The sequence below is a fragment of the Petromyzon marinus genome, chromosome 53, assembly GCF_048934315.1.
Source record: "Petromyzon marinus isolate PM22_M1 ecotype Great Lakes invasive population chromosome 53, UKy_Petmar_22M1.pri1.0, whole genome shotgun sequence".
In the NCBI taxonomy this organism is placed as follows: domain Eukaryota; kingdom Metazoa; phylum Chordata; class Hyperoartia; order Petromyzontiformes; family Petromyzontidae; genus Petromyzon; species Petromyzon marinus.
The window spans coordinates 5421753-5493143 of record NC_133719.1 but is presented as its reverse complement, the minus strand read 5'-3'; the positions used below and the strand labels follow the sequence as shown (position 1 = coordinate 5493143).

The 71391-nt window shown below is 47.2% G+C and overlaps 1 protein-coding gene and 1 long non-coding RNA gene across 5 annotated transcripts; one reads left to right on the top strand and one right to left on the bottom strand.

Annotated features, from left to right (window-relative positions):
• Nucleotides 1-25503: 25503 nt before the first annotated feature.
• Nucleotides 25504-35998, bottom strand: LOC142905351 (uncharacterized). Of its 3 annotated transcripts, XR_012929549.1 has the most exons (6): nt 33104-33363; nt 30682-30762; nt 28819-28874; nt 28367-28483; nt 26597-26747; nt 25504-26472 (listed from the first exon to the last, which is right to left on the bottom strand). It is a non-coding gene; the product is annotated as an uncharacterized LOC142905351 (long non-coding RNA). The 3 variants fall into 3 exon arrangements; XR_012929550.1 differs by lacking the exon at nt 33104-33363 and adding an exon at nt 35904-35998 and having other exon boundaries at nt 26597-28483; XR_012929548.1 differs by having other exon boundaries at nt 26597-28483.
• On the top strand, nt 34147-49019 carry LOC142905396 (uncharacterized). Of its 2 annotated transcripts, none has more exons than XM_076051950.1 (11): nt 34147-34323; nt 39082-39255; nt 41410-41551; nt 41990-42093; nt 42657-42810; nt 43648-43778; nt 44538-44742; nt 45662-45807; nt 46365-46569; nt 47488-47627; nt 48392-49019. In XM_076051950.1, the coding sequence occupies exons 1-11, from the start codon at nt 34314-34316 to the stop codon at nt 48841-48843; spliced, it is 1863 nt and encodes a 620-aa protein (XP_075908065.1). In that variant the 5' UTR covers nt 34147-34313; the 3' UTR covers nt 48844-49019. The 2 variants fall into 2 exon arrangements, with proteins under 2 accessions (XP_075908065.1, XP_075908064.1); XM_076051949.1 differs by lacking the exon at nt 34147-34323 and adding an exon at nt 36614-36879.
• Nucleotides 49020-71391: the final 22372 nt, after the last annotated feature.

Here is a 71391-nt window from a genome sequence, read left to right as displayed (position 1 = left end):
GCTATCATCAGAGATTTGTTCATGAAGCCATCCAGATACAGTGAGGGAAAAAAGTATTTGATCCCCTGCTGATTTTGTACGTTTGCCCACTGACAAAGAAATGATCAGTCTATAATTTTAATGCTAAGTTTATTTGAACAGTGAGAGACAGAATAACAACAACAAAATCCAGAAAAACGCATGTCAAAAATATTATAAATTGATTTGCATTTTAATGAGGGAAATAAGTATTTGACCCCCTCTCAATCAAAAAGATTTCTGGCTCCCAGGTGTCTTTTATACAGGTAACAAGCTGAGATTAGGAGCACTCCCTTTAAGAGTGTGCTCCTAATCTCAGCTCGTTACCTGTATAAAAGACACCTGTCCACAGAAGCAATCAATCAGATTCCAAACTCTCCACCATGGCCAAGACCAAAGAGCTATCCAAGGATGTCAGGGACAAGATTGTAGACATACACAAGGCTGCAATGGGCTACAAGAACATTGCCAAGCAGCTTGGTGAGAAGGTGACAACAGTTGGTACGATTATTCGCAAATGGAAGAAACACAAAAGAACTGTCAATCTCCCTCGCCTGGGGCTCCATGCAAGATCTCACCTCGTGGAGTTGCAATGGTCATGAGAACGGTGAGGAATCAGCCCAGAACTACACGGGAGGATCTTGTCAATGATCTCAAGGCAGCTGGGACCATAGTCACCAAGAAAACAATTGGTAACACACTATGTCGTGAAGGACTGAAATCCTGCAGCGCCCGCAAGGTCCCCCTGCTCAAGAAAGCACATATACATGCCTGTCTGAAGTTTGCAAATGAACATCTGAATGATTCAGAGGACAACTCGGTGAAAGTGTTGTGGTCAGATGAGACCAAAATGGAGCTCTTTGGCATCAACTCAACTCGCCGTGTTTGGAGGAGAAGGAATGCTGCCTATGACCCCAAGAACACCATCACCACCGTCAAACATGGAGGTGGAAACATCATGCTTTGGGGGTGTTTTTCTGCTAAGGGGACAGGGCAACTTCACCGCATCAACGGGACGATGGACGGGGCCATGTACCGTCAAATCTTGGGTGAGAACCTCCTTCCCTCAGCCAGGTCATTGAAAATGGGTCGTGGATGGGTATTCCAGCATGACAATGACCCAAAACACATGGCCAAGGCAAGCAAGGAGTGGCTCAAGAAGAAGCACATTAAGGTCCTGGAGTGGCCAAGCCAGTCTCCAGACCTTAATCCCATAGAAAATCTGTGGAGGGAGCTGAAGGTTCGAGTTGCCAAACGTCAGCCTCGAAACCTTAATGGCTTGGAGAAGATCTGCAAAAATGAGTGGGACAAAATCCCTCCTGAGATGTGTGCAAACCTGGTGGCCAACTACAAGAAACGTCTGACCTCTGTGATTGCCAACAAGGGTTTTGCCACCAAGTACTAAGTCATGTTTTGCAGAGGGGTCAAATACTTATTTCGCTCATTAAAATGCAAATCAATTTATAACATTTTTGACATGCGTTTTTTATTTTTTGTTGTTGCTATTCTGTCTTTCACTGTTCAAATAAACCTACCATTAAAATTATAGACTGATCATTTCTTTGTCAGTGGGCAACGTACAAAATCAGCAGGGGATCAAATACGTTTTTCCCTCACCATATATAAACACAGACAGAACTTCAACCGGTAAGATGGTTATGAACTGAGCAATCATTGGAAGGACATTATTAACCAGGTAAAGTCTTAACTGACTGTGATGTTTCCATCCTACCTGCCGATGTCAGCTGTTATTTCAGACTCTCTGAGTACATCACCAGGTTAAATGTCTTCACATTAACGGGCTAAGTGTTTCACTAACACAGCTACCATTGCCCCTCTCCCTCGATGTGGCGGGAGCTCTCGTTTTTTAACAGACTATAACTGGCTGTTATGTATCCGTGTATGTGTCTCTCTCTATGTTTGTGTCTCTCTGTTTGTCTCTCTGTGTGTATCTCTCTCTTTATTGCGTCTCTGTGTATCTCTCTTTGTGTCTCTCTGTCTCTCCCTCTGCGTCTCTGTGTGTCTCTCTGTGTGGGGGTTGTCTCTGTGTGTCTCTCTCTGTGGTTGTCTGTCTCTCTGTGTGTCTCTCTTTTTGTGTCTCTCTGTTTGTGTCTCTCTGTGTCTCTCTCTCTCTGTATGTGTCTCTATGTGTGTCTCTCTCTCTGTGTCTCTGTGTGTGTATCTCTCTCTCTGTGTGTCTCTGTGTGAGTATCTCTCTGTGGGGGTTGTCTCTCTGTGTGTGTGTCTCTCTGTGTGTGTCTCTGTGTGTGTCTCCGTATGTTTCTCTCTCTGTGTGGGTCTCTCTCTCTAAGTGGGTCACTCTCTCTGTCCCTCTCTATGTGTTTGTGTCTCTTTATGTGTGTCTCCCTCTCTGTGTATCTTTGTGTGTGTCTCTCTCTATGTGGATGTCTCTCTCTGTTTGTGGGTTGTCCCTCTGTGTGTATCTCTCTGTGTGTGTCTCTCTCCATGTGTATCTCTCTCGTTGATATGCTGGTCTCTCCTCGTAGTTGCTCCTGCCCGGCTCTGACATTGACATGCTAATCTTCTCATTGGCACAACCCCCGGTTGCTAGAGCCGTCTCACATTGACATGCTAATCACCTACATTTACATACAAATTCCATCTCTAGCTCCGGCCACGCACCCTTGGGTGAAGCCCACCTAGAGCCTATATAACCTCTTGTTGCAGCAGCTCTTTCTCATGCGTCAGCAGTTCTGCGGGGGCTGCTGCCCCCCGCCTCCTCCGTATCATTCATACTGCTACCCGACTGCTCTGTCGGGTTCGGGCTAACGCCTCGTGACTCCTCGTCCCCCTGTGCTCCCGCCTTTGTGGATGCTTGCGTAGGCATGCCTCAACCGGTAGGGCCGACGGCTTTACGTTTATGCACACTCTACGTACCCAGGCGCTACGCGGGTTCACTGGCGGCGTGCTGCGGTGAGCGTGCTCGCGAAGCACGACTCCGTCCCGCACGTGAACAACCGGGTACGCCGACGCGTGACTCCGCTCTGATTTAAAGGGGCCTTTAAACAGCCGCGCATATACGCGCACACCCGGCGCTTATCTCTCTACCTCGCTATAGACAGCAGCCGCGCATGCACGTGACCGCAAAACAGTCGCACAGGTACGCGAGCGTTAAGCACCACCAAAAACAGTCGCGTAGGCGCGCGCACGCTGAACACTCCGCCTCGTAGTAAACAACCGCGCATGCACGCGAACACCAAGCACGCTCCCCCCTCCTCTTCACACTCACAAAGACCATACGACACAGTTTATCCCCCTACTAGTCATTTTATTTACCGCGAGTAACCCGTTTAACTCGCGTGATTGTGAGTCAGCAGGCCCCCCTAGCCTATCCTTCGGGAAACCTAGGCTCAATTCACCCTGCCTATAGCTCCACTTTCTACCCTCGAATAAATAACCCAAACTTACCTCTCTCTCTCTTACTCACGCTTACTTCCACTCTGCTGCGCTGGAAGCTGTAGAAGGGCGATCCGTAGAGGATTGAGCCTGGCTGCGCTGAAGCTCGTCACACAGACGACTCGAACGGCTGACTCCAATGCTCCGTGGACCGCGATGATTTTTGAAGAACTCTGGTCCCGCTACCCTAAGCCTCCGCGCATTTATCCACCCTAAAGGCATTCCGTTGCTCTCGCGCTTGCCCACCCGTGCTCTTTAATATTCGGATCCATGACCTTACCTAGAACAAAAGGCATTCAGATGCTTCCGCACCCATGCCTGCCCTGTCCATTCAGAGGCCGAGTTATTCTCGTCTCTTTCACATTCGGATCCGAAATCTTACCTGTAACAAAAGCGTTCCGCTGTTCCCACACCCCGTGCTGCCTTGTCCATTCAGATTTCGGAATGCTCCTGTCCCGTTGTTATTGGGGTCCTAATTCTACCTATAACAAAGGCGTATCGCTGTTCCCACGCCCCGTGCCGTGTGTGTGATTTCATCCGCAGTGGCTTTACTGACCCTGCCGTAACCATGTCATTATAATATTGGGTCACGGTGCCGCGGTGCGGGCCAGCATCGGTGGCAGGTCGCCCAATTTCCTGGCCGCAGAAAACCATGAAGCTTGATCCCATTAGGGGCTTCTGGATAAAAACCCGTCGGCCAGGTGACCTTCCCTCCCGGCTCTACGTGGGGTGTGTGTGCGTTCGTGCGGGGGGGGGGGGGGGCGGCGAGGGTGCGCCGCGTCGGCGTTGTCACCCCCCGGTGGTGGTGTCACTGCGGTGGGTACGGCCCCCGACGGAGCTGCTCCGCTGCGGCGGCACCACAGTTCTCCTGCTGTTTTTGTCTCACCTGATGACGGTTGCTTGTGTTGCTATCGAAACGTCGTGATCTATTAATTTTCTATCTACGTGACTTTACCGAAAGAACCAAAGCTTAAGTCTGCATCTGCAGCAATCGTGCAGATCGACGTTGTAGCGAGTGGCCATTGTGAGTCGCCCCTCGTTCTCACCCCCACCCTTTCGTTCAGCCCCTCCCCCCAGTTCGGCACTGTATAATGCCGGGGGGGGGGGGTGACCTCGTGAGAGGATGGGGAGATTGACAGGAGGGGAAAGGAGCCCCCCTGTTGAGTGACAGGAGGGAGCCAGGAGGGAGATAGAAGCCGGCGTGGAGCAGCGTGGTGTGGCTGTGGAACACAAGGAGGCGGGTGCCTCTAACCATGCACCCTCATTGGGTGCTGCTGGTGCATCGAGAAGCTTGACGCCGGACTGCCGAGAGATTGATAGAGAAGGAAAAAAACGCGAAAGGAGGGGTGAGGAGGGATGGCGCTCCATCTTCTACAAGGGGGGTGGGCATCTTCTACAGGGGGAGATAGGGGGTGAGTGGGGTGGGGGAGGCGGTGGGGTGGGTGGGATGGATGGATGGGTGTGGGGGTGTGGGTGGGCACCTATAGTGGGCACTTATGAAGAGTTGTATATTGGCGTGGTGAGCGCCTCAACCAGCCACATTTGTATTCTAAATACTGATGTTTACACAATGCACCAGGTGCTTATTTAAGGTGGAATCGACATAGGAAAGGCCCAAGATACCGTTCAGATATCATTCATTACAGATGAGGTCACTGGATTCATAGTGCAGTGCGGAAATCCCTGCACCACTGTTCCAAACACGTGGCAATTGCCATTCACCACGGCACTTGTGTGAGGCTATATGTATTTCAAGGTCACGTGATGTGTCAAAAAGCCACACATCACTCGCTATTCGCCACTATGTGGAGTGACATAACCACGGCGCCTGTGCCAGACCAGGTGCACTTTGAGGCCATGTAAAGTGTCGAAGGTTCGCTGACAGGTCACCTGACACAACCAGGTGCCATGGTTTGACTGAGATGACTGGCAGATGCACCAGCTGGTCCCCCCTGCTGTGCCAACTTGCTGTATTTTAGCCGCTCGGCATTCCGCTCGTCATTGTGAGCGTCGCTCCTTTTGACACCGCTGGTACAAGTCTTTGGCGAATCCACTCAGCTCCACACCCTCCTGTAACACATCAGCCCATCTATTTTCCAGCCAGTATTATGCCCGTTTAGCCCCCTCTACCTGACCAAACGGAAGATGCTTAGGCATACAGTGGCTGGACATGCCGGCTACGTGACCCAGCTAACGCAGCCTTGCTTGCCACAGGAGCTCACTGATGGGAATGTTTCCAGATCTTTCGTGGATTTATGAGATCCTCACACAATACAGCTTGGTTAAACGCAGGATGGATCATAGCCAGGCCAGTCTGAATTTTCTACCTGGCATAGATGTTCCATTAGAGGGATCCATGTTTCACAAGCAGCATAGGTAAGGGAGGGCATGACTAGAAGAGAAGACGTGAAGCTTTGTGTAGAGCGATAGACCAGGACACTTCCACACAGCAGTATGCAGACAATGAGAAGAGAATGCCGCCTAACTGATTCGGAGTGAGACCTCACCTGTCAAACCAGAGCTAGTCATAAGCATACTGCCCAGGTCTGGAAAACTCTCCACTCTCTCCACAACTACTCCATCACCAGTGGGGAGTTGATGGAGTGGATTGTTAGATGGAACAAAATACCCAGGCAGATGCTTAGTTTTGGTGAGACTGATGGTAAGACGCCACCTCTTAGTGGCGCACTCCAGGTACAGCAGCAGTGCCTCCAACTCCTCCTCTGAGTGAGCAGCAATTACCCACGACAGCCTGGAACTTAAGAGCTTCCCATACCTCACCGCCACACTCCCCCACCGCCTTCATTCTTTTGTTCAAAGGAAGTGCCACTCCTTGTTGTTTGGCAGTTTACTGCCCCGAGTGGAGAAGTGTTCACTCCTCATGACTGGAGCCAGAACCGATCCACTGGACCTCCTGTATTCCATAGAGGTCCAGGTGGTACCCGTCCATATCCTGACAGAGGAGTTGCAGCCTCTCCTCCACAACGAGAGTTTGGACATTTCATGCGGCCAATCGCAGCAATAACCTATTCCTGCAGGAACCCCAAAATGGGGGGTTCATTCCGTCTCTGCTAAATGGAGTTTGGCCAGTAGGCGTCATAAACACTTGTCCTCTGGGGCCTCCAGCATGAGCTTATTTCTGCGTTTCCACCATGGTGCTTGGTAGAACAAGTGCCAGGTGGAAGGGTTAGCAGCCCCTCGCACACACATGTCCATACAAAGACGTACATACAAGTCCATTCACAAACATGAGCTAATTAGCAGATGAACGTTGTGTCCGTTTCACCCTACAGTAGATGTGTAGTGGGTCCAACTGAGTCGCAGACATTAACTTGGGAGAAACACTGTTTATTCAACACAACAGCAGCGACATAAGAGAACCTACGCTCAGGTCTTGAATGCCCATCTAGCCTTGTTACGGCAGAACTAGACACGGTTTGCTATCCCGGTTCGGACCACAAGCTGGGTTCCGGACCGCGTGGCTAGAGGCTTCTTCTCACCGACGTGGATGTGCATCTTCGAACACCAACATTTAAAGAACCCCGAGCACCTCATGGAGCTCCTGTTATATCCTCCTGGGCTGGGGCTGGCTCCGCCCTTAGCCCCGCCCACCTTCCAGGCTTCTTGGGCCCCTTCTCGAATGTTCCTGAGAGCTCTCCGGGACCACGTGACCGCTCCTTGGCCCCTGTCCACCGGTGCCCCCCCTCCCCTCCAGTATCGTCCGGTCACGTGACAACAGGTCAGTCAGCGTTTCATGCCCCAGAGTAAGCCTGGCTGGCTGGCTGACGCTCGCTCTAGCTCCCTCCCTGGGAGCCGGCACCCCACACTGCTCGCGGTGCCTTCATGCTAACCAGCGCTCACACAACCACCGCTAGTGTTGGTACTGCAGCCCGCAATCCGGGCTGCCCGCAAATGACAACATTACCGGCCGTGACTTCGCAAGTCCCGGCACCACACAGTGACAAGTACAGTCACTACAGATGTGCTGTTCAAGGTGGGGAAAGCCAAATTGCTGGGCTACAGACTCTTCCAAATTTCGTCCATGCTGAACTCGATAAAGACTGGTACTGTTATACCCGTCAATATGTACAGGAACCTCATCCCAATGCTGGGGGAATGGTACGTATGATCCATGCCAACAGTGTCCGTTATATTTGTATTTTCTTGAAATAACAAGGATACAGATATACCAAGAAAAAGGAAACCCACTCCCAAATTTTAACAAATGAGCATTGCGGGAAGACATACTCGCCTTTTAACTGTATCACCACGCTATGCAGACATGTTATGCACCCAGCAGCCCCAGTATTGAATTGCACATTAACTGCAGTAGCATGGGATTTCACCATACACAATTGGCTTGTGATTTCAGATGATGTCAGTGGTGTTTTTGCCTTACCCTTAGAATGTTTCTCTTCATATTTTTGCAAATAAACACTAACTCGTGCATTTCGTTCCCATGCTCACCTGTTTAGTATATTTGAATTTGAAATAATCGTAGCACTACCCAGTGGAGGTTTTTTTTAATATTTGGCATAGATATAAAATTCTTATCTCTTGATTGTCCATCCAAGATAATCCTCCCTTGCACCATGAGCACCAAAACTGAAAGGTGGGCATTTCCTGAAAAGCGGGCATAGCCAAGTACCAAAGGTGTGGTTGGGATTAAAGGTAGGGTTGGGATTAAAGGTAGGGTATTGGGAGGTCTTATACCGCCTGTCTATTTTTATATTCTTTGGTTCTTTCAGTGAAGTCACGTAGAAAAAACCCGATATTGTGTTATAGTCTAACTGGGGAAAGCAGTGGTTAGCGCGCCTTGCACTATGAAGCTTGCGTCAGAGCTCAATTGCGAGCCAGGGTTAGCATCATTGGTGAGTGATATCTGACTTGGTTCCTGCACGCTCTCCCCTGTTCACCAGCACTGACTGGTGAGGTGGAGTGTGGTCAAAACAACCACCAAGACCCATGTGTCACGTGGAGGCATTAATCTGGCAGTGGATTCGCCAAGGGGCAGTGCATTATTTAAAACAGCAATGCGATGCGCGTCGTACCTTCAATCCCAGAAATCCGCAGAGGAAATAGTAGTACCAATGTGGCTGGCTTTTGCCTATCACAACTTTATTCACAGCAACATTGTAATCGCTGCAAGAAAGAAGGCGCATCAACGTTAATTGCACCCAACACTTCGGTATCTGCTTCAGCTTTTTGCACATGTCCACACTGGTGGACTGCTATGATGTATTTATATATACACATTCGGAGGGGGGGTTCCTTTGACTCCTATAATCACCTTTAACAAAGTAAATGGCTTTTGCCTTGGTAATTCTTACTTGAAAGTTAAAGTAATGATTCTATTCGACTGAAATTTACTGAAGCAAAAAATATCACTTTCATAGTTTTCACATTTCTTAATCTGCAGCGCCATCTAGTGGTTACAAAAAGACAATAAAAACTTTTTTTAACACAAGGTGGCACTGCATGATTTATTTCGGGGGTTAGCACGTGACCACGTGTACAAACTTCGGTGGGGAACGTATCCAGTTTACGACTTAACATTCATAGGCCACTGCCACTTGGGGCCTACAATTTCGAAATTATATCTATCCACCATAGCAAGCATCTTAGCTGCATTGATCTAGAACTAGAGGGCCATGTGTTTGACTCGGATAATTTTTGCACATTCACTCAAACTTGACTTAAAGCTTTCGGGGACTGCAGGAATTCATATTCTTGGGTATTTCGGTAAGGCCACGTAGATAGGTTCAAAGAAAAAAACCAAAAATAACAAAACAACTACGACGTTTTGATCGCAACACAAGCAATCGCCATCAGGAGTAAAAAATAGCGGGAAAGCTGACCCAAGAAGAAAGAAAGACCCAAGAATATGTTCAGTCACTTCAAGAGCGTCTGCAATTAACTGAGACGGTGTGTTCATGTGTTGCTCGCCACAGGTATTTGAAAGTCCGATTTGGCCCACAGTAAAGAAAGGGTTCCCCACCGCGAGTCTAAAGCAATGTCATGCAGCTTACGGATAGACAGAGTTTTTGTTGGCCAGGTTGACAATTCCAGAGGTATTTTCAGCCACCGCTGTCACGATGTCTTGCTCAATGGCCATGGGCAGCACGGCATAGCCACAGTAATCTATCTGCTCCCCTTTGGGACAACAAAACACACCTGCATGTCAACATTCCTGCCCGTCCACGTGAGTGAGGCATGTGTGCAATTATTGCCATTAGCTACAGCTTCCCTTCCCACTGCTGGTGGGATGACATCACTGCGTTGAGGTGGCAAACCCAGATTGGCACGGGGAACATTATGAGAGATTGTGGCGGAGTGAAGGTGCTGCACTGAGTGACGACCTCCGAACCCAGAGGTGACACCGACGCTTGGATGGACTGCTGCACCCACAGCACTTTCATTGCGTTCAGCTGACTTAGATTATTAAGTTGCCCCCATAACGACCTGGCGTCATGTGATATTTTGTTTATGCGTCGTAAACAGGTTTAACGGACTGAGCTCATAAGCATATGGGCCTCACGTGAAAATGTATCAGATTTTAACAAATGTGATGCATACATCTCAGTTGCAGGCAGACTTCCCAAACACATAATCTGGTTATCAGTTGGCAAGTGCAAAGGAGAACGGCGGTAGTGGCTCTGTGCTATGAACCTAGTCACCCGAGTCCAATTCCTGGCCACGGTTAACATCAGTGGTGAATGACATCTGAGCCGGTCTAAATCAATCCCCTCCCCACCTCCCATTCAGCAATCTGTACTGACCAGCGTGGCACTGTATGGTCTAATAAGCCTCCATGATCAACATAGGGTGGGGAGGGTGTCAATCAAGCAGTGGATAGAGAAAAGGACTGTAAACTGCTTGTTAATAATCAGAATATCTATTTATACTGGAGGAATCCGATGAGCTATGAAGCTCATTTTCACAGATGTCCAGTAGTTTTCACAGATATCAGTAATGACTAATTGCATTACAAATCTCCATATATATAAAAGGCACAGTTGTGAATGTGTGTCTGTTCAAAATGTTTAGCGCACTTCCCGACATGCAACAAACTTGAAATTTGCCATGTGGGTACTTTACAGACGGTACACCATGCAAACATTATAAAAATAAACTTTTTTTTGGGGGGGGGGGGGCTCAATAATGCATTTATATTTTTTGCACAGCAAGTGAGCTGTGCAGTCAAATCTGTCATGTGACCCGCGCATGTGAAAGCGTAACGCATTGTAGTGTAGTGGTTAGCGCACCGTGCTACGAACCCGGCGACCAAAGTTCGATTACCGCTCACGGCCACCACTGGTGACGATTATTTTTACCGGTCCTCCCCTAGGTCGACTCAGCATCAAACGAGTAACTGCTCTGTTGTGTGAACATCGCCACTGGGGAGACTAAGGCGGCGGATGTGGATCTTCGAACACCAACACTTAAAGAACCCCGAGCTCCTCACGGAGCTCCTGTTATATCCTTCTGGGCTGGGGCCCCAGAGTAAGCCTGGCTGGCTGACGCTCCCTCTAGCTCCCTCGCTGGGAGCCGGCACACCACACTGCTCACGGTGCCTTCATGCTAACCAGCGCTCACACAACCACCGCTAGTGTTGGTACTGCAGCCCGCAATCCGGGCTGCCCGCAAATGACAACATTACCGGCCGTGACTTCGCAAGTCCCGACACCACACAGTGACAAGTACAGTCACTACAGATGTGCTGTTCAAGGTGGGGAAGGCCAAATTGCTGGGCTACAAACTCTTCCAAATTTCGTCCATGCTGAACTCGATAAAGACTGGTACTGTTATACCCGTCGCTATGTACAGGAACCTCATCCCAATGCTGGGGGAATGGTACGTATGATCCATGCCAACAGACAGAACCCTGTGTCCGTTATATTTGTATTTTCTTGAAATAACAAGGATACAGATATACCAAGTATAAGGAAACCCACTCCCAAATTTTAACAAATGAGCATTGTGGGAAGACATAGTCGCCTTTTAACTGTATCACCACGCTATGCAGACATGTTATGCACCCAGCAGCCGCAGTATTGAATTGCACATTAACTGCAGTAGCATGGGATTTCACCATACACAATTGGCTTGTGATTTCAGATGATGTCAGTGGTGTTTTTGCCTTACCCTTAGAATGTTTCTCTTCATATTTTTGCAAATAAACACTAACTCGTGCATTTCGTTCCCATGCTCACCTGTTTAGTATATTTGAATTTGAAATAATCGTAGCACTACCCAGTGGAGGTTTTTTTAATATTTGGCATAGATATAAAATTCTTATCTCTTGATTGTCCATCCAAGATAATCCTCCCTTGCACCATGAGCACCAAAACTGAAAGGTGGGCATTTCCTGAAAAGCGGGCATAGCCAAGTACCAAAGGTGTGGTTGGGATTAAAGGTAGGGTTGGGATTAAAGGTAGGGTATTGGGAGGTCTTATACCGCCTGTCTATTTTTATATTCTTTGGTTCTTTCAGTGAAGTCACGTAGAAAAACCCGATATTGTGTTATAGTCTAACTGGGGAAAGCTGTGGTTAGCGCGCCTTGCACTATGAAACTTACGTCAGAGCTCAATTGCGAGCCAGGGTTAGCATCATTGGTGAGTGATATCTGACTTGGTTCCTGCATGCTCTCCCCTGTTCACCAGCACTGACTGGTGAGGTGGAGTGTGGTCAAAACAACCACCAAGACCCATGTGTCACGTGGAGGCATTAATCTGGCAGTGGATTCGCCAAGGGGCAGTGCATTATTTAAACCAGCAATGCGATGCGCGTCGTACCTTCAATCCCAGAAATCCGCAGAGGAAATAGTAGTACCAATGTGGCTGGCTTATGTCTATCACAACTTTATCCACAGCAACATTGTAATCGCTGCAAGAAAGAAGGCACATCAACGTTAATTGCACCCAACACTTCGGTATCTGCTTCAGCTTTTTGCACATGTCCACTCTGGTGGACTGCTATGATGTATTTATATATACACATTCGGAGGGGGGGTTCCTTTGACTCCTATAATCACCTTTAACACAGTAAATGGCTTTTTGCCTTGGTAATTCTTACTTGAAAGTTAAAGTAATGATTCTATTCGACTGAAATTTACTGAAGCAAAAAATATCACTTTCATAGTTTTCACATTTCTTAATCTGCACCGCCATCTAGTGGTTACAAAAAGACAATAAAAACTTTTTTAACACAAGGTGGCACTGCATGATTTATTTCGGGGGTTAGCACGTGACCACGTGTACAAACTTCGGTGGGGAACGTATCCAGTTTACGACTTAACATTCATAGGCCACTGCCACTTGGGGCCTACAATTTCGAAATTATATCTATCCACCATAGCAAGCATCTTAGCTGCATTGATCTAGAACTAGAGGGCCATGTGTTTGACTCGGATAATTTTTGCACATTCACTCAAACTTGACTTAAAGCTTTCGGGGACTGCAGGAATTCATATTCTTGGGTATTTCGGTAAGGCCACGTAGATAGGTTCAAAGAAAAAAACCAAAAATAACAAAACAACTACGACGTTTTGATCGCAACACAAGCAATCGCCATCAGGAGTAAAAAATAGCGGGAAAGCTGACCCAAGAAGAAAGAAAGACCCAAGAATATGTTCAGTCACTTCAAGAGCGTCTGCAATTAACTGAGACGGTGTGTTCATGTGTTGCTCGCCACAGGTATTTCAAAGTCCGATTTGGCCCACAGTAAAGAAAGGGTTCCCCACCGCGAGTCTAAAGCAATGTCATGCAGCTTACGGATATACAGAGTTTTTGTTGGCCAGGTTGACAATTCCAGAGGTATTTTCAGTCACCGCTGTCACGATGTCTTGCTCAATGGCCATGGGCAGCACGGCATAGCCACAGTAATCTATCTGCTCCCCTTTGGGACAACAAAACACACCTGCATGTCAACATTTCTGCCCGTCCACGTGAGTGAGGCATGTGTGCAATTATTGCCATTAGCTTCAGCTTCCCTTCCCACTGCTGGGGGGATGACATCACTGCGTTGAGGTGGCAAACCCAGCTGGGCACAGGGAACATTATAAGAGATTGTGGCGGAGTGAAGGTGCTGCACTGAGTGACGACCTCCGAACCCAGAGGTGACACCGACGCTTGGATGGACTGCTGCACCCACAGCACTTTCATTGCGTTCAGCTGACTTAGATTATTAAGTTGCCCCCATAACGACCTGGCGTCATGTGATATTTTGTTTATGCGTCGTAAACAGGTTTAACGGACTGAGCTCATAAGCATATGGGCCTCACGTGAAAATGTATCAGATTTTAACAAATGTGATGCATACATCTCAGTTGCAGGCAGGCAGACTTCCCAAACACATAATCTGGTTATCAAGTTGGCAAGTGCAAAGGAGAACGGCGGTAGTGGCTCTGTGCTATGAACCTAGTCACCCGAGTCCAATTCCTGGCCACGGTTAACATCAGTGGTGAATGACATCTGAGCCGGTCTAAATCAATCCCCTCCCCACCTCCCATTCAGCAATCTGTACTGACCAGCGTGGCACTGTATGGTCTAATAAGCCACCATGATCAACATAGGGTGGGGAGGGTGTCAATCAAGAAGTGGATGGACAAAATGACTGTAATCTGCGTGTTAATAATCAGAATATCTATTTATACTGGAGGAATCCGATGAGCTATGAAGCTCATTTTCACAGATGTCCAGTAGTTTTCACAGATATCAGTAATGACTAATTGCATTACAAATCTCCATATATATAAAAGGTACAGTTGTGAATGTGTCTGTTCAAAATGTTTAGCGCACTTCCCGACATGCAACAAACTTGAAATTTGCCATGTGGGTACTTTACAGACTGTGCACCATGCAAAAATTATAAAAATACACTTTTTTGGGGGGGGGATGTGCATCTTCGAACACCAACACTTAAAGAACCCCGAGCTCCTCACGGAGCTCCTGTTATATCCTCCTGGGCTGGGGCCCCAGAGTAAGCCTGGCTGGCTGACGCTCGCTCTAGCTCCCTCGCTGGCAGCCGGCACCCCACACTGCTCACGGTGCCTTAATGCTAACCAGCGCTCACACAACCACCGCTAGTGTTGGTACTGCAGCCCGCAATCCGGGCTGCCCGCAAATGACAACATTACCGGCCGTGACTTCGCAAGTCCCGACACCACACAGTGACAAGTACAGTCACTACAGATGTGCTGTTCAAGGTGGGGAAGGCCAAATTGCTGGACTACAAACTCTTCCAAATTTCGTCCATGCTGAACTCGATGAAGACTGGTACTGTTATACCCGTCACTATGTACAGGAACCTCATCCCAATGCTGGGGGAATGGTACGTATGATCCATGCCAACAGACATAACCCTGTGTCCGTTATATTTGTATTTTCTTGAAATAACAAGGATACAGATATACCAAGAAAAAGGAAACCCACTCCCAAATTTTAACAAATGAGCATTGTGGGAAGACATAGTCGCCTTTTAAGTGTATCACCACGCTATGCAGACATGTTATGCACCCAGCAGCCCCAGTATTGAATTGCACATTAACTGCAGTAGCATGGGATTTCACCATCCACAATTGGCTTGTGATTTCAGATGATGTCAGTGGTGTTTTTGCCTTACCCTTAGAATGTTTCTCTTCATCTTTTTGCAAATAAACACTAACTCGTGCATTTCCTTCCCATGCTCACCTGTTTAGTATATTTGAATTTGAAATAATCGTAGCACTGCCCAGTGGAGGTTTTTTAATATTTGGTATAGATATAAAATCCTTGTCTCTTGATTGTCCATCCAAGATAATCCTCCCTTGCACCATGAGCACCAAAACTGAAAGGTGGGCATTTCCTGAAAAGCGGACATAGCCAAGTACCAAAGGTGCGGTTGGGATTAAAGGTAGGGTTGGGATTAAAGGTAGCGTATTGGGAGGTCTCATACCGCCTGTCTATTTTTATATTCTTTGGTTCTTTCAGTGAAATCACGTAGAAAAACAATAAGAAAAATAAAGTGAAAAAATGATAAAAAATAATAATAATAAAACAAAAATAACACTAATTTAGACTGTAGCCTGGTTCTTAATTGGAGTGAGTGTACTGGAAATCTATAATGTAGACTAGTCTGGTTATTAAGTTTGGTGAGTGTACTGGTAGTCTATAATGTAGACTATAGCCTGGTTCTTAACCTCGGTGAGCGTACTTGGCAGTTTATAATGTAGACTGTAGCCTGGTTCTAAACCTGATTGAGCATCCTGACAGTCTATAATGTAGATTTATTATTGGTTCAGTAATAAAAATAATATAAAAACAAAAACCACAACGTTTCGATCACAACACAAGCGGTCGTAATCAGGAAAAGGGGGGTTAGCCTCTAAAGGCAAACTGTCTATAAAGGTTTAGAAATGGGCATAGCCCAAGTGTGTCGGCAGCATGGGCGGGGGCACTTAATGTTAATGTAGAAGACGACAAGCAACTACACCAATCAAAGGGCCGCCAGGCAATCATTGCACCTCACTCCACACACTCATACTGCTGACTGTGGAGGTTTACAAGAAAACACAAATCAAGTCACGACCCAAAGTGGTTGACGACATCTTTCCAATGATTGCTGAGTTTATAACCATCCTCTCGGTTGAAATTGTGTATGTATGTATGTGTAGTAGCATGGTTGGGCACTGTGTACATTTCCCATTCATCCTTACCTGTAGTAGCAGGCATGTGTCAATAGGGGGTGGTATACTGAATGGGTAAGATGAGTCGGCCCATTGGGCAAATAGGGTTCCCAGACCCAATGAGAGGGGCTGGGGGGGGGGGGTATTCCAGAGCCCCCTAGAGAGTTCCAGAAAGAAGGCGTGGCTAGGGGCGGAGAGACCCTGAAACGGGTATAAAATCCGGACCTCTGGACAGGTCCGGCAGTCATCGTCAAGCTGAAGACTGAAGACCTGCTTAGGCGAGGACCCTGGGAACCCCCGAACCCGACGTCCTTCTAAGGGCCGGGACCGAGTGGGCCAGTGGTTGGGACCCGAGGACCTTGGCTGGGTCGGGTCAGCTAGCCTCCTCTAGGACCCCTTAGCCGGAGGGCTGAGAGTACATAGCCCCAGTTTATAGGGCACGCTAGCTCAGAGGCTATACCTCCCCAGGTATCAGGTGGTGGGGCCACTACCCCTTTGTGTTAGGGATCGTTACTGTTATTGGAATAAACGTGTTCCCTCTACAAGCCGTCTCAAGTCTCCTTGAACCCACTACATATGGATGGCTTCATGAACAAATCTTTGTCGATAGCCAGTAGGTAGTACCATCATCTTAGAGAAATCAATTTCGTCTGAGCCAGCTGCATTAAAAAAATGATCAGCCACGGCAGAAGTATTGGTCCTACCGTGTTTCAAATCTGCCTTATGCTCACGAACACGGTCCGAGACATGTCGTTTAGCTTCCCCAATGTAACTGCTGCCACAGATACAGCTTAGTTTGTAGACGCCAGGATATTGCATGTTAGGAATCTTGTCCTTGACAGATGGGATCAGATCACAAATGTAATGTACTGTGTTAAATCGGACCTGGATCTTGTGTTTGTTCATGATTTGGGAAATCTTTTTGGTTACCCCTATGTATGGCAAGGTGGTGGTTTTGATTGGATCCTCAGATGGCTCCTTCCTCACGGTTCGGGTGATGGCTTTGCGGATTGTGTAGTCATAATATCCATTCGCCCTGAGAGCTTGGTGTACGTGTTTGAGTTCACTGGTTAGGTGTTCATGGTCGGAGATACATTGAGGTCTATGGTGTAGCGTTTTGATGAAGGAATTTTTCTTGGTTGGATGGTGGTGGAAATCAGTTTTAGGTAGGCGTCAGTATAGGTTACTTTGCTGTAGACAGAATGGCTCATTGAGCCATCTGGTCTCTTTTTGATTAGGACATCCAAGAAAGGTAGCATGCCATCCTTTTCTACCTCCATGGTGAATTTGATGGATGGGTGTATGGAATTTATGTGGTTGAGAAATTGGTTCAGAGCTTCCGCCGGCCTCGCGGTGCACCATGGGACGGATGTCATGTCCTGCCCGGGGGGTGGCCATCAGCAGCCAACCCGTCATCATTGGAACGACTGCCGCCCAAGGGTGACATCTTGGCCGCCGCCGGTGATGCCGCAACCACACCAACGGGGCCCAGAGCGCTGCTGGGAGGTCGGCTGCAGCCCGTGCAGCAACGCCTGCCACCACTCCAAGTCTTTTCAGCTGCTGCGACTGGTCGGCCTTTCAGCGCCGGTTCACCTCCCACCTGGAGATGACCGGCTGGTCGGAGGCAGATGCGCTCCGCGCCCTCATGGCCACGCTGGACGATGACCCCCTCGCCACGTTCATCACAATCCCGCCAGCAGACTGGTCTACGTTGCAAGGCACCCTCCGGCACATGCAGGCGATTTACGGACTGCCATCCGACTCCCGCTACCATTTCGACATCCGGAGGAGAGCAGACTCAGAGTCGGCGCTGGCGTTCCGCAGCGCGCTGCTGGCTCTGGCAAGGGCCGCTTACCCTCACATGGACCAAGAGGCCATCGACTTGCTGGTGCTGCAGAAGCTCCTGAGCTTGGCTTAGGAGCTTTGCATTGTTATGCCGTCGGCCGACGATATTGGCCCGGCCGACGCCTGCAGCTCCGAGGAGGGGCAACTTCCCGACCACGCCTTCGCTTCATCATCGGCAAGTGCCTGGAGGTCCAATGACCGCCGACCTCGGAGGGACCCACACCAGCAGGAATGGACGACTCCACGCTTTGCCGGGTCGTCTTTCACCTGCTACAAATGCGACCTGTGGGGCCACGTATCATCCGGCTGCCAAGCTCCCCGTCGCGGCAACCTGGGACCACGGACACAAGAATAGCGATCGCCCTCAGGCTCAGGCAAGTCGCGGCACCTCACGCACCACACACGCACACCATCACTTTCTTCGGGACGGGCATGCGTCAGGCGGTGAGGAGCTGAGTAATTGGGGTAACGATCGGGTGCTTGGACCGGGTCAGTGGTCTCAGTTGGCCCACAGGGTGGTTGTCGCGGCTGCAGGTTTCTCCACTGTAATTGGCTTCATAGAGGGGGTTGAGGTCCGGATGATGGTCAACACCGGCGCATCGGCAACCATCATCTCGGACCTCATTTTTTACATTCTACCCAGAAACTGTCGTTCATTGCGGCCAGTTGATGTACCGTGTTTCGCCACTAACGGGAATTCGTTGGGCATAATTGGGGGGCACCGATTGTCCTCGTTTTTAAAAACATGATGGCAGCCTCCGATTTTGCGTGGATTTTCGGCAGCTAAATAAAATCTCCATGGCCAATGCATATCCGCTCCCCAGGATGGACGAGTCGCTCGATGCCCTGGCAGGTGCGCGTTATTTTTTAATGCTGGACGTTTTGTCAGGATTCTGGCAATTGCCTCTTGACAAAGCGTCCAAGTCTAAGACGGCCTTCCGCACACCGCAGGGCCTCTTCGAATTTAACCGGCTGCCTATGGGTCTTCACTCGGCCCCAGCGACTTTCCAGTGCTTGATGGAGCTGGTCCTCGCTGAGCTCCAGTGGGATGCTTGCCTGATCTATCTAGACAATATTATCGTCTTTAGCCAGACTTTTGACGAGCACCTCGATCGAGTGTTATATATGTAGGTTATGAAAATTTGATGAAAATAATAAAAATTAAATGAAATTTTTGACAATGCGTAATTATCCTAAATTATGTTAATTGATGTAATTATGCGTATAAATTATGCTAATTCGAGAGATAATCGTATTAATGTATGCGAGTGGTGGTGATTATGCTAATGCCAGCCGTTATGATAATCAAGCCCCGCCTCGTTGACGAGGGTCAGTTTTCAATCGGGATGAGACAATTAATCATATGAAGTTATGCTAGTGTGATGCATGTATGCCAGAGTAAGCTCCACTTCGTTGTTTAACTTCGTATTATCGATCGGTAATACAATTATTCTCGCTTTAACAATTACTGAGTGTATTAGTGTGTTATGTAAGGTCTCCAAGTTCATATCTCAATGCAGAACAGTTCTTATGCAGAATTCCGGAAAGAAACACACAATCACTTCTGCATTAATCAATTTTATTTTCTAACTAAACCTTAACTCTAGAAGATGCAACTCTCGACTTGGGATTATCAATACAGTACCATCGCAGTAACCATCACGATTGCGTTGTTTCCCTTTGGCAACGGCACATATTATTAATTTCACCGCATAACGCGAGCTCAGTTGGTGAGAGAGAGTCGTTAAAAACATGCATACGCTATTCTAAACAAAACCTGAATACTCTATTATGAATGATTATACTGGAATTTGCACACACAGTACCGGGTTCATTCATAGATCCATAAGCAACCCTCCAGGCAATTCTTATCACGTTGTTTCACTTTGTAGCAGAGCAATTAATTATTACTACACGAGCATGTGGAAAATATGTCCTTAATATTATGTGACGGTATTCATAGGAAAAGGCAGTCAAAGACAGCTATTATTCCCAAAGGCACAAATATATCGATAGATCCATCGGCAAGATTATATGATTACAGATATGGCTTGGAGTGAGGGTGGGCGATGGGGTGCGCGTCCTCCCCTGAGATCCTTATCTTGGGCCAAATTTTAATTAATTGTGGACCAAATCGCCTGATAAGGAAACCTGGTTGGACACGCTATTCCACCCCCCCCCCCCCCCCCCCCCCCCGTGAGCGTAGCTCCGTGGTGAAGGTGTCAAGGATTAATTCGTATTGATGGATCTATTGGAAATGTATGCGATTAGAAGTACAACCCAAACAAAAGATTTGAGGGAAAAATTATGAATATACTTATAACGACGGATTGTTATCACTTGATCTGTCGCGATGTTTTCAAGGCCACTGATGGTTCACGTCTTAAGGATTAGGCTTTTTGTTCCTGACTCGTGTATGTGTGAGGGATATGGATTGTGATGAGTAGTCAGTGTTTGGAGTTGATTCTTTGCGTCAAGCAGACGCCTGGTTTGCTGTGTGGCGGGGGGCAGTGTGCGTCATACGTTTTAGTTGATTCTTCTCTCACAGTAGTCGGTTCGGGTTCGGCTGACGTAGGTTGACGAGTTAACACGTTGTTGTACGGTGAGGGAAAAAAGTATTTGATCCCCTGCTGATTTTGTACGTTTGCCCACTGACAAAGAAATGATCAATCTATAATTTTAATGGTAGGTTTATTTGAACAGTGAGAGACAGAATAACAACAGCAAAATCCAGAAAAACGCATGTCAAAATGTTGGAAATTGATTTGCATTTTAATGAGGGAAATAAGTATTTGACCCCTCTGCAAAACATGACTTAGAACTTGGTGGCAAAACCCTTGTTGGCAATCACAGAGGTCAGACGTTTCTTGTAGTTGGCCACCAGGTTTGCACACATCTCAGGAGGGATTTTGTCTTCTCTTTGCAGATCTTCTCCAAGTCATTAAGGTTTCGAGGATGACATTTGGCAACTCGAACCTTCAGCTCCCTCCACAGATTTTCTATGGGATTAAGGTCTGGAGACTGGCTAGGCCACTCCAGGACCTTAATGTGCTTCTTCTTGAGCCACTCCTTTGTTGCCTTGGCCGTGTGTTTTGGGTCATTGTCATGCTGGAATACCCATCCACGACCCATTTTCAATGCCCTGGCTGAGGCAAGGGGGTTCTCACGCAAGATTTGACGGTACATGGCCCCGTCCATCGTCCCTTTGATGCGGTGAAGTTGTCCTGTCCCCTTAGTAGAAAAACACCCCAAAGCATAATGTTTCCACCTCCATGTTTGACGGTGGTGATGGTGTTCTTGGGGTCATAAGCAGCATTCCTCCTCCTCCAAACACGGCGAGTTGAGTTGATGCCAAAGAGCTCCATTTTGGTCTCATCTGATCACAACACTTTCACCCAGTTGTCCTCTGAATCATTCAGATGTTCATTGGCAAACTTCAGACGGGCATGTATATTTGCTTTCTTGAGCAGGGGGACCTTGCGGGCACTGCAGGATTTCAGTCCTTCATGGCGTAGTGTGTTACCAATTGTTTTCTTGGTGACTATGGTCCCAGCTGCCTTGAGATCATTGACAAGATCCTCCCGTGTCGTTCTGGGCTGATTCCTCACCGTTCTCATGATCATTGCAACTCCACGAGGTGAGATCTTGCATGGAGCTCCAGGCCGAGGGAGATTGACAGTTCTTTTGTGTTTCTTCCATTTGCGAATAATCGCACCAACTGTTGCCACCTTCTCACCAAGCTGCTTGGCAATGGTCTTGTAGCCCATTCCAGCCTTGTGTAGGTCTACAATCTTGTCCCTGACATCCTTGGAGAGCTCTTTGGTCTTGGCCATGGTGGAGAGTTTGGAATCTGATTGATTGCTTCTGTGGACAGGTGTCTTTTATACAGGTAACAAGCTGAGATTAGGAGCACTCCCTTTAAGAATGTGCTCCTAATCTCAGCTCGTTACCTGTTTAAAAGACTCCTGGGAGCCAGAAATCTCTCTGATTGAGAGGGGGTCAAATACTTATTTCCCTCATTAAAATGCAAATCAATTTATACAATTTTTGACATGCGTTTTTCTGGATTTTGTTGTTGTTATTCTGTCTCTCACTGTTCAAATAAACCTACCATTAAAATTATAGACTGATCATTTGTTTGTCAGTGGGCAAACGTACAAAATCAGCAGGGGATCAAATACTTTTTTCCCTCTGTAGTTGCGATGGTCGTCGGTAGATGGCGATCACAGCTCGCTCGTAGTGGCGGTTGTGCGCCGTCGGCATGGTGGCTGGCTCACGATTGTGTCGTTGACGTGATGATTACTGGTTGCGCTATCTGGCGCTGGCGATACATGTTCGTTGCGATGCTCCTTTTGATGGTGCTGACTCGCACCGCGTAGCCTGTCGCTAAACAGCGAGTCTCGCCATTATGGTGAGCTGTAGAGACTACTTCTGCGTCGGTGGTGGTTGATCTTCTGATGGTTGATCTTCTTCTGCAGGGATGAGTTGAGCTGGTCGGCTGGTTGCTGAGCTTGTCCGCTGGCTGATGGCTCCTCCTTACAAGGGCGGAGCTCCGTGATTTAGCTGTGTGTCGTGGTCTGGAGTGTGTGTGTCCGTATGTGTCAGTGTGTGTGTCATTTATGGCATGGTTCTGTTGCCCTCCTCTTTCCATAAACCATAAAAAAACAGATGTTACAAGTCGTCTCGAAGGCGTCTCTCTGTCTGCCTGTGCGAGAGGGAGGGCCAGTTCCCCCCCTGTATGACCTTTTCCTACACACAAAGGTTGGGTTAAGGTTTTTAAAGTTAACATTTTATTCCATCATAGTTTGGTATCGTACCACTTGCAGTTATGATTCTGTATGTGGCTCAAGGTCTGTTGTGTTAGTTTTCCATCGTGGTTTTTTTATTTTATTTCAAGGGAAAGTGCTCTCTTGAGCGTATGCATATTCTTATCACGTTCTGCGGGAAGACAAAGACGGCCGGGAGGCTCTCTCTCCATTGCCGTCGGTTTACCATTGCTAAAATATCATTTGTTTTATGTTCAACAAGATTGTGATTCACCCCGTTATCCTGGCCCTTCCTCAGTTTTTATTAATTTTCGTCATACGTGTGTATGCTTTATCATTTTATTTCCGATATCCTGGGCTAAGAGGTAAGTTTCTTGATCCTGGGAATTCGTATTCCTTGGTGTTTGCAAGGTTATACAAACGGAATATAGTTAAACACGTAGGCTTTCGCGACCAATATTATTCATAATAAAGGTTTTTGGGTTAGATCGCATTATTTATAAATGTGTCGTAACCCTCCACCACCCGACACAGCCAATCAGCAAAAAAGTGTCACGTTGACAAAAGACAAATAGTTCACTACTTTAGCCCACCGGTGTGTTGAAGAGTGAATCCACAACATTTACAATTTGAGTACGACGTTTCGCTGGTAATTACATCCAGCATCATTGGGCAATTCGCCAGAATGGTAAAGCCCTCGCTTGCTCCCAGTCTTAAATAGAGCAGCAGGGTGACGTCATCATTTAACTCATTTCAGGTGCAGTGATTTGAGGCGGAGGGGGGGTATTATAATTATATAATTATGTCTGGTTAATGCAGACATGAATCCTTGTAAAAAGATTTCAGTATTGTTGCCAGGAAAAAGGGCAAAAACTCTATTATTATATTTTGGTACTGGCAAAGGTCTAAAAATGTAGATGCTCACCCCGAGCCCTCATTACTTTGATAGTGCATTGTCTTTGAGCTGTACGCCTTTTGGCGTCATCTGGTCGAGCACCATAATGGTCGAGGCTCAAAAGAAAGTCGTCCCTTGGTGTGGACCAATCCGTTTCAAGGACAATGCATATATTATCATAGTATGTTTTTGTTTGCATTTTGACTGCAGGTATTGTGGTTAATGCAGACATGAATCCGTGTAAAAAGGTTTCAGTTTTGTTGCCAGAAAAAAGGGGAAAAACCCTATTCTTATCACCTGGTATCGTCAATAAAAGACATCTCACTGTCCCCAGGTGATGTGCTTGTTAGTTTCGATGTAGTTTCTTTGTTCACCAGAGTTCCTGTGTCCGATACCATTGCAATAATTGAAGATTTGGTCCAACAAGTATTGAATGCTGATGTACCGGCCCTGGTGAGACACTGCCTCACCAATACATACTTCACCTGAAATGAAACATTCTACAAACTGAAGGCACCTCAATGGGTTCTCCCTTATCTCCGGTTGTAGGCAATATTTTCATTTTAAGAAATGAGACGGACGCCATCCAGGCATCCACTCTATACCCGTCCTTGTGGATGAGGTACGTGGATGACACATTTGTCATCTGGCCACATGGCTGACCAGCTCTGAACCAATTCCTCAACCACATCAATTCCATACACCCATCCATCAAATTCACCATGGAGGTAGAAAAGGATGGCATGCTACCTTTCTTGGATGTCCTATTCAAAAACAGAACAGATGGCTCAATGAGTCATTGTCTACAGGAAAATAACCCATCCTGACGCCTACCTAAAACTTGATTCTCAGCACCATCCATTCCAAAAGAATTCCCTCATCAAAACGCTACACCAATAATTGCCTGGTGGGCCTTTGATTGGTGTAGTTGCTTGTCTTTTCCTACATTAACATTAGCTGCCCCACCCATGCTGCTGGCACACTTGGGCTACGCCCATCTCTAAACCCTTATATAAACCTTCTTTGGTTATTTTGGTAAAGTCACGTAGAATGAGAATAAAATAATAAATTGATAAAATAAAATAACAATTTATTATTTTATTCTCATTCTACGTGACTTTACCGAAAGAACCAAAGAAGATGAATCATTGCAGTCACGAAAGCTTTAAACCCTTATATAAAGTTTGCCTTTAGAGGCTAACCCGTTTTACCGATGACCTTTTGTGTTGCGATCGAAACGTCATAGTTTATTTATTTATATTACTGAAAGAACCAATAACAAGTCTACATTATAGACTGCCAGTACGCTCACTCAGGTTAAGAACCAGGCTACAGTCTACATTATAGACTACCAGTACACTCACCCAGCTTAACCATTGCTACAGTCTACATTATAGACTACCAGTACACTCACTCCAATTAAGAACCAAGCTACAGTCTACATTAGTGTTTTCATTCACTTCATTATTTTATTTATCTAAGTGCCTGTTTTCTCCATTCTATTGCAAAGTGCAGCCTTTAAAAAATTATGTCACTTTTGTTTCTTGTGTTCATAGCACCACCATTGCCACTGCTGCTGATGCTCCGGATGCTGGCCCGTGCGACCAGGGCAACAACGTGCCCGTGGGTCCAGGGAGTCCCAAGACCCGCTGGCGAAGGGTAAGTAACAGACGGCATTGCCAACTCGGGGGAGGAGGGGGTAGCCAACAAGTATTCATTAAACGTTGGAAGCAATTATATGACGGAAACAGTCGCACAGTCGTTTGTCTGCTACACTGTGAATTATCAGCCGCAGCTAACATGAGTGGTGAGTGATATTTAGAATAGATTCCAGGTCGCCTCGTGAATCAATCCGTAGTGTCGAGCACAGTCACAAATGGTAAAACACTTCCCATGACTTCCGGGTATGACGGTTTTTTATTCATCAATGGATTGACAAAGGGCTGTATATTCCTTATTATTTATAATCTTACAACAGACTTAAACACAAGATCATGAGATAGTCAGAGTGTGGAAAGGAGGAAGATGCATAGTTTGTCGTGTAATATGAGTGTGTGTGGTAGAGCTCAGGTTCAAGTTTCATTTTTTAGGTATAGCCCTGTGAGCCATGCGGCTCTTGAGTCGGGTGCAACCGCAACAAACAAAATATGAAGAGAACATCTAAAAGCGACGACACGCAACAGAGACATCCTTGATAAACCAGCAAATCTTCCAGAAAAAAAAACCCACTGCATTACAACGCTGTGTGCAAAAATCCCAGTGTGATGCAAGTCAAACAATAACAACCATAAGACAATTTAGATTAAAGTTATCAGGCCAACTCCGCACTTCCGCAAGAAACATGGCTTAACCATGTTTTCAAAAACACCAAAATAAAGCTATAAAAACAATCTAACAACAGTAATCAAAGGAACTGCGATTCAAATTTAACAATAAACGATATACATAACATGTACGTAACGGTCAACCTAGTGAATTGAGTCCTTGACATTAGCAGAGGTATCAAGATATAAAATTTATTAGAACTATGGCCGTGGTAATAACTATCCATTATTGATGAGGAAGCCAATGAACAACAGGATGGCTGGAATGAATCAATGATCGTCGCAGCAATCAATTAAATTGCTTCGTGGTGGGTCCATTGAGCTGGGTTTGGGGCAGGAATTAGGTGACCATAACAAAGAAAATTCTAACGTTTACCAAAAGGTATTTTGAACATCGATGCAATCATCGCTTTGCTTATGTTTCCAATACTGACCACTGTCCGTTTAATCTCTCTCCGCTGTATCCCAGTGTCCCCTAGGAAGCTGTACATGCGGACCATTGGATCGTCGAACTCACAGGAACGCGGTACTTCACAGGAAAACCTGTGTAGACGACAATAAAAAGGAGCAGTTAAAGACTTGCAGGTGCAGCAGCCACATCAGCAAAAAACAATTCAACTTAAATTCATGCGCATTGGCTACGAACGGACTCTGGAAATTGACATACCAGAGTCCAGGGCGGGGTCGACTCAGGGCACCTGCTTGGGACAGGAGGTGGAAAAGGAGGCGGTCACGGTGTAGTCCCGGAAGAAGAAAGTCCTCTCGGAGTGAGTAAAAGCAAGCGCAGTGAACAATCTGCAGATGAGTTGCCACTGTAGCTGCACAAACGCACAATCAGCAGACACGCGGCTAGCGGAGCGGGATGCTAGCACGGCACAATCAAGGGGCAGGTCGACGCCGCTGTCCAAACGGACGAGCTGGCCGTTGGTCCACCGTGGGATGCCGTGAGCTGGGACAACTCGGACAGCCGTTCCAGCAGCAGTGACAGGGACATGAATGGTGCTGAGAGTGAGCTGGGATTGACGTATCCCTTTTGACACCAAGGCTGTGCTCACCTAAGACAGAGGCGATTTGAGACGTCATCCCAGAATCAGACCAACCCTCCCATTGAGTTTTCATCCATAGCCCGTCGAGCGAGCGATAATGGTCTGGTTTTCTCAGAGAAGAGAGAAATTGGTGAAGATCTGACATGATCGGCACAATAACGGCTTAAACCCTTGATCAAAAGGGGGTGGTTGGTGAGCCATGACGTTGCCAGAAACCCTGGAGTCAGGCCGAAGTGCAAGTTAAGTAACGAGTGATGAACACAACACAGGGATAAACAATCGTGAAAGGGCTGTATGGTTGTGGCATGGTTGTTGTGGATAGTGGAGGTTATTGAGTGGTTGTGGCTAGCTATGGTTCTTTGCTGTAACAATTGCGATAGCCTTTCTCACATTGTAAACACAAATTATGGTGAACATAATTTATTCCACTATAATCAACTGTGATAAATAGTTGATTACGACTAGCCACATTGCCCCTTATTCTGCATTCTATTGCAGAGTTCAGCCTTTTGACATTTTGCCGCTTTTTTTTTCTTGTGTTCACAGCAAGAAAGATGCCACCATGACTGCCGTGAGCACAGCCACCACCACAAATGTCACCGCCGCTGCTCCAGATAATGACCTCGCCACCAGAGCAAGCACGTGCCCACAGCCCAGGGAGTTCCACGACTCGCTGATGAAAAGTAGCAGACGGCATTGCCAACACGGGGGAGGAGGTGGCAGCCAGAATTCAATGATGAAACGTTTTAAACACTTATATGACGGAACCAGTCACACAATTGTTTCTTTGCTGCACTGTGAATTTTCAGCCACGGCTAACATGAGTGGCGAGTGATATTTAGAACAGATCCCAGGTAGCCTTGTGCACCCACCCGTAGTGACAAGAACAGTGACGAATGGTAAAACACTTCCCATGACTTTCGTGGCAAGGCGGAGGCATTTTCCACTTAGTAATAGATTGACAAAGGGCTGTATATTTGTTATTATCTCAACACTTAAACACAAGATCATAAGATAGAGTATGGAAAGGAGGAACATAAATAGTTTGTCCTCTAATATAATGCGTGTGCATGGTAGAGCTCAGGAAACGGTCAACCTAGTAAATTGAGTCCTTGACATTAGTAGAGGTATCAAGATATTAAATTTATAAGAACTATGGCCGTGGTAATACTATACATTAGTGATGGGGAAGCCAATGAATGACAGGATGGCTGGTCGGAATCAATGAGCATCGCAGCATCAATCAAACAAAGTGCTTCGTGGTGGAACGCATTGAGCAGGGTTGGGGGCAGGAATTCGGTGACCTTACCAATGAAAATTCCAACGTTTACCAAAATAAATTTTGAACATCGATGCAATCATCGCCCTGTCCTCGTGTTTTTAATACTGACCACTGTCCGTTTCATCCCTCTCTGCTGTCTCCCACAGTGTCCCCTCGGAAGCTGCACACGCCGACCTCCAGGTGGACTCCCCAAAGCCACCGACTGTACAAGAGCAGCCGTGCAGTCCTGGAGCAACAGGAGAAGATCAAAGAATATGCACCAGAGCATTGTCATCATCAGCAGCAGCATATTCAGCGCAGCATTTTGAGACAGCAGTCGGCACAGGAGCCGGCACAGGAGCCAGTCGCAGCGAAGATCCATAAGAAGAAAGGCCTCTGGAAGCGACCTAGGACATTCTTCCGCTGATAAATATAATTTTTCCAGAGACCTGTTCGCATCGGAAATGTAAATGTGATTGGTAAGTATTTTTCGTAATGTATCAAGAGTTAAGATTTTAATGTACATTTTTATTGAGGTACTGCGTGCTGCGAATGACAATAAATATTCTGATTCTGACTTACCGCGAGTCCTGATGCTGGCTTTATTGTTGGAAGGGGTGCAATCAGTCAACACAATTCTACACACGGGGCAGGCATGCACACAGACACACAAAGACATAGACGAGGCACGCGCGTACAAATACCCGCCATTCGCCACTGAGTGAGGTGATGTCACCACGCCACCTATGGTAGGCCAGGTGCATTGAGTCCACGTGGAGTATCGAAGGCTCACTGACAGTGGGTCAAGGGATAGACCCAGGTGCAATGGGTTGACTGAGATGACTGACAGATGCACCTCCTGTGCCCCCTGCTGTGCCATCTTGCTGTGTTTTAGCCGCCTGGCTCTCCGTTCGTCGTAAGCGTCGCTCCTTTTCCCTCTGTTGTTGTTGGAAGGCGACGGCCTCCAACTGCCCAGTGGCATCCTTCACGAGTCTCCATAGAGGCCGATCTTGACACTACTCGTACCAGTCTTTGGCAAGTCAACCCAGCTCCATAACCTCCTGTACCGCATCATTCCATCTCTTCTCTAATCCGTACCACGCCTGTTTAGCCCCCTTTATCCGGTGAATAGATGCCTGGTTAAGCCCATTTTGGATCGTAGGCAAGCAGGCCTGAATGTTTCTAAATCGGCGCAGATGTTCCATTAGAGGGGTCCATGTTTCACAAGCATAGAGAAGGGAGGGCATGACTATGGCTGAAAAGACCCGAAGCTTTGGGTGGAGCAACAGATCAGGGTTGTGATAAAATCCACGACCTCCTTGCATAGCATACGAGGTAGTTGACATGTCGTCACCACAGCTGTCACTGCTTAAACCATTTTACAGTTTTGTTTTTCACGCTGTGAGACATGTTTCATGATTCATGTTATCTTCGCAATCATAATTGCAGCCTGTACGAGTACCTTCCTCCGTAAAACCTAATAAAAGTGGGTGTCACCACGCTACACATGTACCAGGCCTACGCCTTGTTTATTTTACTTAAAATGTAACGTATTCGCGTCAAACTTGTAAAATGTACTAATTCCGTTATGAACGCTTTGTCGCAGAATTTAATCAGGCCAACATTTCTGGTCAACGGTGCCACAAAGTGTTCCATTGGTCCGTTTATTACATCGCGTTTCTGAAAACGTATTTATTGACAGAATTGTCAGAACAGATCATCAGGAAAACATTGTTCAGAAACATTTAATTTACATGCGTTCACAGCGTAGGATTGTGATGAGGGTTCAGCAACTAAAAAGTGTATGGCTCCAAACAGCTCAAGGGGTCCTGGATGCATATGGAAAAAAAATAACAGCAGAGCTGTGCCAAATATCTCAATTCACATCCTGATAACAATTAAAAAGCTCACCATTACAATGGCACTGTGCAAAACAAGTCACAACGTATTTAATCATTTGTTTTGTGAAACTTTGTACTATTCTGTAAACTGAGTTAATAATTTACATTTATAAAGCGCCCTTAAACAATCGTTCTCAGGGCGCTATGCATGGGAAGCTGGAACATAGTTTAATGTCAACCAAGGAAAAGTGAGAAAGACATTTTAAACAGATGCGTTTTTAGTCCAAATTTGAAATGTTTTGTCTTGGAAGTCCTGATCTCGAAGGAGCAACGAGTTCCAGAGTTTAGGTGCCGCAATTGCCAAGGCACCGTCACCACCCAAGTGTGACGCCTAGACCATGGGACAATGAGCAATGCACAGTCTAAGAATTTTAATGATCTTGATTAAATGTCTGAAGGAGGTCCTGAATGTGGGGAAGAGAAAGTAAATTTCAACTGCTCCAGCGCATAACGCTTGTAGTCACGTGATGCACCCAAAATAAAATGTATCTGCAGGGCCCCCAATGGGCCCACACCGCCGCTTCCCGTTCCACATTCTCAGTACCGTAGTGTGCTCCGGTGTTGGTAGCTTGTAGAGAGCATCGCAAACATGTAGACACACCGGCGTCAGCGAGCAGCACGCTTCCTGGGACCAACACAGATGCAACACCATGTAGGATATGTCAACGACCTCGCCTGGTATACGGGAGGGGGAGGTGGGGAGGGTGGTGATGGGGGGGGTGTTGGGAGGGTGGTGGTGGGGAGGGTGGTGGTGGGGGGTGGGTGGTGTAGTTTTACATACAAACAAACGTTTTCGAGTGTTGAGTCGTTTGAGAGGGAAACGTACGGGCACAGGAGTATTTTTATATATGTCTTTGTTGCGTTATGCAGGAGGGCACACATGAGCCATGCATCCGGATCATAGTCCTTAAATAAGTATATTAATGTTTTCAGACACTTCAGGATGAAGTTAGTTTTACATGAGTGGTATTTAGTAACTTTGAAAAATTGGTGAACAGGTTATGGTGTTTTCCAAAATAAACAGGTGCGTCTTGGTTAAGTGATTTCTGATGAGATTTATTGTAAAGGTACAGTACGGGTTCATGTGTGTTGTGATCAGATTTTAGTTTTTCAGTTTTTGGGCAGGGAGAGATAGCTCAGGATAAACGTTATTTACAGGTTGTTTTTAGAGTCCTTGCGGCAGAGAGAATGCCCAGGAATATGTAATGTTAGCATTTCTCTCTGGGGTTGGCCTCATTTACAAACTATTCACGGCTGCACATGTGTACAGTATTAAGCTGCATGAGCGATTTAGCGCGGTTTTTTAACTCATTGTAATTCTTCTTGATTTGAAGTTTTCGTGACTGCAAGGGTCCATACTCTTTGGTTCTTTCGATAAAGTCACGTAGGTAAAATTTTTATACGTTAAATAAGATAAAACAAAAATGAAAACTAAATTAAATCACGACGTTTCGGAGGCAATGCAAGCTTCCTTCATCAGGTGACTTTACTGAAAGAACCAAAGAGTATAGATCATTGTAATTCTGTCTGTCCACAGTTATGAGAATTGGGGTAGTGTTAGTAGAGTAGTAATGGGAAACGAAAGAGGGTATAAAGAATATATAATAGATGACAGAAATATGATGAACGATGGACGAATAGAGAGAGATAGGAGGAAGAGAAAGGGAGATGAGGAGGGGATTAAGAGTTAGAAGAGATGATAATGAGGAACAGATTAACTAAACTAGTATTTTTTTTATTTTACCAGCTAAGGCCGACTGAGCTATTAGCTATTTTTTCCAGAAGCCTCCTGGTCACAAATGATACCTCAACGAGGTGGCTTATGTGGAAATGTATAGAAGTCAAATACTCTAAACGCCTGTTTCTAAATGTGGAGGGGAAAACTGGAGAAGAATCCATCCGACCACGGGGAAAGAGACACCGCAAACTCCAAATATACAGCAGCAGGAGTCAGGGTCGGGATCGAACCCATGACCTCCTGTACACCAGGCGAGGTAGTCAACATCTCATAGCCACCGTGGTGATGAGAGACGCAGATTCCAAATATACAGCAGCAGGCGTCAGGGTCGGGATCGAACCAATGACCTCCTGTACACCGGGCGAGGTAGTCAACATCTCATAGTCACCGTGGTAATGAGAGACGCAGATTTCAAATCTAAAGCAGCAGGCGTCAGGGTCAGGAGTTGTTAACACTTCGCCACCGTGGTGGGTGGACGGGGACGGCGAGGTGGGCTGCTGGGTGGTGGGAATTTAAGCATTGAAGAAAGTTGTCCAACGTTTCAGCTGCCGCGCCGGGCTACAGAATCGGCCTCTGGATTGTCAGCCCGCGGTGCGCTGCCAACCATTACACGGCGGGAGATTAAAATTCACGCACAAGCAGTTGTACACACACCTGTAATCTGTGGTCCTCCGTCAACTTAAAATAAGTTTCCCCTCGCCTATTCAGTGCATTTATCACGGGGAAAAAAATATCCCTGCGCAAACGATCGCTCTGCTTTGCAGAGTTTAGTAAGGTTATATTTTTTCGTGTGTATGTGATGTGTTCTCCTCGCATTGCACACGTGTTATCATGTTGATGCACGACCTTGCCATTCGGAACTTGACCGTGTATTGCTTTGTGCATGTTTATTTTGTTGTAACCAGGTTTCTGTAACGAGGTCCCCAATAAAAATGGAACATATATTGGCTCAATGAGTTTTACCCGTTGGCAAAATTAAACCAAATCTTGCCTGAATACGGACATGCAAACATCCATAATTTTTTTGGGTTCTATCGCGTAAATATGAATGTCGTTAAAGCCGCCTCACCCTACACAGATAATTAGTGAGGTTTGTCACGGAAACAGCAACACCGGTGCGTTTGGTGAGTAAACCCACGACATTTCCACGATAAAAAGACGCACAGGAGCATCAGCGATATCGGCAAAACACAATCACGTTCGAGTGTGTGTGTGTGCATCTGCTTACCTGTCAACCCATACGGTTCGCGCGTATTCTTGTACAGGGAAATTGAGTTAAAAAAATGTTGTGTTTCTTCCTTGTGATGAGACCTTTGTGGGATGAACGCTGAGATTTAAAAGGGCACGGGGTGACCAATAAGGTCTGAATTGCTCTGTAATAAGGTAGGGCACTGATAAGGGATTAACAAATATGCATCTGTAAAGATCGTTCAGATCGACGTCGTAGCGAGCGGCCATTGCGAGTCCCCGCCCCCTTCGTTCCGCCCCTCCCCCCCCGGGTCGGCACTGTCCATTGCGGGGGGGGGGGGGGTGACCTCGTGGGAGGATGGGGAGATTGACAGGAGGGGGGGAGGGAGCCCCCCTATTGAGTGGTGGGGGGCCGTCATCTACAGTGGGGGGCCGTCATCTACAGTGGGGGGGGGGGGGGGCATCGGGGGATGTCGGCTTCACGCGAGTCTGCTGAGGTGTGTGGTGAGTGATGGTCGTGAGTGTAGTTTTACTTCGGAGCCCCTCAAACAAACGTTTTGAAGTGTTGAGTAGTTCGAGAGAGGGAAACGTACGGGCACAGGAGGACTATTTTTTATATTTATTTATCTTTGTTGCGTTATGAGCAGGGCACACACAAGCCATGCATCCGGGAAATAGTCCTTAAATACGTATATGAATGTTTTTAGAGACTTCAGGATGAAGTTAGTTTTACATTAGTGGTATTTAGTGTTTTAGATAATTTGGTGAACAAATGTAAGCCATCTGGCTACCATGAGAGATTCGTTCATGAGGCTATCCACATATACAAGCACAGAGACAATTTCAACTGAGAAGATGGATTCTGGCTTAGCAATCATTGCTAGGATTTGATCAACCATTTCAGGTCTTAATTGATTGTTTACGCTTACGGTGGCTTTCGGACAGCACACATTAATTTTTCGTCTCCCCCCTCCTCTTTTCAGAACATAGATGGACTCGTCCTTCTAAACAAATTGTCAAATCGCTGCCCGTGGTGCAAACGTTTTTTAATAAATAAATAAAACCACCGTTTATAAATAACTAATTTATGCAAACCGCCACTTCTTTCAAATTTTTCTTGCCGTTGGTTTTCACACCTGATAATGCCCGTTTGTATTATGGTCGAAACGTCGTGAGAATTTTTATTGTTTTATATATTATATTATTTTATTGTTTCCCTTCAACGTGACTTTACAGAAAGAGCTAAGAATATGAATATAGGTGAGTCTTGGTTAAGTCATTTCTGATGAGATTTATTGTAAAGGTACAGTACGGGTTCATGTGTGTTGTGATCAGATTTTAGTTTATCAGATTTTGAGCAGGGAGAGATAGCTCAGGATAAACGCTATTTACAGGTTGTTTTTAGAGTCCTTGAGGCAGAGAGAATGCCCAGGAATATGTAATGTTAGCATTTCTCTGTGGGGTTGGCCTCATTTACAAACTATTCACGGCTGCACGTGTACAGTATTCAACTGCGTGAGCGATTTGGCGCGGTTTTTTAAACTCATTGTAATTCTAGATTTGAAGTTTTCGTGACTGCAAGGATCCATACTCTTTGGTTCTTTCGGCAAAGTCACGTAGGTAAAAATTAAATACATTAAATAAAATAAAACAAAAATGAAAACTAAATTAAATCACGACGTTTCGGAGGCAACGCAAGCTTCCTTCATCAGGTGACTTTACCGAAAGAACCAAAGAGTATGGATCATTGTAATTCTGTCTGTGGACAGTTATGAGGATTGGGGTAGTGTTAGTAGAGTAGTAATGGGAAACGAAAGAGGGTATAAAGAATATATAATAGATGACAGAAATATGATGAACGAGGGACGAATAGAGAGAGATAGGAGGAAGAGAAAGGGAGATGAGGAGGGGATTAAGAGTTAGAAGAGATGATAATGAGGAACAGATTAACTAAACTAGTATTTATTTTATTTTACCAGCTAGGGCCGACTGAGCTCTATCGTTCCGTCCCTCCCCCCGGTTCGGCACTGTCCATTGCGGGGGGGGGGGGGTGACCTCGTGGGAGGATGGGGAGATTGACAGGAGGGGGAGGGAGCTCCCCTATTGAGTGGTGGGGGGCCGTCATCTACAGTGGGGGGGGGGGCAATTTACGGTGGGGGGCCGTAATCTACAGTGGGGGGAGGGGTGACGACGTGGGAGGATGGGGAGATTGACAGGAGGGGGCCCCCCTAATATACAGCAGCAGGCGTCAGGGTCGGGATCGAACCCACGACCTCCTGCACACCAGGCGAGGTAGTTAACATCACCTAGCCACCGTGATGATGATGATGAGAGAAGGGGTGATATGGGAGGCTATATAGAGGACTAAGATAGACGGCCAGTAAGATTGGGAGAGTAGCGAGGAGTCGTGACTAGGGGCAGGAGACGACGGGGAAGGCAGAGAGTACACAGTGGACGATGTAAATTGTGATCCACTCGTGAAATGTCCCGTTTAGCCGAAGTCAGTGGCCTCTTTTCAGTCCAGACACTCCCCTTTATGTAAAGTATCAGAAACTATCTAAAGCGAACGAAAGCGTGTATTTGCAAAACAACAAAAAACTATTTTAAAGACATCTATACATCACACCATTATTCTGCACACCGAACAGCCGCTTGGGACGTTAATCTTGCAGCACTAAACAATTCAACGGATATCGTCTTCCTAAGTTTGACTCATTTAGAACATCTATGAAGAGAGCGAAATGTTTTAAATTGTGACTGACAGGCAAAGCTCTTACAACCGTGCTCATTTTAACAACCGTGACATTTACACATACAGTATATTGCAAGTTAGATCGTACCGTTTTGTTGCCAACTGCTTTGCATTGTGGACCCGCGTTCAGCGATTGTGAAGACAAGGCTTAAGAGGTTTTTTTGGGTTAGATCGCGTAAATATTAAACCCGCAACCACCGACACAGCAAATTAGTAAGGGTTGCAACGTAAACAGAATGTGGCCAATTCGTTACTGGTACAGCACACCGGTGTGTTGGAGAGCAAATACAGAACATTTACAATCCGAGTACGACGTTTCGCCAGTCATTACAACTAGCTTCGTCAGGCGACAGCCAGATCTGTGGAGAAATTCTATTTTGTTCTTTAAATAGACGGATAGATGTGATGATATCTTGTGATGTGCAAAGGAGGGGGAGATGAAAACATGAATTATAATGGCTATCCGTTGCCGGTTGGGTTATTCATATGGTAATCAGCGTACATTATGCATGCACATAGTTGCGACTTTAACGCCACATTCATATTTACAAGGTCTAACCCAAAAAACCTATATTACAGATATTGGCTGCGAAAGCCTACGTGTTAAACCAAAGCTTAATGGAGCATATTCTTGGTTCTTTCGGTAAAGTCACGTAGACGGAAAACAATGAAATAATACAAATATATTTTTGTTTTATTGTGAAATAAAAAAAAAATGTATTGTTTCCCTTCTACGTGACTTTACCGAAAGAACCAAGAATATTAATTCCTGCAGTCGCGAAAGCTTGAAATCAAAACTTAATAGAGCAGTGAGCGGCCAGGATGTAGGGGGCGGGGCCAGCGTGGAGTGGGCGTGGCCTGCGGATGTGAGACGTCATAAATTTAGCACCCGCCCCCCACACGTGATCAAGCTCAACGGTGACGGCAAGCAATCATCACGCGCGCGCTGCTCGTCCACGTTATTGCTGGCTGACAAAACGGAAGCCTGTTGCTTGTCGAGGGCGGATCAAGAGTTTTAAACATGAAGCAAGGATTAATAATGAGGCTTCTCCGGGCCTACCTAAGTACTCTCTAACTTTCTATCCTCATCTTCATGTGTTTCTCTAAGTACAGTACATGCATTTCGACGTCTGTGTCTCTCTATCTCAGTGTATTTGTGTGCATGTGTTTGTCTCTGAGTGTCTCCATGTCTGTATTTATCTGTGTATCCGTGTCTTTGTGTGTGTATGCATGTCTCTGGGTGTGTTATGCTTATTTTTGTGTCTTTATGTATGTGGATGATTTGTGTCTCCATGTTTGTGTGTCGATGTTTATTCGCGGATAATGTTTTTTTTCACATGACTCCTCTTTTCCTCAAAATTCACGGATAATAAGGTTCCATTCCACAAAAATGTATAGAATAATCCGCAGATAATCCTAGATAATGGGCGTGGCCTGCTGGTATGTGACGTCACATAATTAAGCCCCGCCCCTCACACGTGATCTCACTTCACGGTGACGACACGCAATATCGTAATCACGCACGCTGCTAGTCCACGTTATTCCTGGTTGACAAAACGGGAGCCTGTTGCGTGTCGAGGGGTTTATTAAGGGGTTTCTCAGGGCCTACACAGATACCGGCGCGCGTGTGTTTGTGTGTGCACAAGTGTCTGGCCATGAAAACCACTGATAATGTTGCGTTACCTACAACATAACAGAGTGTCTGCACACACTCAATGTTGCTCAACCATATATCTCTCGTGTGTCTCAGTGCTTCCGTCTATATGTGTCTCTCTACATCTCTGTCTTTGTACTTTACCTTCCTCTCCTTATTTCTACGTGTGTTTCCAAGTCTAGTACCTGCATGTTGCTCAACCATATATCTCTTAGGTGTCTCAGTGCTTCTGTCTATATGTCTCTCGCCATCTCTGTCTTTGTACTTTACCTTTCTCTACTTATCTCTATGTGTGTCTCTTAAGTCCAGTACCTGCATCTCGGTGTCTGTTTGTGTCTCTCGATCTCTGTATTGGTGTGCTTGTGTGTGTCTCTGAATGTCTCCATGTTTCTGTGTGTCTCTATATTTCTCCGTGTATCCATGTCGTTGTGTGTTTATTATGCATGTTTCAGTGGGTATGTTCTGTCTGTTTTTGTGTCTTTACGTATTTCCGCGTGTGTCCATGTTTGTGTATCTGGATAATATGATGTATGTTTCACGTGACTCTTATCCGCAAAATTTACGGATAATAGGGTTACATAATACGATGTACTCTTGGATTCCTTCCATTCCTTGGCTGCTACACCACTAATATTTTCGACCTTCCGTAATTTCTTATGGTGACAGGTCCTGCCAAAGCCCACCAAATTGTTGTAATTAGTTGCATATGGGTGCCCGACCCTATGCATATCAGTAATCACATTCTGGAAAATACCAATTAATTTCAATTACCCATGAACCTGACGTTTTTAGACTATGAAAAGGCATTCTACTCAGAAATATCAATATGCATATTCGGAGGGAAATCAGACAAGCTGACACTTTTCCCAGAATTATTCACAGTGAAATTAGGAAAATATAATTTAATTGGAGAAACATACACATACAGTAGAACCCCACTTAACGACCACCCCGGTTGACAACTAACAACGGACCTCCATAGAGCCCATTGTGTATTGTATAGTGTAGTGTATAGTAGCGGAGTGTATAGTAGTGTAGGGCCTCCATAGAGCCCAATGTGTTCGCTTACCGACCATTCCTATGTCAACGATGGGCGTACGACGAGCACGCGACTGCTCATTTCGGCCAATCGGCAAGCTTCAAAGTGATCTGACCAGGCCTCGGCCAATCAGTGATGTCTATTCATGAGCATTGGGAATTGTTTACATTTGGTGTTGGCTGCCTTTGAAGTGGAAACATATCTTTTGAATTCTTGGTGTACTTTATTTTCCTATACTCGCTTCACGACCAAATCACTTAACAACCGGTTTCATAGAACCAATTACCGTCGTTAAGAGGGCTTCTATTGTTTTTATTAATGGAGAAAATATAAACCATCTCGTCATAAGAATGTGTAATAGCCTCCTTTGGCTCAGGGCTGTAAACGGGAGATGATCACTGCCCCAATTCTCATTTTAGCAGGAACTCAGTTTGGCCCAACATTTCTCATTCTCAGAGATGTTATTTTGAAAAATAACCACCTAAAAACTATGTCGCAAAAAAAACTGCTGTATTTATGCTACTCACCACTTTTTTATAACTAACCCTATCCTTCCCTTCTTTATGGCTGCAGGATTCCCGCTTAGCAGGGAACTGGAACCAAAGAATGTGCACATTGTTAAGACATATGTAATTATGGAGCAATATATCGGCTGGGGGCTGCATTTCGTACAGCGCGGAGAATATATACAACTGGTTTCACTTACTCCTGGAAGTTATGCTCAACGAAACGGAATACTGCAGCCAGGTAAGACACTGCACACATGCACGGGCCAAGCAAGTACTGCGATATGAGGTGTAGGGATGCCCATTATGTTTTTGATGTTTTTTTAAAACAACAGTACATCAGACGTGGCCAAGTGGTTCAGAGGTCAGAACACTGAACTGAGAGCCTTTGAGATCCTGAATTCAGATCTGGGTTTCAGCTGCCTGTGACTAAAACAGGTTTGGTCTCAGCTCGGTCAACAATGATGACATGTTTGGTAACATCACGTGAAATTTGGTGTTAAAATTATTCTGATGAAATTCGAGCACAGAGACTGATGAGGCAAGTTCTAATAGTGGGCACCTATGAAGAGTTGTACATTGGCGTGGTGAGCACCTCACCCAGCCACATTTGTATTCCCAATGCTGATGTTTACACAATGCACCAGGTGCTCATTTAAGATGGAATTGATCTCGGAAAGGCCCAGGACACCATTTAGATATCATTCATTACAGTTGATGTCACTGGATTTATGGTGCAGTGCGTAAATCCCTGCACCACTGCTCCAAACACGTGGCAATTTCCATTCACCACGACACTTGTGTGAGGCTATATATATTTCAAGGTCGTTGTTGTGTCCACACAACATCACCCGGTATTCACCACTAAGTGTCAGTGACATCACCACGGCGCCTGTGCCAGGCCAGATGCACTTTGAGGCCATGTAAAGTGTCGAAGGTTCGCTGACTGGAGGTCACCTGACACAACCAGGTGCCATGGTTTGACTGAGATACCTGGCAGATGCACCAGCTGACCTCCCTCCTGTGCCAACTTACCGCATTTTAGCTGCCTGGCACTCTGCTAGTCATTGTGAGCGTCGCTCCTCTGCCCTCCGTTGTTGTTGGAGGGCGACTGCCTCCAACTGCCTGGGTAGCGTCCTTCATGAGCTTCCTCCAAAGAGGACGATCTTGACACCGCTGGTACCAGTCTTTGGCGAATCCACTCAGCTCCACATCAGCCCATCTATTTTCCAGCCCGTGTTGTGCCCGTTTAGCCCCCTCTATCTGGCCAAACAGAAGATGCTTAGGCATACAGTGGCTGGACATGTCAGCTACATGACCCAGCTAACGCAGCCTTACCTTCCAGAGGAGCTCACTGATAGAATTTGTAAGCTCCTCACGCAATACAGCTTGGTTAAACGCAGGATGGATCATAGGCAGGCCAGCCTGAATTTTCTACCTGGCATAGATGTTCCATTAGAGGGATCCACGTTTCACAAGCATAGATAAGGGAGGGCATGACTAGCCGTCAAGCTTTGTGTAGAGCGATAGACCAGGACACTTCCACACAACAGTATGCAGGCAATTAAAAGATAATGCCGCCTAACTGATTCGGAGTGAGACCTCACCTGTCAAACCAGAGCTAGTCATAAGCATACTTCCCAGGTATGGAAAACTCTCCACTCTCTCCACAACTACTCCATCACCAGTGGGAAGTTGATGGGCTGAATTGTTTGATGGCACAAAATACCCAGGCAGATGCTTAGTTTCGGTGAGGCTGATGGTAAGACGTCACCTCTTAGTGGCACACTCCAGGTATAGCAGCAGTGTCTCCAACTCCTCTGAGTGAACAGCAATTACCCACGACAGCCTGGAACTTAAGAGCTTCCCATACCTCACCGCCACACTCCCCCACCGCCTTCATTATTTTGTTCAAAGAAAGTGCCACTCCTTGTGGTTTGGCAGTTTACTGCCCCGAGTGGAAAACAGTTCACTCATGATAACTGGAGCCAGAACCGATATACTGGACCTCGTGTATTCCACAGAGGTCCAGGTGGTACCCGTCCATATCCTGCCAAAGGAGTTGCAGCCTCACCTCTGCAATGATAATTTGAACATTCCACGTGGCCAATCGCAGCAATAACCTGTTCCTGGAGGAACCCCAAGATGGGGGGGGGGGGGGGGGGGGGGGTGGGGTTCATTCCATCTCTGCCAAATGAAGTTTGGCCAGTAGGCGTCATAAACACTTGTCCTCTGGGGCCTCCAGCATGAGCTTATTTCAGTGTTTCCACCGTGGTGCTTGGTAGAACAAGTGCAGCCCCTCGCACACACATGTCCATACAAAGACGTACATACAAGCACATGCACAAACATGAGCTAATTAGCAGATGAACGTTGTGTCTGTTTCACTCCACAGGAGATGTGCTGTTCAAGGTGGGGAAGGCAAAATTGCTTGGCTTCAGACTCTTACACATCTCATCCATGGTGAACGCGATAAAGACTGGTACTGCTATACGCGTCACTGTGTACAGGAACTTCATCCCACTGCTGGGGCAATGGTACGTTCGATGCATATAATCACTAACTTATGCATTTCATTCCCATGCTCACCTGTTTAGTATATTTGAATTTGAAATTATCGTAGCACTAGTGGAGGTTTTTAAATATTATTTGGCATAGATATAAAATCCTTTTCTGTTGATTTTCCACGCAAGATAATCCTCCCTTGCACCATGAACACCAAAACTGAAAGGTGGGCATTTCCTGAAAAGCGGGCATAGCCAAGTGCCAAATGTGTGGTTTGGATTAAAGGTAGGGTATTGGGAGGTCTCATACCTCCTGTCGATTTAGGAAATTGGTTAGGTTCATTGGGTAGACAAGTCCTCGTGGCTGCTTGGCTAGTTGATTGTGACTAGCTACTTGCCCGTTTTCTCCATTCTATTGCAAAGTTCAGCCTTTTGACATTCTTGCCACTTTTTTTTGTCGTGTGTTCACAGCACCACCAATACCACTGCTGCTGTTGCTGCTCCGGATGCTGGCCATGCGACCAGGGCAACAACGTGCTCGCGGTGCAGGGCGTCCCACTACCCGCTGGGGAAGGGTAAGTAGCAGACAGCATTGCCCACTCGGGGGAGGAGGGGGTAGCCAAAATGTATTCATTAAACGTTGGAAACAATTTAATATATTTCTTATTAGTATTTATTATCTTACCTCACTTAAACACAATATCAAAATATAGTCAATCATAGTGCGGAAAGAAGGAGGAAGATACATAGTTTGTCTTGTAATATGATGAGTGTGGATGGTAGAGCTCAGGTAACGGTCAACCTTGTGAATTGAGTCCTTGATATGAGCACAAGTATCAAGATGTGAAATTTATGAGAACTATGGCCGTGGTAGTACCTATACATTAATAATGAGGAAACGAATGAATGACAGAGGATTGCTGGCATGAATAAATGAGCGCCGCAACATCAATCAATCAAAGTGCTTCGTGGTGGATCCATTGAGCAGGGTTGGGGGCAGGAATTAGGTGACCTTCCCAAAGAAAATTCCAACTTTTACCAAAAGGTATTTTGAACATCGATGCAATCATTGCTCTGTGCTTGTGTTTCCAATACTGACCACTGTCCGTTTAATATCTCTCCACTCTTTCCCCCACAGTGTCCCCACGGAAACTGTCCATGCAGACCACTGGACCGTCTGCTCACAGCAAAGTGGTACTTCACGGGAACACTTGTGCAGACCATAATAAAAAGGAACAGTTTAAAAAAGACTTACAGGAGGAGCAGCAGCCACATCAGCAAAAGCAGAAAAAGTGAGTAAAAGCAAGCACAGTAAACAGTCTGCAGATGCGTTGCCACTGCAGCTGCACAAACGCACAATCAGCAGACACACGGCTAGCGGAGAGGGATTCTAGCACGGCACAATCAAGGGGCAGGTCGACGCCGCTGTCCAAACGGACGAGCTGGCCGTTGATCCACTGTGGGATGCCGTGAGCTGGGACAACTCGGACAGCCGTTCCAGCAGACACAGAGGAAAATTCGAGACGTCATGCCAGAATCAGACCAACCCTCCCATTGAGTTTTCATCCCTAGCCCATCTAGCGAGCGATAATGGTTGGTTTTCTCAGAGGAGAGAGAAATTGGTGAAGATCTGACATGATGGGCACAATAACACCTTAAACCCTTGATCAAAAGGGGGTGGTTGGTGAGCCATGACATTGCCAGAAACCCTGGAGAGTCAGGCCGCATTGTAGGTGAAGTAACGAGTGATGAACACAACGTAGGGATAAAAAATCGTCAAAGGGCTGCTACAAAGTGTTTTGAGGAATAGGTCAGCTTGCATAGTGATTATAACTTGGGAAAACCTCCAGCTCCATATGAATAGCAGTTGTGTACGGTTGTGTCATGGTTGTTGTGGATAGTGTAGGTTATTGAGTGGTTGTGGCTAGCTATGGTTCTTTACTGTAAGAATTGCGATAGCCTTTCTCACATAGTAAACGTAATTTATGGTGAACATAATTTATTACACTCTATTAAACTATGATAAACTGATAGTTGATTACAACTAGCTACTTTGCCCTTATTCTGTATTCTATTGTGGAGTTCAGCCTTTTGACATTCTTGCCGCTTATTGTTTCTTGTGTTCACAGCAAGGAACATGCTACCATGACAGCCGTGAGCACCACCACCAATGTCACTGCTGCTGCTCCGGATAATGGCCTCACCACCAGAGCAAGCACATCCCCACAGGCCAGGGAGTCCCATAACTCGCTGATGAAGAGTAAGTAGCAAACGGCATTGCCAACTCGGGGGAGGATGGGGCAGCCAGAATTAATTGATTAAACGTTTGAAACAATGATTTGACTGAAACAGTTTCAAAGTTGTTTCTGTGCTGCACTGCGAATTATGAGCTGCGGCTAACATGAGTGGTGAGTTATATTTAAAACAGATTCCAGGTTGTATTTTGCACCCACCTGCAGTGACGAGCACAGTGACGAATGGTAAAATACTTCCCATGACTTTCGTGGCATGGGGGAGGTGTTGGTAATGGATTGACAAAGGGCTATATATTTCTAATTATTTATGATCTTACAACAGACTTAAACACAAGATCATAAGATAGTCAAACAGAGTGTGGAAAGAAAGAGGAAGATAGTTTGTCCTCTAATATAATGTGTGTGCATGGTAGAGTTCAGGAAAGGGTCAACCTAGTAAATTGAGTCCTTGACATTAGCAGATAGATCAAGATATTAAATTTATGATAACTATGGCCATGGTAATAACTATCCATTATTGATGAGGAAGCCAATGAACGACAGGATTGCTGGCAAAAATCAATGAGCGCCGCAACATCTATCAATCAAAGTGCTTCGTCGTGGATCTATTGAGCAGGGTTGGGGGCAGGAATTAGGTGACCTTACCAAAGAAAATTTCAACGTTTGCCAAAAGGTATTTTGAACATCGATGCATTCATCGCTCTGTGCTTGTTTCCAATACTGACCACTGTCCGTTTAATCTCTCTCTGCTCTGTCTCCCACAGTGTCCCCTGGGAAAGACTTGCAGGAGCAGCAGCAGCCGCATCAGCTCAAGCAGAAAAAAACAATTCAGCTTGAATTCATGCGCGTTGGCTACGAGCGGACTGTGGAAATTGACATTCCAGAGTCCATGGTGGGGTCGACTCAGGGACAGAAGGTGGAAAAGGAGGCGGTCACGGTGCAGTCCCGGAAGAAGGAAGTCCTCTCGCAGTGAGTAAAAGCAAGCACAGTGAAAAATCTGCAGATGCTTTGCCACTGCAGCTGAACAAACGCACAATCAGCAGACACACGGCTAGCGGAGCGGGATGCTAGCACGGCACAATCAAGGGGCAGGTCGACGCCGCTGTCCAAACGGACGAGCTGGCCGGTGATCCACCGTGGGATGCCGTGAGCTGGGACAACTCAGACAGCCGTTCCAGCAGCAGTGACAGGGACATGAATGGTGCTGAGAGTGAGCTGGGATTGACGTATCTCTTTTGAAAGCTAGGCTGTGCTCACCTCAGCAGACACAGAGGCGAATTCGAGATGTCATCCCGGAATCAGACCAACCCTCTCATTGAGTTTTCATCCCTAGCCTGTCTAGCGAGTGATAATGGTCTGGGTTTTCTCAGAGGAGAGAGAAATTGGTGAAGATCTGGCATGATGGGCACAATAACGCCTTAAACCCTTAATCAAACGGGGGTGGTTGGTGAGCCATGACATTGCCAGAAACCCTGGAGTCAGGCCGCAGTGCAGGTTAAGTAACGAGTGATGAACACAACGCAGGGATAAGCAATCGTTAAAGGGCTGCTGCAAAGTGTTTTGAGGAATAGCAGTCCACTTGCATCGTGATTACAGCTTGGGAAGACATTCAGCTACATATGAATAACAGTTGTGTACGGTTGTGGCATGGTTGTTGTGGATAGTGAAGGTTATTGAGTGGTTGTGGCTATGGTTCTTTGTTGTAAGAATTGCGATAGCCTTTCTCACATGGTAAACATAATTTATGGTGAATATAATTTATTCCACTATAATCAACTATGATAAACTAATAGTTGATTACGACTAGCTACTTGCCCCTTATTCTGCATTCTAATGCAGAGTTCAGCCTTTTGACATTCTTGCCGCTTGTTGTTTCTTGTGTTCACAGCAAGGAAGATACCACCACGACTGCCGTGAGCACCGCCACCACCACCACCACCACCAATGTCACCGCCGCTGCTCGGGATAATGACCCCGCCATCAGAGCATGCACGTGCCAACAGCCCAGGAAGTTCCACGACTCGCTGATAAAGAGTAAGAAGCAGACGGCTTTGCCAACTGAGGGGAAAAGGGGGCAGCCAGAATGAATTAATTAATCGTCTGAAACAATTTTATATATATTTGTTATTATTTATGATCTTACAACACTTAAACACAAGATCAAAAGATAGTCAAGCAGAGTGTGGAAAGAAGGAGGAAGATACGTAGTTTGTCCTCTAATATAGTGTGTGTGTATGGTAGAGCTCAGAAAACGGTCAACCTAGTAAATTGAGTCCTTGACATTAGCAGAGGTATCAAGATATTAAATTTATGACTATGGCTGTGGTAATAACTATCCATTATTGATGAGGAAGCCAATGAACAACAGGATGGCTGGCATGAATCAATGATCGTCACAGCATCAATCAATCAAAGTGCTTCGTCGTGGATCTTTTGAGCAGGGTTGGGGGCAGGAATTAGGTGACCTTACCAAAGAAAATTTCAACGTTTGCCAAAAGGTATTTTGAACATCGATGTAATCATCGCTCTGTGCTTGTGTTTCCAATACTGACCACTGTCCGTTTAATCTCTCTCTGCTCTGTCTCCCACAGTGTCCCCTGGGAAAGACTTGCAGGAGCAGCAACAGCCGCATCAGCTAAAGCAGAAAAAAACAATTCAGCTTGAATTCATGCGCGTTGGCTACGAGCGGACTGTGGAAATTGACATTCCAGAGTCCATGGTGGGGTCAACTCAGGGACAGAAGATGGAAAAGGAGGCGGTCACGGTGCAGTCCCGGAAGAAGGAAGTCCTCTCGCAGTGAGTAAAAGCAAGCACAGTGAAAAATCTGCAGATGCTTTGCCACTGCAGCTGAACAAACGCACAATCAGCAGACACACGGCTAGCGGAGCGGGATGCTAGCACGGCACAATCAAGGGGCAGGTCGACGCCGCTGTCCAAACGGACGAGTTGGCCATTGATCCACCGTGGGATGCCGTGAGCTGGGAGAACTCGGACAGCCGTTCCAGCAGCAGTGACAGGGACATAATGGTGCTGAGAGTGAGCTGGGATTGACGTATCTTTTGAAAGCAAGGCTGTGCTCACCTCAGCAGACACAGAGGCGAATTTGAGACGTCATGCCGGAATCAGACCAACCCTCCTATTGAGTTTTCATCCCTAGCCCTTCGAGCGAGTGATAATGGTCTGGGTTTTCTCAGAGGAGAGAGAAATTGGTGAAGATCTGACATGATGGGCACAATAACACCTTAAACCCTTGATCAAAAGGGGGTGGTTGGTGAGCCATGACATTGCCAGATACCCTGGAGAGTCAGGCCGCAGTGTAGGTGAAGTAATGAGTGATGAACACAACGCAGGGATAAACAATGGTTAAAGGGCTGCTGCAAAGTGTTTTGAGGAACAGAGGTCCACTTGCGTCATGATTACAGCTTGGGAAGACCTCCAGCTACATATGAATAACAGTTGTGTACGGTTGTGGCATGGTTGTTGTGGATAGTGGAGGTTATTGAGTGGTTGTAGCTATGCTTCTTTGTTGTTAGAATTGCGATAGCCTTTCTCACATGGTAAACATAATTTATGGTAAACATTATTTATTCCACTATAATCAACTATGATAAACTAATAGTTGATTACGACTAGCTACTTGCCCCTTATTCTGCATTCTATTGCAGAGTTCAGCCTTTTGACATTCTTGCCGCTTGTTGTTTCTTGTGTTCACAGCAAGGAAGATGCCACCACGACTGCCGTGAGCGCCGCCACCACCACCACCAATGTCACCGCCGCTGCTCGTGATAATGACCCCGCCATCAGAGCATGCACGTGCCCACATCCCAGGGAGTTTCACGACTCGCTGATAGAGAGTAAGTAGCAGTCGGCATTGCCAACTCGGGGGGGGGGGAGGGGGCAGCCAGACTGAATTAATTAATCGTTTGAAACAATATGATGGAAACAGTTGCAAAGTTGTTTCTGTGCTGCACTGTGAATTGAGCCACAGCTAACATGAGTGGTGAGTGATATTTAGGACAGATCCTGGGTTGCGTTGTGCACCCACCTGCAGTGAAAAGCACAGTGACGAAGAGTATAACCCTTCCCATGACTTTCGTGGCATGGGGGAGGTATTTTTCAATAAGTAATGGATTGACAAAGGGCTGTATATTTCTTATTACTTATCTTACAACACTTAAGCACAAGATCATAAGATAGTGCAACAGAGTGTGCAAAGAAGGATGAAGGTAGTTTGTCCTCTAATATGATGAGTGTGTATGGTCGAGCTCAGGAAATGGTCAACCAAGTAAATTGAGTCCTTGACATTAGCAGATGTATCCAGATGTAACATTTATGACAACTATGGCCGTGGTAATAACTATGCATTAGTGATGAGGAAGCCAATGAATGACAGGATGGCTTGCATGAATCAATGAGCGCCGCAGCATCAATCACTCAATCAAAGTGCTTCATGGTGGATCCATTGAGCAGGGTTGTGTAGGAATTAGGTAACTTTACCAAAGAAAATTCCAACGTTTACCAAAAGCTATTTTGAACATCGATGCAATCAACGCTCGGCACTTGTGTTTCCAATATTGACCCCTGTCGGTTTCTTCCCTCTCTGCTCTGTCTACCACAGTGCCCGCTGTGAAGCTGTACGCACCAACCAGCAGGTGGACTCTCCAAAGCCACCTACTGTACAAGAGCAGCCGTGCAGTCCTCGAGCAACAGGATCTCAAAGAATATGCACAGTGGCAATATCAGCAGCAGCAGGAGCATATTCAGCGCAGCTCTTTGAGACAGGAGCGGGCACAGGAGCGGGCGCAGGAGCGGGCACAGAAGCGGGCGCAGGAGCGGGCACAGGAGCGGGCGCAGGAGCCGGCGCAGGAGCCATCGCAGGAGCGGACACAGGAGCCATCGCAGGAGCCGGCGCAGGAGCCGTCGCAGGAGCGGACACAGGAGCGGACACAGGAGCGGGCGCAGGAGCCGGCGCAGGAGCCGGCGCAGGAGCGGGCACAGGAGCCGATCGCCGCCAAGATCCACAAGAAGAGAGGCCTCTGGAAGCGACTTAGGACATTCTTCTGCTGTTGAATATAATTTTTTACAGAGACCTCTTCGCATCTGAAATGGATGTGGATACAGCCACATTTGTCGATGTGATTTGTAAATATTTTTCATAATGTATCAAGAGTTAAGATTATAATGTACATTTTTTTATTGAGGTACTGTTTGTTGCGAATGTAAATAAATATTCTGATTCTGACTTACCGTGAGTCCTGATGCTGGCTTTATTGTCGGAAGGGGTGCAATCAGTCAACACAATTGTACACACGGGGCAGGCATGCACACGCACACATAAAGAGATACACGGGGCACGCGCGTACAAATACCTGCCATTCGCCACTAAGTGACGGTGATGTCACCACGCTGCCTGTGGTATGCCAGGTGCATTTTGAGTCCACGTGAAGTGTCGAAGGCTCACTGACAGTGGGTCATGGTATAGACTCAGGTACAATGGGTTGACTGAGATGACTGGCAGATGCACCACCTGTGCCCCCTGCTGTGCCATCTTTCTGTGTTTTAGCCGCCTGGCTCTCCACTCGTCGTGAGCGTCGCTCCTTTTCCCTCTCTTGTTGTTGGAAGGCGACTGCATCCAACTGCCCAGTGGCGTCCTTCACGAGCCTCCTCCAGAGGCCGATCTTGACAAGTCCACTCAGCTCCAAAACTTCCTGTACTACATCGGTCCATCTCTTCTCTAACCCGTACCATGACCGTTAATCCCCCTTTATCCAGCAAAAAGAAGCCTGGTTAAGCCCATGATGGATCATAGGCAGGCCATCCTGAATCTTTCTAATCAGCGCAGATGTTCTATTAGAGGGGTCCACGTTTCACAAGCATAGAGAAGGGATGGAATGACTGTGGCAGAGAAGACCCAAAGCTTCGTGTGCAGCGACAGATCAGGGTTGGGATCAAACCCACGACCTTTTTGCATAGCAGACGAGGTAGTTGACATGTCGTCACCACAGCTGGAACTGCTAAACACCATTTTACGGTTTTGTTTTTCATGCTGTGAGACATGTTTCATGATTAATGTTATCTTCGCAAACATAGTTGTTGCCTGTACGAGTACCTGCATCTGTAAAACTATTAAAAGTGGGTGTAACCACGCTACACGTGTACCAGGCCTACGGCTTGTTTATTTTACTTAAAATGTAACGTATTCGCATCAAACTTGTAAAATGCACCAATTCCGTTATGAACGCTTTGTCGCGGAGTTTATTGGGCCAACATTTCTGGTCAACAGTGCCACAAAGTGTTCCATTGGTCCGTTTATTACATCGCGTTTCTGAAAACGTGTTTATTGACAGAATTGTCAGGACAGATCATAAGGAAAACATTGTTAAGAAACATTTATTTTATATGTGTTCACAGCGCAGGATTGTGATGAGGGTTCAGTAACTAAAAAGTGTATGGCCCCAAACAGCTCAAGGGGTCCTGGATGCATCATGGGTGGTGGGTAGGTTGTGGGGGGGGGTGATTCGTGGTTGGTGGGGGGTGGGTGAGTGGTGGGGGAGCGCCATCTACAGTGGGGATGTGTGGTGCCACAACAGCGAAGCCGCTCCGTCGAAACCGGGGCCGCCGCTGTGCTGCTGCGACCAAGAAGCCACCTGCCTCCCGTCACAGCACTTCCCCCGCCACCCTCCCCCCCCCCTAAACACACACACACTCAAGTAGGGCCTCATGGGGAGGGGGGGGCAACTGCCCTGAGTTTTTACCCGAGAAGCCTCTTCGTGGGGGTGCTCCACGGTTTCTCAGGGTCAGGGAATTGGCAGCCCCCCCCCCCAGGCCAAATGGCACTGCGGCGCCGTGGCTTAACTTAGAATTAAATGACCACGGCGAACTCACTGAGAACCACAGTGAGGAGATGCCCAGGACACACGCGGACCAGCAGACAGGTGGGGAGCGGGGCAGCGCGGGTTAAGCGTCTCTACCTATGGTGCACCGCGGGTTAGCGTCTCTACCTTGATGCACTGCAGATTAACGGCCCTACCCATGATGCACCGCGAATTAACGGCCCTACCCATGATGCACTGCGGATTAACGGCCCCAACCGTGATGCACCGCGGATGGGCGGTGCGAGGGCTGTGAAAGGAGCATAAAAATGGACGCTTTGGGGAAGCACAGGGCCACTTTTTTTCTACTGGAGATCAACAGGAGGGAGGATCGAGGAGCCGTCACCTCACTGTTACTCGCACGTCTGTGAGACGGGGCAGAGAACAGCCAGATTATGTTTACAGGATCATCTATCTGCGACCTCCATCGCTGCGAGGTCGGACCGTAAGTACGAGGGAGAGAGGTAAGACAAAGGGACGAAATTCGGAGAAAAAATAGAGGACAGACAGGTCGATTAAGTATCAGGCAGTAGACAGATAGGTTAGACCTGTCCTGCTGGTCCGTACTGACACGCGCAGTCTAGTTCGTTTATTCGTGGGGAATAAACCGTCAGTAGGGTATAAACCGCGTCGTGTTGTCTCTGTGAGTACGGAGGGGCGGTTCGTGGTGTGGCGAGCCTGCCCGCGGTGATTCTTTTGTTCGCGCGTGAGTGAATAATTTTACCCACGTGTTTACGCTCGCACGGGTGTTTTCACTCGGGGCTTGACGCGCATGCCGGGGCAGCAGTAATGTGCTATTACCCTGGGAATTAAAGTACGGGTCCTTCGATCATTAAATTCACTAGTGCGTGGTGTGGTGAGCCTATGCATCGTGTGGTACTGGTTGTAGTTCGCCCGCGCCAGTACGGGGGCGTGCAGAAGCAGCGGCGCTCACGGCACTCGCCACGCGTGTAGCGCGTAGAGATAAATTGGGGAGCGGGTATTCCGCAGCGCAGCCTAATTAGTTGCTTCCGAACGCCTGCGACGGTAAATGAAGCAAGATTACACAATTCAAGCACGCGATGCTGCTGGCGGTGGTTACCGCGTGAGTAGAGCTGCGCCGTGAGGTACACGGGCACCCACGGGCATAATCATACACCGGGTGTTGCAGTTGTGGTAGTGGTATGACTTTAACGGGGGAGTCGGGGGCCAACGTCCCCGACAATTCGGTGATGGCGGGGGACGGTAGCCCCCACAGATGCGCCATCTGGGGATGTCGGCATCACGCGAGTCTGCTGAGGTTTTTGGTGATGGTCGAGAGTGTAGTTTTACATAGGAGCCCCTCAAACAAACATTCTACAAACAAAATGAGGGTACCCCAATGGGTTCTCCCTTATCGCCAGTGGTAGCGAATGTTTTCATGGAGAAATGTGAGACAGATGCCATCCAGACATCCACCCTACGTCCTTCCTTGTGGAAGAGATGCGTAAATGACACGTTCGTCATCTGGCCACATGGCCTGCCAGCACTGAACCAATTTCTCAACCACATTAATTCCATACATCCGTCTATCAAATTCACCATGGAAGTGGAAAAGGATGGCAAGCTACCATTCCTGGATGTTTTGATCGAGAAGAGACCTGATGGCTCTTTGGGACATTCGGTCTATAGGAAAGCCACCCACACGGATGCCTATCTAAAGCCTGACTCCCACCACCATCAAGCCCAGAAGAATTCCCTCATCAAAACACTACACCATAGGGCCCGTTGCATCTCCGACCAGCACCACCTAGCTAGTGAGTTGGAGCACGCACACCAAGCCCTTAGGATGAATGGATACTCGGACCGTACAATCCGCAAAGCTGCCTCCCCAGCCATGGGGAGACAACCTTCTGAGGATCCAACCAAAACCATCACTTTACCATACATAGCAGGGGTTACCAAAAATATTTCCAAAATCTTAAACAAACGTAAGATCCAGGTTCGTTTCAACACAGTACACAAAATCCGTGATTTAATCACACCTCTAAAGGATGTTATTCCTGACATGCAATACCCTGGTGTCTACAAACTGAGTTGTGGTTGTGGCAGCAGTGACATTGGGGAAACGAAACGACATGTCTCGGACCGCGTTCATGAACATAAGGCAGATCTGAAACACGGTAGGACCAATACATCTGCCGTTGCTGATCATTGTTTTAACGCTGTGGGCTCACACGAAATTGATTTTTCCAAAACGAAGGTACTCTGCAAACCCACCGGCTATCATCAGAGATTTGTTCATGAAGCCATCCAGATACAGTGAGGGAAAAAAGTATTTGATCCCCTGCTGATTTTGTACGTTTGCCCACTGACAAAGAAATGATCAGTCTATAATTTTAATGCTAAGTTTATTTGAACAGTGAGAGACAGAATAACAACAACAAAATCCAGAAAAACGCATGTCAAAAATATTATAAATTGATTTGCATTTTAATGAGGGAAATAAGTATTTGACCCCCTCTCAATCAAAAAGATTTCTGGCTCCCAGGTGTCTTTTATACAGGTAACAAGCTGAGATTAGGAGCACTCCCTTTAAGAGTGTGCTCCTAATCTCAGCTCGTTACCTGTATAAAAGACACCTGTCCACAGAAGCAATCAATCAGATTCCAAACTCTCCACCATGGCCAAGACCAAAGAGCTATCCAAGGATGTCAGGGACAAGATTGTAGACATACACAAGGCTGCAATGGGCTACAAGAACATTGCCAAGCAGCTTGGTGAGAAGGTGACAACAGTTGGTACGATTATTCGCAAATGGAAGAAACACAAAAGAACTGTCAATCTCCCTCGCCTGGGGCTCCATGCAAGATCTCACCTCGTGGAGTTGCAATGGTCATGAGAACGGTGAGGAATCAGCCCAGAACTACACGGGAGGATCTTGTCAATGATCTCAAGGCAGCTGGGACCATAGTCACCAAGAAAACAATTGGTAACACACTATGTCGTGAAGGACTGAAATCCTGCAGCGCCCGCAAGGTCCCCCTGCTCAAGAAAGCACATATACATGCCTGTCTGAAGTTTGCAAATGAACATCTGAATGATTCAGAGGACAACTCGGTGAAAGTGTTGTGGTCAGATGAGACCAAAATGGAGCTCTTTGGCATCAACTCAACTCGCCGTGTTTGGAGGAGAAGGAATGCTGCCTATGACCCCAAGAACACCATCACCACCGTCAAACATGGAGGTGGAAACATCATGCTTTGGGGGTGTTTTTCTGCTAAGGGGACAGGGCAACTTCACCGCATCAACGGGACGATGGACGGGGCCATGTACCGTCAAATCTTGGGTGAGAACCTCCTTCCCTCAGCCAGGTCATTGAAAATGGGTCGTGGATGGGTATTCCAGCATGACAATGACCCAAAACACATGGCCAAGGCAAGCAAGGAGTGGCTCAAGAAGAAGCACATTAAGGTCCTGGAGTGGCCAAGCCAGTCTCCAGACCTTAATCCCATAGAAAATCTGTGGAGGGAGCTGAAGGTTCGAGTTGCCAAACGTCAGCCTCGAAACCTTAATGGCTTGGAGAAGATCTGCAAAAATGAGTGGGACAAAATCCCTCCTGAGATGTGTGCAAACCTGGTGGCCAACTACAAGAAACGTCTGACCTCTGTGATTGCCAACAAGGGTTTTGCCACCAAGTACTAAGTCATGTTTTGTAGAGGGGTCAAATACTTATTTCGCTCATTAAAATGCAAATCAATTTATAACATTTTTGACATGCGTTTTTTATTTTTTGTTGTTGCTATTCTGTCTTTCACTGTTCAAATAAACCTACCATTAAAATTATAGACTGATCATTTCTTTGTCAGTGGGCAACGTACAAAATCAGCAGGGGATCAAATACGTTTTTCCCTCACCATATATAAACACAGACAGAACTTCAACCGGTAAGATGGTTATGAACTGAGCAATCATTGGAAGGACATTATTAACCAGGTAAAGTCTTAACTGACTGTGATGTTTCCATCCTACCTGCCGATGTCAGCTGTTATTTCAGACTCTCTGAGTACATCACCAGGTTAAATGTCTTCACATTAACGGGCTAAGTGTTTCACTAACACAGCTACCATTGCCCCTCTCCCTCGATGTGGCGGGAGCTCTCGTTTTTTAACAGACTATAACTGGCTGTTATGTATCCGTGTATGTGTCTCTCTCTATGTTTGTGTCTCTCTGTTTGTCTCTCTGTGTGTATCTCTCTCTTTATTGCGTCTCTGTGTATCTCTCTTTGTGTCTCTCTGTCTCTCCCTCTGCGTCTCTGTGTGTCTCTCTGTGTGGGGGTTGTCTCTGTGTGTCTCTCTCTGTGGTTGTCTGTCTCTCTGTGTGTCTCTCTTTTTGTGTCTCTCTGTTTGTGTCTCTCTGTGTCTCTCTCTCTCTGTATGTGTCTCTATGTGTGTCTCTCTCTCTGTGTCTCTGTGTGTGTATCTCTCTCTCTCTGTGTCTCTGTGTGAGTATCTCTCTGTGGGGGTTGTCTCTCTGTGTGTGTGTCTCTCTGTGTGTGTCTCTGTGTGTGTCTCCGTATGTTTCTCTCTCTGTGTGGGTCTCTCTCTCTAAGTGGGTCACTCTCTCTGTCCCTCTCTATGTGTTTGTGTCTCTTTATGTGTGTCTCCCTCTCTGTGTATCTTTGTGTGTGTCTCTCTCTATGTGGATGTCTCTCTCTGTTTGTGGGTTGTCCCTCTGTGTGTATCTCTCTGTGTGTGTCTCTCTCCATGTGTATCTCTCTCGTTGATATGCTGGTCTCTCCTCGTAGTTGCTCCTGCCCGGCTCTGACATTGACATGCTAATCTTCTCATTGGCACAACCCCCGGTTGCTGGAGCCGTCTCACATTGACATGCTAATCACCTACATTTACATACAAATTCCATCTCTAGCTCCGGCCACGCACCCTTGGGTGAAGCCCACCTAGAGCCTATATAACCTCTTGTTGCAGCAGCTCTTTCTCATGCGTCAGCAGTTCTGCGGGGGCTGCTGCCCCCCGCCTCCTCCGTATCATTCATACTGCTACCCGACTGCTCTGTCGGGTTCGGGCTAACGCCTCGTGACTCCTCGTCCCCCTGTGCTCCCGCCTTTGTGGATGCTTGCGTAGGCATGCCTCAACCGGTAGGGCCGACGGCTTTACGTTTATGCACACTCTACGTACCCAGGCGCTACGCGGGTTCACTGGCGGCGTGCTGCGGTGAGCGTGCTCGCGAAGCACGACTCCGTCCCGCACGTGAACAACCGGGTACGCCGACGCGTGACTCCGCTCTGATTTAAAGGGGCCTTTAAACAGCCGCGCATATACGCGCACACCCGGCGCTTATCTCTCTACCTCGCTATAGACAGCAGCCGCGCATGCACGTGACCGCAAAACAGTCGCACAGGTACGCGAGCGTTAAGCACCACCAAAAACAGTCGCGTAGGCGCGCGCACGCTGAACACTCCGCCTCGTAGTAAACAACCGCGCATGCACGCGAACACCAAGCACGCTCCCCCCTCCTCTTCACACTCACAAAGACCATACGACACAGTTTATCCCCCTACTAGTCATTTTATTTACCGCGAGTAACCCGTTTAACTCGCGTGATTGTGAGTCAGCAGGCCCCCCTAGCCTATCCTTCGGGAAACCTAGGCTCAATTCACCCTGCCTATAGCTCCACTTTCTACCCTCGAATAAATAACCCAAACTTACCTCTCTCTCTCTTACTCACGCTTACTTCCACTCTGCTGCGCTGGAAGCTGTAGAAGGGCGATCCGTAGAGGATTGAGCCTGGCTGCGCTGAAGCTCGTCACACAGACGACTCGAACGGCTGACTCCAATGCTCCGTGGACCGCGATGATTTTTGAAGAACTCTGGTCCCGCTACCCTAAGCCTCCGCGCATTTATCCACCCTAAAGGCATTCCGTTGCTCTCGCGCTTGCCCACCCGTGCTCTTTAATATTCGGATCCATGACCTTACCTAGAACAAAAGGCATTCAGATGCTTCCGCACCCATGCCTGCCCTGTCCATTCAGAGGCCGAGTTATTCTCGTCTCTTTCACATTCGGATCCGAAATCTTACCTGTAACAAAAGCGTTCCGCTGTTCCCACACCCCGTGCTGCCTTGTCCATTCAGATTTCGGAATGCTCCTGTCCCGTTGTTATTGGGGTCCTAATTCTACCTATAACAAAGGCGTATCGCTGTTCCCACGCCCCGTGCCGTGTGTGTGATTTCATCCGCGGTGGCTTTACTGACCCTGCCGTAACCATGTCATTATAATATTGGGTCACGGTGCCGCGGTGCGGGCCAGCATCGGTGGCAGGTCGCCCAATTTCCTGGCCGCAGAAAACCATGAAGCTTGATCCCATTAGGGGCTTCTGGATAAAAACCCGTCGGCCAGGTGACCTTCCCTCCCGGCTCTACGTGGGGTGTGTGTGCGTTCGTGCGGGGGGGGGGGGGGGCGGCGAGGGTGCGCCGCGTCGGCGTTGTCACCCCCCGGTGGTGGCGTCACTGCGGTGGGTACGGCCCCCGACGGAGCTGCTCCGCTGCGGCGGCACCACAGTTCTCCTGCTGTTTTTGTCTCACCTGATGACGGTTGCTTGTGTTGCTATCGAAACGTCGTGATCTATTAATTTTCTATCTACGTGACTTTACCGAAAGAACCAAAGCTTAAGTCTGCATCTGCAGCAATCGTGCAGATCGACGTTGTAGCGAGTGGCCATTGTGAGTCGCCCCTCGTTCTCACCCCCACCCTTTCGTTCAGCCCCTCCCCCCAGTTCGGCACTGTATAATGCCGGGGGGGGGGGTGACCTCGTGAGAGGATGGGGAGATTGACAGGAGGGGAAAGGAGCCCCCCTGTTGAGTGACAGGAGGGAGCCAGGAGGGAGATAGAAGCCGGCGTGGAGCAGCGTGGTGTGGCTGTGGAACACAAGGAGGCGGGTGCCTCTAACCATGCACCCTCATTGGGTGCTGCTGGTGCATCGAGAAGCTTGACGCCGGACTGCCGAGAGATTGATAGAGAAGGAAAAAAACGCGAAAGGAGGGGTGAGGAGGGATGGCGCTCCATCTTCTACAAGGGGGGTGGGCATCTTCTACAGGGGGAGATAGGGGGTGAGTGGGGTGGGGGAGGCGGTGGGGTGGGTGGGATGGATGGATGGGTGTGGGGGTGTGGGTGGGCACCTATAGTGGGCACTTATGAAGAGTTGTATATTGGCGTGGTGAGCGCCTCAACCAGCCACATTTGTATTCTAAATACTGATGTTTACACAATGCACCAGGTGCTTATTTAAGGTGGAATCGACATAGGAAAGGCCCAAGATACCGTTCAGATATCATTCATTACAGATGAGGTCACTGGATTCATAGTGCAGTGCGGAAATCCCTGCACCACTGTTCCAAACACGTGGCAATTGCCATTCACCACGGCACTTGTGTGAGGCTATATGTATTTCAAGGTCACGTGATGTGTCAAAAAGCCACACATCACTCGCTATTCGCCACTATGTGGAGTGACATAACCACGGCGCCTGTGCCAGACCAGGTGCACTTTGAGGCCATGTAAAGTGTCGAAGGTTCGCTGACAGGTCACCTGACACAACCAGGTGCCATGGTTTGACTGAGATGACTGGCAGATGCACCAGCTGGTCCCCCCTGCTGTGCCAACTTGCTGTATTTTAGCCGCTCGGCATTCCGCTCGTCATTGTGAGCGTCGCTCCTTTTGACACCGCTGGTACAAGTCTTTGGCGAATCCACTCAGCTCCACACCCTCCTGTAACACATCAGCCCATCTATTTTCCAGCCAGTATTATGCCCGTTTAGCCCCCTCTACCTGACCAAACGGAAGATGCTTAGGCATACAGTGGCTGGACATGCCGGCTACGTGACCCAGCTAACGCAGCCTTGCTTGCCACAGGAGCTCACTGATGGGAATGTTTCCAGATCTTTCGTGGATTTATGAGATCCTCACACAATACAGCTTGGTTAAACGCAGGATGGATCATAGCCAGGCCAGTCTGAATTTTCTACCTGGCATAGATGTTCCATTAGAGGGATCCATGTTTCACAAGCAGCATAGGTAAGGGAGGGCATGACTAGAAGAGAAGACGTGAAGCTTTGTGTAGAGCGATAGACCAGGACACTTCCACACAGCAGTATGCAGACAATGAGAAGAGAATGCCGCCTAACTGATTCGGAGTGAGACCTCACCTGTCAAACCAGAGCTAGTCATAAGCATACTGCCCAGGTCTGGAAAACTCTCCACTCTCTCCACAACTACTCCATCACCAGTGGGGAGTTGATGGAGTGGATTGTTAGATGGAACAAAATACCCAGGCAGATGCTTAGTTTTGGTGAGACTGATGGTAAGACGCCACCTCTTAGTGGCGCACTCCAGGTACAGCAGCAGTGCCTCCAACTCCTCCTCTGAGTGAGCAGCAATTACCCACGACAGCCTGGAACTTAAGAGCTTCCCATACCTCACCGCCACACTCCCCCACCGCCTTCATTCTTTTGTTCAAAGGAAGTGCCACTCCTTGTTGTTTGGCAGTTTACTGCCCCGAGTGGAGAAGTGTTCACTCCTCATGACTGGAGCCAGAACCGATCCACTGGACCTCCTGTATTCCATAGAGGTCCAGGTGGTACCCGTCCATATCCTGACAGAGGAGTTGCAGCCTCTCCTCCACAACGAGAGTTTGGACATTTCATGCGGCCAATCGCAGCAATAACCTATTCCTGCAGGAACCCCAAAATGGGGGGTTCATTCCGTCTCTGCTAAATGGAGTTTGGCCAGTAGGCGTCATAAACACTTGTCCTCTGGGGCCTCCAGCATGAGCTTATTTCTGCGTTTCCACCATGGTGCTTGGTAGAACAAGTGCCAGGTGGAAGGGTTAGCAGCCCCTCGCACACACATGTCCATACAAAGACGTACATACAAGTCCATTCACAAACATGAGCTAATTAGCAGATGAACGTTGTGTCCGTTTCACCCTACAGTAGATGTGTAGTGGGTCCAACTGAGTCGCAGACATTAACTTGGGAGAAACACTGTTTATTCAACACAACAGCAGCGACATAAGAGAACCTACGCTCAGGTCTTGAATGCCCATCTAGCCTTGTTACGGCAGAACTAGACACGGTTTGCTATCCCGGTTCGGACCACAAGCTGGGTTCCGGACCGCGTGGCTAGAGGCTTCTTCTCACCGACGTGGATGTGCATCTTCGAACACCAACATTTAAAGAACCCCGAGCACCTCATGGAGCTCCTGTTATATCCTCCTGGGCTGGGGCTGGCTCCGCCCTTAGGCCCGCCCACCTTCCAGGCTTCTTGGGCCCCTTCTCGAATGTTCCTGAGAGCTCTCCGGGACCACGTGACCGCTCCTTGGCCCCTGTCCACCGGTGCCCCCCCTCCCCTCCAGTATCGTCCGGTCACGTGACAACAGGTCAGTCAGCGTTTCATGCCCCAGAGTAAGCCTGGCTGGCTGGCTGACGCTCGCTCTAGCTCCCTCCCTGGGAGCCGGCACCCCACACTGCTCGCGGTGCCTTCATGCTAACCAGCGCTCACACAACCACCGCTAGTGTTGGTACTGCAGCCCGCAATCCGGGCTGCCCGCAAATGACAACATTACCGGCCATGACTTCGCAAGTCCCGGCACCACACAGTGACAAGTACAGTCACTACAGATGTGCTGTTCAAGGTGGGGAAAGCCAAATTGCTGGGCTACAGACTCTTCCAAATTTCGTCCATGCTGAACTCGATAAAGACTGGTACTGTTATACCCGTCAATATGTACAGGAACCTCATCCCAATGCTGGGGGAATGGTACGTATGATCCATGCCAACAGTGTCCGTTATATTTGTATTTTCTTGAAATAACAAGGATACAGATATACCAAGAAAAAGGAAACCCACTCCCAAATTTTAACAAATGAGCATTGCGGGAAGACATACTCGCCTTTTAACTGTATCACCACGCTATGCAGACATGTTATGCACCCAGCAGCCCCAGTATTGAATTGCACATTAACTGCAGTAGCATGGGATTTCACCATACACAATTGGCTTGTGATTTCAGATGATGTCAGTGGTGTTTTTGCCTTACCCTTAGAATGTTTCTCTTCATATTTTTGCAAATAAACACTAACTCGTGCATTTCGTTCCCATGCTCACCTGTTTAGTATATTTGAATTTGAAATAATCGTAGCACTACCCAGTGGAGGTTTTTTTAATATTTGGCATAGATATGAAATTCTTATCTCTTGATTGTCCATCCAAGATAATCCTCCCTTGCACCATGAGCACCAAAACTGAAAGGTGGGCATTTCCTGAAAAGCGGGCATAGCCAAGTACCAAAGGTGTGGTTGGGATTAAAGGTAGGGTTGGGATTAAAGGTAGGGTATTGGGAGGTCTTATACCGCCTGTCTATTTTTATATTCTTTGGTTCTTTCAGTGAAGTCACGTAGAAAAACCCGATATTGTGTTATAGTCTAACTGGGGAAAGCAGTGTTTAGCGCGCCTTGCACTATGAAACTTGCGTCAGAGCTCAATTGCGAGCCAGGGTTAGCATCATTGGTGAGTGATATCTGACTTGGTTCCTGCACGCTCTCCCCTGTTCACCAGCACTGACTGGTGAGGTGGAGTGTGGTCAAAACAACCACCAAGACCCATGTGTCACGTGGAGGCATTAATCTGGCAGTGGATTCGCCAAGGGGCAGTGCATTATTTAAACCAGCAATGCGATGCGCGTCGTACCTTCAATCCCAGAAATCCGCAGAGGAAATAGTAGTACCAATGTGGCTGGCTTATGTCTATCACAACTTTATTCACAGCAACATTGTAATCGCTGCAAGAAAGAAGGCGCATCAACGTTAATTGCACCCAACACTTCGGTATCTGCTTCAGCTTTTTGCACATGTCCACTCTGGTGGACTGCTATGATGTATTTATATATACACATTCGGAGGGGGGGTTCCTTTGACTCCTATAATCACCTTTAACACAGTAAATGGCTTTTTGCCTTGGTAATTCTTACTTGAAAGTTAAAGTAATGATTCTATTCGACTGAAATTTACTGAAGCAAAAAATATCACTTTCATAGTTTTCACATTTCTTAATCTGCAGCGCCATCTAGTGGTTACAAAAAGACAATAAAAACTTTTTTTAACACAAGGTGGCACTGCATGATTTATTTCGGGGGTTAGCACGTGACCACGTGTACAAACTTCGGTGGGGAACGTATCCAGTTTACGACTTAACATTCATAGGCCACTGCCACTTGGGGCCTACAATTTCGAAATTATATCTATCCACCATAGCAAGCATCTTAGCTGCATTGATCTAGAACTAGAGGGCCATGTGTTTGACTCGGATAATTTTTGCACATTCACTCAAACTTGACTTAAAGCTTTCGGGGACTGCAGGAATTCATATTCTTGGGTATTTCGGTAAGGCCACGTAGATAGGTTCAAAGAAAAAAACCAAAAATAACAAAACAACTACGACGTTTTGATCGCAACACAAGCAATCGCCATCAGGAGTAAAAAATAGCGGGAAAGCTGACCCAAGAAGAAAGAAAGACCCAAGAATATGTTCAGTCACTTCAAGAGCGTCTGCAATTAACTGAGACGGTGTGTTCATGTGTTGCTCGCCACAGGTATTTGAAAGTCCGATTTGGCCCACAGTAAAGAAAGGGTTCCCCACCGCGAGTCTAAAGCAATGTCATGCAGCTTACGGATAGACAGAGTTTTTGTTGGCCAGGTTGACAATTCCAGAGGTATTTTCAGCCACCGCTGTCACGATGTCTTGCTCAATGGCCATGGGCAGCACGGCATAGCCACAGTAATCTATCTGCTCCCCTTTGGGACAACAAAACACACCTGCATGTCAACATTCCTGCCCGTCCACGTGAGTGAGGCATGTGTGCAATTATTGCCATTAGCTACAGCTTCCCTTCCCACTGCTGGTGGGATGACATCACTGCGTTGAGGTGGCAAACCCAGATTGGCACGGGGAACATTATGAGAGATTGTGGCGGAGTGAAGGTGCTGCACTGAGTGACGACCTCCGAACCCAGAGGTGACACCGACGCTTGGATGGACTGCTGCACCCACAGCACTTTCATTGCGTTCAGCTGACTTAGATTATTAAGTTGCCCCCATAACGACCTGGCGTCATGTGATATTTTGTTTATGCGTCGTAAACAGGTTTAACGGACTGAGCTCATAAGCATATGGGCCTCACGTGAAAATGTATCAGATTTTAACAAATGTGATGCATACATCTCAGTTGCAGGCAGGCAGACTTCCCAAACACATAATCTGGTTATCAGTTGGCAAGTGCAAAGGAGAACGGCGGTAGTGGCTCTGTGCTATGAACCTAGTCACCCGAGTCCAATTCCTGGCCACGGTTAACATCAGTGGTGAATGACATCTGAGCCGGTCTAAATCAATCCCCTCCCCACCTCCCATTCAGCAATCTGTACTGACCAGCGTGGCACTGTATGGTCTAATAAGCCTCCATGATCAACATAGGGTGGGGAGGGTGTCAATCAAGCAGTGGATAGAGAAAAGGACTGTAAACTGCTTGTTAATAATCAGAATATCTATTTATACTGGAGGAATCCGATGAGCTATGAAGCTCATTTTCACAGATGTCCAGTAGTTTTCACAGATATCAGTAATGACTAATTGCATTACAAATCTCCATATATATAAAAGGCACAGTTGTGAATGTGTGTCTGTTCAAAATGTTTAGCGCACTTCCCGACATGCAACAAACTTGAAATTTGCCATGTGGGTACTTTACAGACGGTACACCATGCAAACATTATAAAAATAAACTTTTTTTTGGGGGGGGGGGGGCTCAATAATGCATTTATATTTTTTGCACAGCAAGTGAGCTGTGCAGTCAAATCTGTCATGTGACCCGCGCATGTGAAAGCGTAACGCATTGTAGTGTAGTGGTTAGCGCACCGTGCTACGAACCCGGCGACCAAAGTTCGATTACCGCTCACGGCCACCACTGGTGACGATTATTTTTACCGGTCCTCCCCTAGGTCGACTCAGCATCAAACGAGTAACTGCTCTGTTGTGTGAACATCGCCACTGGGGAGACTAAGGCGGCGGATGTGGATCTTCGAACACCAACACTTAAAGAACCCCGAGCTCCTCACGGAGCTCCTGTTATATCCTTCTGGGCTGGGGCCCCAGAGTAAGCCTGGCTGGCTGACGCTCCCTCTAGCTCCCTCGCTGGGAGCCGGCACACCACACTGCTCACGGTGCCTTCATGCTAACCAGCGCTCACACAACCACCGCTAGTGTTGGTACTGCAGCCCGCAATCCGGGCTGCCCGCAAATGACAACATTACCGGCCGTGACTTCGCAAGTCCCGACACCACACAGTGACAAGTACAGTCACTACAGATGTGCTGTTCAAGGTGGGGAAGGCCAAATTGCTGGGCTACAAACTCTTCCAAATTTCGTCCATGCTGAACTCGATAAAGACTGGTACTGTTATACCCGTCGCTATGTACAGGAACCTCATCCCAATGCTGGGGGAATGGTACGTATGATCCATGCCAACAGACAGAACCCTGTGTCCGTTATATTTGTATTTTCTTGAAATAACAAGGATACAGATATACCAAGTATAAGGAAACCCACTCCCAAATTTTAACAAATGAGCATTGTGGGAAGACATAGTCGCCTTTTAACTGTATCACCACGCTATGCAGACATGTTATGCACCCAGCAGCCGCAGTATTGAATTGCACATTAACTGCAGTAGCATGGGATTTCACCATACACAATTGGCTTGTGATTTCAGATGATGTCAGTGGTGTTTTTGCCTTACCCTTAGAATGTTTCTCTTCATATTTTTGCAAATAAACACTAACTCGTGCATTTCGTTCCCATGCTCACCTGTTTAGTATATTTGAATTTGAAATAATCGTAGCACTACCCAGTGGAGGTTTTTTTAATATTTGGCATAGATATAAAATTCTTATCTCTTGATTGTCCATCCAAGATAATCCTCCCTTGCACCATGAGCACCAAAACTGAAAGGTGGGCATTTCCTGAAAAGCGGGCATAGCCAAGTACCAAAGGTGTGGTTGGGATTAAAGGTAGGGTTGGGATTAAAGGTAGGGTATTGGGAGGTCTTATACCGCCTGTCTATTTTTATATTCTTTGGTTCTTTCAGTGAAGTCACGTAGAAAAACCCGATATTGTGTTATAGTCTAACTGGGGAAAGCTGTGGTTAGCGCGCCTTGCACTATGAAACTTACGTCAGAGCTCAATTGCGAGCCAGGGTTAGCATCATTGGTGAGTGATATCTGACTTGGTTCCTGCATGCTCTCCCCTGTTCACCAGCACTGACTGGTGAGGTGGAGTGTGGTCAAAACAACCACCAAGACCCATGTGTCACGTGGAGGCATTAATCTGGCAGTGGATTCGCCAAGGGGCAGTGCATTATTTAAACCAGCAATGCGATGCGCGTCGTACCTTCAATCCCAGAAATCCGCAGAGGAAATAGTAGTACCAATGTGGCTGGCTTATGTCTATCACAACTTTATCCACAGCAACATTGTAATCGCTGCAAGAAAGAAGGCACATCAACGTTAATTGCACCCAACACTTCGGTATCTGCTTCAGCTTTTTGCACATGTCCACTCTGGTGGACTGCTATGATGTATTTATATATACACATTCGGAGGGGGGGTTCCTTTGACTCCTATAATCACCTTTAACACAGTAAATGGCTTTTTGCCTTGGTAATTCTTACTTGAAAGTTAAAGTAATGATTCTATTCGACTGAAATTTACTGAAGCAAAAAATATCACTTTCATAGTTTTCACATTTCTTAATCTGCACCGCCATCTAGTGGTTACAAAAAGACAATAAAAACTTTTTTAACACAAGGTGGCACTGCATGATTTATTTCGGGGGTTAGCACGTGACCACGTGTACAAACTTCGGTGGGGAACGTATCCAGTTTACGACTTAACATCCATAGGCCACTGCCACTTGGGGCCTACAATTTCGAAATTATATCTATCCACCATAGCAAGCATCTTAGCTGCATTGATCTAGAACTAGAGGGCCATGTGTTTGACTCGGATAATTTTTGCACATTCACTCAAACTTGACTTAAAGCTTTCGGGGACTGCAGGAATTCATATTCTTGGGTATTTCGGTAAGGCCACGTAGATAGGTTCAAAGAAAAAAACCAAAAATAACAAAACAACTACGACGTTTTGATCGCAACACAAGCAATCGCCATCAGGAGTAAAAAATAGCGGGAAAGCTGACCCAAGAAGAAAGAAAGACCCAAGAATATGTTCAGTCACTTCAAGAGCGTCTGCAATTAACTGAGACGGTGTGTTCATGTGTTGCTCGCCACAGGTATTTCAAAGTCCGATTTGGCCCACAGTAAAGAAAGGGTTCCCCACCGCGAGTCTAAAGCAATGTCATGCAGCTTACGGATATACAGAGTTTTTGTTGGCCAGGTTGACAATTCCAGAGGTATTTTCAGTCACCGCTGTCACGATGTCTTGCTCAATGGCCATGGGCAGCACGGCATAGCCACAGTAATCTATCTGCTCCCCTTTGGGACAACAAAACACACCTGCATGTCAACATTTCTGCCCGTCCACGTGAGTGAGGCATGTGTGCAATTATTGCCATTAGCTTCAGCTTCCCTTCCCACTGCTGGGGGGATGACATCACTGCGTTGAGGTGGCAAACCCAGCTGGGCACAGGGAACATTATAAGAGATTGTGGCGGAGTGAAGGTGCTGCACTGAGTGACGACCTCCGAACCCAGAGGTGACACCGACGCTTGGATGGACTGCTGCACCCACAGCACTTTCATTGCGTTCAGCTGACTTAGATTATTAAGTTGCCCCCATAACGACCTGGCGTCATGTGATATTTTGTTTATGCGTCGTAAACAGGTTTAACGGACTGAGCTCATAAGCATATGGGCCTCACGTGAAAATGTATCAGATTTTAACAAATGTGATGCATACATCTCAGTTGCAGGCAGGCAGACTTCCCAAACACATAATCTGGTTATCAAGTTGGCAAGTGCAAAGGAGAACGGCGGTAGTGGCTCTGTGCTATGAACCTAGTCACCCGAGTCCAATTCCTGGCCACGGTTAACATCAGTGGTGAATGACATCTGAGCCGGTCTAAATCAATCCCCTCCCCACCTCCCATTCAGCAATCTGTACTGACCAGCGTGGCACTGTATGGTCTAATAAGCCACCATGATCAACATAGGGTGGGGAGGGTGTCAATCAAGAAGTGGATGGACAAAATGACTGTAATCTGCGTGTTAATAATCAGAATATCTATTTATACTGGAGGAATCCGATGAGCTATGAAGCTCATTTTCACAGATGTCCAGTAGTTTTCACAGATATCAGTAATGACTAATTGCATTACAAATCTCCATATATATAAAAGGTACAGTTGTGAATGTGTCTGTTCAAAATGTTTAGCGCACTTCCCGACATGCAACAAACTTGAAATTTGCCATGTGGGTACTTTACAGACTGTGCACCATGCAAAAATTATAAAAATACACTTTTTTGGGGGGGGGAGAGCTCAATAATGCATTTATATTTTTTGCACGGCAATTGAGCTGTGTCGTCAAATCTGTCATGTGACCCGCGCATGTGAAAGCGTAACGCATTGTAGTGTAGTGGTTAGCGCACCGTGCTACGAACCCGGCGACCAAAGTTCGATTACCGCTCACAGCCACCACCGGTGACGATTATTTTTACCGGTCCTCCCCTAGGTCAACTCAGCATCAAACGAGTAACTGCTCTGTTGTGTGAACATCGCCACCGGGGAGACAAAGGCGGCGGATGTGCATCTTCGAACACCAACACTTAAAGAACCCCGAGCTCCTCACGGAGCTCCTGTTATATCCTCCTGGGCTGGGGCCCCAGAGTAAGCCTGGCTGGCTGACGCTCGCTCTAGCTCCCTCGCTGGCAGCCGGCACCCCACACTGCTCACGGTGCCTTAATGCTAACCAGCGCTCACACAACCACCGCTAGTGTTGGTACTGCAGCCCGCAATCCGGGCTGCCCGCAAATGACAACATTACCGGCCGTGACTTCGCAAGTCCCGACACCACACAGTGACAAGTACAGTCACTACAGATGTGCTGTTCAAGGTGGGGAAGGCCAAATTGCTGGACTACAAACTCTTCCAAATTTCGTCCATGCTGAACTCGATGAAGACTGGTACTGTTATACCCGTCACTATGTACAGGAACCTCATCCCAATGCTGGGGGAATGGTACGTATGATCCATGCCAACAGACATAACCCTGTGTCCGTTATATTTGTATTTTCTTGAAATAACAAGGATACAGATATACCAAGAAAAAGGAAACCCACTCCCAAATTTTAACAAATGAGCATTGTGGGAAGACATAGTCGCCTTTTAAGTGTATCACCACGCTATGCAGACATGTTATGCACCCAGCAGCCCCAGTATTGAATTGCACATTAACTGCAGTAGCATGGGATTTCACCATCCACAATTGGCTTGTGATTTCAGATGATGTCAGTGGTGTTTTTGCCTTACCCTTAGAATGTTTCTCTTCATCTTTTTGCAAATAAACACTAACTCGTGCATTTCCTTCCCATGCTCACCTGTTTAGTATATTTGAATTTGAAATAATCGTAGCACTGCCCAGTGGAGGTTTTTTAATATTTGGTATAGATATAAAATCCTTGTCTCTTGATTGTCCATCCAAGATAATCCTCCCTTGCACCATGAGCACCAAAACTGAAAGGTGGGCATTTCCTGAAAAGCGGACATAGCCAAGTACCAAAGGTGCGGTTGGGATTAAAGGTAGGGTTGGGATTAAAGGTAGCGTATTGGGAGGTCTCATACCGCCTGTCTATTTTTATATTCTTTGGTTCTTTCAGTGAAATCACGTAGAAAAACAATAAGAAAAATAAAGTGAAAAAATGATAAAAAATAATAATAATAAAACAAAAATAACACTAATTTAGACTGTAGCCTGGTTCTTAATTGGAGTGAGTGTACTGGAAATCTATAATGTAGACTAGTCTGGTTATTAAGTTTGGTGAGTGTACTGGTAGTCTATAATGTAGACTATAGCCTGGTTCTTAACCTCGGTGAGCGTACTTGGCAGTTTATAATGTAGACTGTAGCCTGGTTCTAAACCTGATTGAGCATCCTGACAGTCTATAATGTAGATTTATTATTGGTTCAGTAATAAAAATAATATAAAAACAAAAACCACAACGTTTCGATCACAACACAAGCGGTCGTAATCAGGAAAAGGGGGGTTAGCCTCTAAAGGCAAACTGTCTATAAAGGTTTAGAAATGGGCATAGCCCAAGTGTGTCGGCAGCATGGGCGGGGGCACTTAATGTTAATGTAGAAGACGACAAGCAACTACACCAATCAAAGGGCCGCCAGGCAATCATTGCACCTCACTCCACACACTCATACTGCTGACTGTGGAGGTTTACAAGAAAACACAAATCAAGTCACGACCCAAAGTGGTTGACGACATCTTTCCAATGATTGCTGAGTTTATAACCATCCTCTCGGTTGAAATTGTGTATGTATGTATGTGTAGTAGCATGGTTGGGCACTGTGTACATTTCCCATTCATCCTTACCTGTAGTAGCAGGCATGTGTCAATAGGGGGTGGTATACTGAATGGGTAAGATGAGTCGGCCCATTGGGCAAATAGGGTTCCCAGACCCAATGAGAGGGGCTGGGGGGGGGGTATTCCAGAGCCCCCTAGAGAGTTCCAGAAAGAAGGCGTGGCTAGGGGCGGAGAGACCCTGAAACGGGTATAAAATCCGGACCTCTGGACAGGTCCGGCAGTCATCGTCAAGCTGAAGACTGAAGACCTGCTTAGGCGAGGACCCTGGGAACCCCCGAACCCGACGTCCTTCTAAGGGCCGGGACCGAGTGGGCCAGTGGTTGGGACCCGAGGACCTTGGCTGGGTCGGGTCAGCTAGCCTCCTCTAGGACCCCTTAGCCGGAGGGCTGAGAGTACATAGCCCCAGTTTATAGGGCACGCTAGCTCAGAGGCTATACCTCCCCAGGTATCAGGTGGTGGGGCCACTACCCCTTTGTGTTAGGGATCGTTACTGTTATTGGAATAAACGTGTTCCCTCTACAAGCCGTCTCAAGTCTCCTTGAACCCACTACATATGGATGGCTTCATGAACAAATCTTTGTCGATAGCCAGTAGGTAGTACCATCATCTTAGAGAAATCAATTTCGTCTGAGCCAGCTGCATTAAAAAAATGATCAGCCACGGCAGAAGTATTGGTCCTACCGTGTTTCAAATCTGCCTTATGCTCACGAACACGGTCCGAGACATGTCGTTTAGCTTCCCCAATGTAACTGCTGCCACAGATACAGCTTAGTTTGTAGACGCCAGGATATTGCATGTTAGGAATCTTGTCCTTGACAGATGGGATCAGATCACAAATGTAATGTACTGTGTTAAATCGGACCTGGATCTTGTGTTTGTTCATGATTTGGGAAATCTTTTTGGTTACCCCTATGTATGGCAAGGTGGTGGTTTTGATTGGATCCTCAGATGGCTCCTTCCTCACGGTTCGGGTGATGGCTTTGCGGATTGTGTAGTCATAATATCCATTCGCCCTGAGAGCTTGGTGTACGTGTTTGAGTTCACTGGTTAGGTGTTCATGGTCGGAGATACATTGAGCTCTATGGTGTAGCGTTTTGATGAAGGAATTTTTCTTGGTTGGATGGTGGTGGGAATCAGTTTTAGGTAGGCGTCAGTATAGGTTACTTTGCTGTAGACAGAATGGCTCATTGAGCCATCTGGTCTCTTTTTGATTAGGACATCCAAGAAAGGTAGCATGCCATCCTTTTCTACCTCCATGGTGAATTTGATGGATGGGTGTATGGAATTTATGTGGTTGAGAAATTGGTTCAGAGCTTCCGCCGGCCTCGCGGTGCACCATGGGACGGATGTCATGTCCTGCCCGGGGGGTGGCCATCAGCAGCCAACCCGTCATCATTGGAACGACTGCCGCCCAAGGGTGACATCTTGGCCGCCGCCGGTGATGCCGCAACCACACCAACGGGGCCCAGAGCGCTGCTGGGAGGTCGGCTGCAGCCCGTGCAGCAACGCCTGCCACCACTCCAAGTCTTTTCAGCTGCTGCGACTGGTCGGCCTTTCAGCGCCGGTTCACCTCCCACCTGGAGATGACCGGCTGGTCGGAGGCAGATGCGCTCCGCGCCCTCATGGCCACGCTGGACGATGACCCCCTCGCCACGTTCATCACAATCCCGCCAGCAGACTGGTCTACGTTGCAAGGCACCCTCCGGCACATGCAGGCGATTTACGGACTGCCATCCGACTCCCGCTACCATTTCGACATCCGGAGGAGAGCAGACTCAGAGTCGGCGCTGGCGTTCCGCAGCGCGCTGCTGGCTCTGGCAAGGGCCGCTTACCCTCACATGGACCAAGAGGCCATCGACTTGCTGGTGCTGCAGAAGCTCCTGAGCTTGGCTTAGGAGCTTTGCATTGTTATGCCGTCGGCCGACGATATTGGCCCGGCCGACGCCTGCAGCTCCGAGGAGGGGCAACTTCCCGACCACGCCTTCGCTTCATCATCGGCAAGTGCCTGGAGGTCCAATGACCGCCGACCTCGGAGGGACCCACACCAGCAGGAATGGACGACTCCACGCTTTGCCGGGTCGTCTTTCACCTGCTACAAATGCGACCTGTGGGGCCA

What these genes read in the sequence shown, in the direction of transcription:
- LOC142905396 (XM_076051949.1), top strand. Translation starts at nt 36,837, where the DNA reads ATGAAGCAAGGATTAATAATGAGGCTTCTCCGGGCCTACCTAA. An exon ending in ATCCCACTGCTGGGGCAATG is followed by an intron (nt 41,552 to 41,989) that starts GTACGTTCGATG and finishes GTGTGTTCACAG; the next exon opens with CACCACCAATACCACTGCTG. An exon ending in AAGAAGGAAGTCCTCTCGCA is followed by an intron (nt 46,570 to 47,487) that starts GTGAGTAAAAGC and finishes TTGTGTTCACAG; the next exon opens with CAAGGAAGATGCCACCACGA.